Raw genomic sequence first — 72089 nt, 5'->3', positions numbered from 1 at the left:
TATTAAAAGAATATAAAAAGTATATTTATTTATATGGCTAAACAATTATTTAGTCCCTATATTTTTACATAACCCATTAACATTCCACTATTTAATTAGAATGTCTCTAAAAAATTTCACTTTTAATAGTTTAGTCTTTCAGTTTAGGCGGCTTTTTCTTTTTTGTTTTTGGATACAAAAACAAAGACAATATTTTTTTACTTGTTTTCCACAACTTTGTCTCCATAAGTTTTATTAGGGATAATTTGCCTTTTAGAAATCTATTTTTATCCGTTTAATTGCTCTTTAACATATTTGTAGACGGAGCTTTTATATAGGGACGAAATAATTTAATGGAATCAAAACTGAGAGATCATATAATTATTTTAAAAAAGTTTGGGACTAATTAGTGTATCATATAAAATCATAAGGTTTAAATAATTAGTGTGTTGTGTAAAATGACACAAACATAATACACGCACATCTCCCTCTCCATAGTTAAATCAACCCGTTATTGACCCGCCATCTTACTCACAATAAAAATTAGAATTTTTTTATCATTTTTATTTTTATTTAATATAATGGTTAGAAACCGAAATAAAAGGTTAACAGACCGAAATAAATGATTAACCGATTAGTGGTTAACCGAATTTAGTGGACTAATGTATGGTTAATGTTTTTAAAAAACCGATCAAATGGTTAACCGACTGAATTAACCTTAATGAACTGGTTAACCGACTACGAGCACCCCTAGAGAGCGGTGATCCTTAGTCATAAAAAAATCCATGTGTTGCCATCTCCCATGCAACAAGCTTTCTCATAGTCTTTATTTAATCATTACCCTGATTAGATAAACATTGTTGGTCCCTTATAACGTAACAAGTTAGTTCCAATGGGGGGGTGATGCATCCCCACCTAACTCGAGATGAGAACTCACTAATGGATAAGTGTACCCCGTCGTTATCAAGTAATAAATTTATGGTTTAAGTCCAATTTATCGTCCACAGGATTTATTTCTGCAAGTACCGAGCTACTCGATCTCGGATGTTGTCTAGGCTTAGGGGGTTTTGAGTTTGTTTTGTTTAAATTAATCTACTCCTAGGTTGAATTACGCTATTCCTAGCTAAGTTATCTAATTCTAACTAAGTTATTCTATGCCTAACTAAGTTATTCTACCCCTAATTGATCTTTCATTAATGAAACTATTCGAAGGAACATGGTATGAACGATAATAATAAAGATAGATTATCAAGTCTATTGAATAAAAACCTAATCTGAGTCACTTGTATTCAAGGCGATTAACCCTACTTACCCTCCTGAGGTTCCTAGCGCGTGATTCCCTAAGGCCGAAACTAGGTCTAAGGCTCAGTAAATTGGCGCTTAATCAACTAAGAGGTCGTCAATCTCCTAGGCTCTAACTAGGTCAGATTCAGCTCGCAATATGTGCCTACTAGATTTTGGGGCTTTTGAATGAGTTAAACCATTTGAATAAAGCGTAAGACAGAGATTAGACAAATAATCATAGAACAAAACAAGAGCTAAATTATTATTAAAGGCGAAGATAATTGTCACAAGATACAATAAGTCAAGTTCGGCAACTGTATCGAAGAGTACAAACATGGAAAGATAAAAGGAGATACAAAAATCCCTTTCAGGGAACCTGTTTACTCTGCAGCCGGCGACTTGATCTTAAGGACGGACCTTGATAATTCCTCGAGAAAAAGCTTTGAAGGAGCTTCAATGGAGGTTGAGGAAGATGGAGAAGATGGAGAGGAATTACAAGGGGAAAGCTAAAATAATTTACAAAAACGAAATATGTCTAATTTACATTGGAAAAACCCTATTTATAGACGCGACTCCGCCCTCTTTTTGACCTATTTTCGTGTCCTCATTGATGTAGGAAGTCGTGGGATCCATCGTGGCTTCGTGGGGGCGGAATTGGTCTTTTTGACCAATTCCCGCAGGTCTGCTCGCCGAGCAGGGCGAGCTGCTCGGTGAGCAGGGCTACTCGCGACGAGCAGCGCCCTGCTCGGTGAGCAGGCCTCTGGCGGCCTGCTCGGGGAGCAGGCACAGTGCCTGGGCAGTGCTTGGGCGGTGCCTGGGCAGTGCTTGGGCTGCTCGCCGAGCAGCGCCCGGGCTGCGCGCCGATGCTCAATTCGCCGAGCGACTACCGGGGGTCCCCGAGACTCGATTTTGGCCTGAAATTGATCATGTTTAACCTGCACACGCACATAAACTCCAAACAACATTAGTCCAAGGGTTAAATTGACCCGCCAATCGCTTATTTGAGTAAACGCTTCGTTTGGTGCGACTTTTGACGGATCAATTAGCTTCAAAAGATAACGGAATTATAATATGCATGCCATTTTGGCCGTATTTGCCTAAATTGATCATAAAACGAGCCTAAACAACGAAAAGTAAATAAAACGTTCCCAATTTCTAACTAACTCACACAAAAGCATTTAAATGCGAGAATTGCTCGCTTATTAACTAAATAACGCTAAACCCCGTCCTAAAACCGTACCCAAAGATAGGGGTTTTTGACCCCTATCAGGGGGATAGGAACTATTTAAATTTTTTGTCCGTTAAGGCTGACTTCTTTTCTATGAAAAGGTTTACACAGCGTCACTAAGAAGATTCAAGACACAAGCTTAGTCAACTTTGATTAAGTCTGCTTCTTTACTTGAGTCAGGAAATAGCACTTAGAGTCTATTCCTGAGCTCAGCTTCTTAGCAAACTTAACTCAGCGTGAGTTCTTTACTTAGTCAGTTTTATAGAAAGCAATGTATATTAAAGGAGTTTAAAGGTTAGAAGGATATTACTCAGCAGACTTATCCTGGTTCGGCCTCTCCGCCTACGTCCAGTCCCCGGAACTCGTTCCGAGCTTTTTGAATTCTCTACTGAGCTCTTTAAAGGTAGAGCACGAAACCTTTTACAAATAGAAGCTGAGTATAACAAGAGTACCTTCCTCTATACCTCTACTCACTCCTATATCTATGCTGAGTACTATAACCGAGTACTCAGCCTCTCCTTTCTATTCTTCTAGAAATGATAAAGTGTTTGTCCTAAACAACGATTGCTAAGACACTTTAGATGATTGGAAATCACTCTAGACTTTTACACAATAATATGAAAATTGGTGTAAGGTATTTGCTTTGCTTTTCTCACAGAATCTTCGAGTATGAATTTGGTCAGCGTTTTGACAACTTGAAGTTCTGTATAAATTGAAGCAAATGGATGGCCTTTATATAGTGACACTTGAGGCACCTGGTCATTTCAAATTTCGAAATAACCGTTAGAGGGAAACGGCTTCCTGTCGTTGTCACTCTGGGCGTGCTCAGTGTCGTTGGCCAATAGGATTCTTGCATCTTCTGTCTTCGTCAGTCTTCGGCAGAATGTTTCGCCATTTAAGGAAAAGTCCACGAGACAACATTCTACGCCTTCTGAACTTTTCCCAAAGTAGAAATACTTTGTCTAGAAGTTGAACATTGCCTGCCGCTGTCCAGACTGCTTTATCGTCCAACTCAGGAGCTTCTCCTTGAAGCTTTTGCCATGAAGGCTTCTCGATCCTTCTCTTGATGAGTCGTCGTTTTAGTTGATACGGCTTCGTTTTGAACTTTTAAGCCGAATGGTGTTGATGTGTTGACTTGGGCTTGACTTCCACTTTATGGGCCTTTGGGCTTTTTAATCTCAATGTCTTATACATAATTAAACTCAACATTGAACAAACACATTAGTGTAAATAAATCAAAGCATTATAAATTTAATATGTTAGAATATTTTTATCATTACTTAAATAATTTTGTCAAATCAAAATCATGTGGAAAGGTGTTTCAACAAACTCCCCCATTTTGATGTTGGCAAAAATATTCAGTCAAAGAACTCAGTGTTGAGCTCCCCCATGATAGTTGACCTTATTTTATCAAATAACTCCCCCGTAAGGGTTGAGCTACTGACTTAGTTTTACTCTAAACATTTCAAGGTTTAATTGAGTAAGTCTAAGGTCAGTTTTCAGAGATAGGTCAGCTCATGGAACATATTATATTTAACTCAATTTTACGCGGAAGGTTTAAATATCAGAGAGCGTTGAGTATGCTTTGTTCAATGAGTTTTAGTTAAGTGGACATATAAGAAGTGGTCAACATGCATGATCAACACAGCAGACATATCATCAATTAATATAGATAGTAAAGCACAGTTGATTTAATGAAGATGCGTTTTAACAAATTATATCAAACACTTAAGTAGGCATCGCACAAGAGTAGTCAGTATGAAAGATATAGAGATGTATATAATTTGTTTCGAGTTTAAAGTCAGCACAATACAAAAAGAACACAGATATAAGGGTTGAAACAAAAGCTATTCTAGACAACAAAAATTAAGCTACTTTTGTTTGCCCTTGCCCTTGTGTTGCTGTTGACTAACAGAGGCTTGCTGAGTTCTTGGGGCTTGTTCTTTCTCCCCCGTTTTGCCATCATCAGGTTTGGGAATGAAGGTGGCTTCAATTGCAGCTTGAGTGAGGCGCTGAGAGAATGCCTTTAGCTTTTTCGTGCTTTCATTCATCCCATCGAAGATAGGAACACTATCATCCACAATGGATCGTGGGATTCCAATAGATGCAGCACCCAGCATACTCAAGACAGCGGCTTGAGACTTGCCAATCCAGTGCATGGTTTCAGTGAGCATAGCAAAGGCTTGATGAAACATCTTGAGCAATGAGGAGTCATAATACTCACGCCGATCGTTGATTTTGCGCACATTGCTGAAAGTTGCTCGAGAATACTTGGGAATCTCGTTAGTCTTAAGCTCGTCAGTTGCCATCTCGTCTGTTTAAGTTCAGCAAACGCACAGCTTCGCTGATTTGCTCGATGGAGCATTGAGAGGAGTTGGAAAGCTGGTGATTGGTTTTCTCTTGCTCGGTGTGAAGCTGGCTGAAGAGATTATGTACTTCGGCGGAAGTGGCATATGCTGAGTTCGCAGCTGACAGTTGATGAAACTCCCTTTATAGTGAGTTTATATGGTTGACAATGGTCATCTGGAGTTCGGCCAGCTTCAATATAGAGTCATGCCTGGGCTGTTGAGATTGTAGTGTAGTCATGACACTCATAAGATCCTTCATACCTTTGATCTCCGTAAGAAGCTGAGTGACAGACGAAGATGGAGTTGTCTCAACAGAGGTAGATTCAGCGGCATTGGCACTTTGTTGATGGAGGTCCTGGATGAGAGCATGAGCTGATTCAAAAATTCTTCGACCAGACTCAGAGTCAATGAGATAGCTAAAGGATCCATCCTGTGTTGGCGGAGATGCCGGAGGTGGAGTAGAACCGGATAAGAGCAGTGTTTGGTTCTGCTTATTATTGGAAGGCCCAGCATTATCAGCGGCTGGCCTAGTATTAGTATTGTCAGTTGAAACTGACTGAATTTGAGTCTGCTCATTTAGATGGGGAAGTGAAGGATCGGTAGAAAGAGTTGCTTGCTCAGTGTCAGGTTGAAGCTGACTAGGTGATGGAAGGTTTGGAAGTTCAGTGTCCACCTGAGCAGGAAATTCCTTAGCTTGCTCAACAGTTTGAGGAGCGGAATCTTCGAGCACTTGCTCGGCATTGCTTTGGTCGGCATGTTCCTTTCGAGAAACAAAGGCTTGATTTTCTTCAGACTCTGATTGAGACACAGGTGTGTTGGAGAAGTATTTGAGTTGGATATCTGTAAGATCGGGAATCTCATCCTTCAGTGGTGAGTCACTCATAATGTCAATGACGGGTGGTTTGAAGGATTTCTTCTTTCTCAATCTCCTAAGCTTCGGAGGAGTAGGGTCACACGGAATGGACTCAATGGAGTCAGTAGGTGAGGCATCCCTTTGAACAGCAGGAGCATTTTCTTGGTGCTCAGTTTCTTCTTCATCATCAACCAACTCAGTGTTGATTTGTTCAAGATGCTCATCATCTGCTGGTTCCTTAGTGTCATCCTGACCACTTTCTTCTTCTTCAGACTCATCATCCAGTTCTTCTTCTTCTAACTGGTCATCCAATTCGTCGTCATCAAACTGACCACCTAACTGGTCTTGGTCTTGTTCTTCCTCAGCCTGTTGCTCAGCGTCAATCCCTTGACACTGTGCATAGTGTGAGTTAGGAGGAACGACGATATCTGTCGGCATGGCCTCAATAGGTCTTAACTCAAAGTTGAGCTTCTTCTTCTCTTCTTTAATGGTTGGTCGTCAACCTCTCTTACTTCTGTTTCAGGCTCAGCTTGCCTAGGTCTTTTCGGAGCCGACCTGGATCCACCCGGACTTTGCTGAGTTTGCTTTGTTCCTTTACATACAACTTTGATCCTCTTTGGGGTAGAGGTAGCTCCTTTAGACGTGCTTTGCACAGCTTTCCTCTTCCTTTGTATTCTGCCCTTTTTAGGCACTGCCCCCTCAGCATTCTGGACAACTTCCCCTTTTCCTTCCTTCGGCACAATTGGTAGGTCATACGCCAAACAAAATAGGGCAACAGCTGTGATTTCGGTTCCATGAACTTGGATTTCCGAAACAGTATCCACTTTGTGATCCTGGAGGATTCGCGTGATGAAGGAGCCCAGCCTAAGGGTTCCTGTACTTCGTAGAAACCCGCCGATGATGAAGACAGGCATATTAATTGGCGTGTAGGTCAGCATGTGCCATATGAAGCACTGCTCAAAGTTAGTTGCTGAGTTGGTGCAGTTGATTTTGGGGTAGAGGAAATTTGTCAGTATGTAATGGGCCATCTTTTGATGCTGACCCATGGAAGTGCTTGAAATTTCACCGACATGACCCTCAGGTTTGCAGAAGGTCTTAACGTAGTTGATTTTGTCATGGTCACTTGACTTACGAAGTATAGCCCCTTCGTTTTTCAGCTTGAACAGTGAGGCTAGGTATGTTGGGTTGATGGAGATGTTCTTTCCTCGAACATTAGTTGCTAGGTAGTTCATGTTGTCATTGGCGACTCTCAGGTTGGCGTAAAATTCTCGTACCAACTCAGGGTAAGTGGGATCCTGAACTGAGAACAGCTCGGTCCATCCATTGTTCTTGATCCGCTCACAGAAAGGTTGCTCGGCCTCCACAAATCCTTTTGAGAACCACCGCGAGTGGTCAATCTTCCACCCCTCACACTCTCGAAGACTTGAGTGTAGGTGCGTTCAACTACTTTCTTACCCTTATCCTTTTGCTGTTGTTTCCCTTTGGAAGAAATAGCTTGGACAGCTTGAGCTTTCTTGCTCGGCATAGTAGCTCCAGCGGGATTGCGCTGAGTAGGAGAAGTGGGATTGTCATCGGAGCGATTATGGGAAAGACCGGCACCCGAGATGTTTAGAGAAACTCTTGTCATATTCTCAGAGAAGTTTTGGGAATTTTGGGAATTTTTTTTGTGAGAGAGAGTATAAATGCGAGAGATTTCTAAGCGTAAAGAAATAAAAGTGGGAATCCATCCACTATTTATAGCAATGTTGAGTTAATCCAAGGCGTTGGGTAGTCCGTTTTGTCTCAAGATTCTCAATCGATAAAGATTCTGGCATTTATGACACATACGACGCGTGTGTTTTCTAATTATAGCATATACGTCATCCTAGGTGGCTATTTAATTCGTGTGCTTTGCATTTAAGGTTTGCAGCGGCTCTTTACTCAGTGTTAATAATTTCAAGCGTTTAAAATTCTGAGTAGTCAGTGTTATGCAAAGGAATAGATATAATGCATAGAAGCTCAGCTTGAGGTAAATACTCAGCATATATATTTATCTACCCAGCATGCAATATCACAAATCATTCATCAAGGAAATTCACTCAGCATGCATACTATACTTGGAATTTATTGAAGAGGATTAAACATACCAATGGCTTCTCTAAGTATGTTGAATTGCTCACGAGCTAGTGGCTTTGTGAAGATATCAGCAAGCTGCTCATCCGTTGGGACATAGGTCAGCTTGATCTCACCTTTGAGTACATGGTCTCTAATGAAGTGATGTCTGATGCTGACATGCTTCATCCTGCTGTGCTGGATTGGGTTCTTTGATAGATCAATTGCACTTTTGTTGTCACATTTGACTTCAATTGTTTTAGTCTGAACACCATAATCTTCAAGCTGTTGCTTAATCCATAGGACTTGAGCAACACAGCTTCCAGCAGTAATGTACTCAGCTTCAGTGGTTGACAGGGCTACCGACGCCTGCTTCTTGCTGAACCAGGACACAAGACAGCTCCCAAGGAAGTGGCATCCTCTTGAGGTGATTTTTCGTCCAAGCTTGTCTCGTCCGTAGTCAGCATCAGTGTATCCAAGAAGTGTGAAATCTGAAGTATTGGGATACCATAAACCTGCATTCACTGAGCCTTGCAAATATCTAAGGATTCATTTTACAGCTATGTAATGAGATTCCTTAGGGTTAGATTGATATCTAGCACAATAACATACTGAGAACTGAATGTCCGGTCTACTCGCTGTTAAGTAAAGTAGAGAGTCTATCATACCTCGATACAATCTGCTGTCTACTGACTTACCATTCTCATCAGCGCAGAGGACAGTGTCAGTGCCCATTGGAGTAGATATTGATACAATTTTCAAGTTCATATTTCTTCAATATCTCCTTAGCGTACTTAGTTTGACTTATGAAGATGCAATTTTTCCCTTGTTTGATTTGAAGTCCAAGGAAAAAGTTGAGTTCTCCCATCATTGACATTTCAAACTCAGTTTGCATCTGCTTGCTGAATTCCTTGCACATTGACTCGTTAGTGGCACCTAAAATAATGTCATCAACATATATCTGAGCCAGCAGGGTATCTTTACCCTTTCTCTTAATGAATAAGGTTGTATCAGCTTTACCTCTGACATAATTTCTAGTTAGCAGGAAACTAGTCAGCCTCTCATACCAAGCACATGGTGCTTGCTTAAGGCCATAAAGAGCCTTTTTGAGTTTATAAACGTGGTTTGGTAACTTGGGGTCCTCAAACCCTGGAGGCTGATTAACATAAACTTCCTCGTTTATAACTCCATTAAGGAATGCACTCTTAACATCCATTTGAAACAATTTAAAGTTCATATAAGATACATATGCACATAAAATCCTTATAGCCTCTAGCCTTGCCACTGGGGCAAAGGTCTCACCATAGTCAATACCTTCTTGCTGACTGTAGCCATGAGCTACAAGTCTTGCTTTGTTTCTGACCACGTTCCCTTGTTCATCCAGCTTGTTGCGGAAGACCCATCTTGTTCCTATGGTCTTCTGGCTTCTTGGTTTTGGCACTAGATCCCATACTTCATTTCGTCTGAACTGATCAAGTTCTTCTTGCATTGCATTCATCCAGAATTCGTCATACTCAGCTCCAGTGAAATTCTTTGGTTCCTGGATTGAGACGAATGCTACGTTGCTGAGGTATCTCCTGAGTTGATTTCTCGTCATCAAGGTATTCTCAGCGGCATCAAGAATGGCACTTTCTGAGTAATCTCTTGGTATTCTAATCTCCTTTGGTAGATTGATGTCTTGCGCTGGTTGTGTTTCAACAATCTCTGCAGATGTAGATTGGTCAGTGAAAGTAATTTGAGTTTCACTTTTACCTTTGGTCAGCCCTTGAGGAAATGACTCAATGACTGTTTCTTGGTCAGCGGGTGCTGAGTGTGGATCATCCTCGGTCAGTGGCTGGTATCTTCCTACAGGGTTAGTTTTATCGAACTCAACATCTACTGACTCTTCTAAGATTTGAGTTCGTTTATTGAAAACTCTGTATGCTTTGCTGTTTGTTGAGTAGCCTAAAAAGATAGCTTCATCAGCTTTTGAGTCAAACTTAGCTAGGCTATCTTTGGTATTTAAGATAAAACATTTACAGCCAAAGGCACGAAAGTATCCAATGTTGGGCTTTCGTCCTTTCCAAAGTTCGTAGGGGGTTTTCTTTAGTATAAGTCTAATAAGAGCCTTATTAAGAATATAGCACGCGGTGTTGACAGCTTCTCCCCAAAAGTACTTTGGAAGCCTATGCTCACTCAGCATTGTCCTGGCTATTTCAACCAAGGTTCTGTTTTTCCTTTCAACAACCCCATTTTGTTGAGGCGTTCTAGGAGCAGAGAAATTATGGTCAATGCCGTTGGTTTCACAGAATTCAACAAATTGTTGGTTCTTGGATTCTCCACCATTATCACTTTGGATGTGAGCTAACTTAAGGTCTTTATCATTTTCAAGTTTTCTTACCAAATTTGAAAATGTCTCAAAGGTTTCATCCTTGCTACTCAGCAAGATGATCCAAGTGTATCAAGAAAAGTCATCTACAATGACCAAGGAAAATCTTCTTCCACCCAAGCTCAGCGGCTGGACTGGACCGAAGAGATCCAAGTGTAGGAACTCTAATGGATGCTTAGTTGAGATAATTTTTTTACTATAAAAAGATTGTTTGGTTTGTTTTCCAGCTTGGCAAGCGTGGCATAGTTGATCTTTTTCAAATTTAAGTTCTGGCAGACCCTCAACCAATTGCTTTCTTGCTAATTTGGCCAGGAGGTCCATGCTTACATGACCAAGTCTCCTGTGCCATAGCCAGGAATTTTCTTCATTTGACACTAAGCATACAGTTTTTGAAAACTTCTTTTCCAAGTTCAGCATAAAGACATTATCAATACGAGGGGCAGTTAAAATTAACTCATTTGTTTTGCCCTCGAATATTTTACATCCAGTGTCATCAAATATAACTTTTCTCCCATTGTCACATAGTTGAGCTACGCTGAGTAAGTTATATTTGAGTCCGCTGACTAGGGAGACTGACTCAATAGTAGGATTGCCACCAATGGTTCCTGACCCTACTATCTTACCCTTCTTGTTGTCTCTAAAACTTACACTTCCTCCTCGTTTATGCACAAACGTGATGAACTGAGTTTCATCACCAGTCATATGCCTCGAGCATGCGCTGTCAATGTACCACATCTTTGACTTCTCAGCACACCTCAAGCTTACCTGCAATATAGATAGTTGCTTTTAGGTACCCAATTATTTTTGGGTCCTTGCTTGTTAGGTTCAACAGGTAAAGCATTATATTTTATTTTATGACGACATACTTGGACAGTATGTCCATTCTTTCCACAAAAGTCACAGCTGACCTTCCATTTAGGATGTCTCACTAACTGGTTAGCACCCCAGTGCTGAGCGTGCCAGTACACCTTTGTGGTGTGTCCTTTCTTCCCACAGAAGTCACACTGGACATTCCGCTGAGGGTTCCAGCTTTGCTGACTAGTACTTCGGTACTCAGTGTTTAGAGGATTATTTTTTTTATTCGGAACCTTAAGTTGGTTCTGAATTGATGTGACGTCCTTCCTCAGTTTCTTAGAATCTGATTGGACCTTAGTGACACACTTTTGCATGATTTCTACATTACTATGCAAAATCGAAGTGTCCTGGAGAATATATCGAAGGTCACTCAGTTTGATCTCCTTAACCTCGTCACATCGCCTGCTGAGTGCTCTAACCTTTTTATTACACTTTTTGACAAGTGTATAAAGGTCACTCAGGGCATTAACCATTTCATTTCTGAGCAAGGGTAGTGATATTACCTCAGTTGAGTGTTCCTCATTGTTAGATGCAATAGAAGGGTCAGCATGCTCATAAACACAAGGCTCAGCAAGCTCATCTTCCATGAAGCAGATATTTGCTGACTCAGTGGCATCAGCTTCAGATGATGATGAATCATCAATATCACTCCAGGTTGCCACCATTGCCTTCTTGCCGTTCTTCCTTTCTTTCCTCAGCGAGGGACAGCTTGACTTGATATGGCCAGTTTGATGACATTCAAAGCATGTAATGGGCTTTGAGTTGTCCTTCTTGTACTTGCTGTCACTGGAGTCAGCTTTGTACTTATCAAACTTCTTGTAAGGCTTCTTAGAATATTTGTCATTCTTTTTGGACAACCTTTTCATCTTTCTAGTGAACATAGCCATTTCTTCATCGTTTGTTGAGCTCCCATCAGTGGAGTCAGCTTTCATGACAAAAGACTTTTACTTCTTACCTTCAGACTTTTCCTTCACCTCAAAATTCTTCATTGAGATCTCATGGGTCAGCAGTGAGCCAATGAGTTCATCATACTTATAGGTGGTTAAGTCTTGAGCTTCCTTAACAGCAGTTTTCTTTGCTTGCCAGCTTTTAGGAAGACTCCTAAGAATCTTCTTGACTTGCTCTTCCTCAGTGAAGATCTTTCCAAGTCTCTTGAGCTCGTTGATGATGTTTGTGAACCTTGCGTTCATGTCCGAGATTCCTTCATCATCATTCATTTCGAACAGCTCATACAACCTCATGTGCTGGTTGACTTTGGATTCCTTCAGCTTGTTGGTTCCTTCATAGGTAACCTCGAGCTTCTTCCAGATCTCTTCCGCTGACTCACAACCTGAAATTTTGTTGTATTCTGCCGCATCTAACGCACAGTGAAGCATGTTTATAGCCGAAGCATGATTTTGTAGCTTCTTGAGATCATCCTCTATCCATCTAGTCTCAACTTTAACAACCGTTTGGCCATCAATAGTTTCAACATGAACAAATGGGCCTTAAACTATAGATAGCCATGCGCTCATGTTTGTTGCCTAAATGAAATTTTTCATTTTATTCTTCCAAAAGGTGTAGTTAGACCCGAAGAATAGAGGAGGCCGAGTTATGGACAGACCCTCAGGTAAAATCTGAGTTGTCAGATTTCCTGGGAGAAACCGAGTGTTGTTCTCAGCCATAGTGGGGATCAGCTCAAGGTAGTTAAACCTTGCACAGTGAGCTTTTAAGCTCTGATACCACTTGTTGGTCCCTTATAACGTAACAAGTTAGTTCCAAGGGGGGGATAAGAACTATTTAAATTTTTTATCCGTTAAGGCTGACTTCTTTTCTATGAAAAGGTTTACACAGCGTCACTAAGCAGATTCAAGACACAAGCTTAGTCAACTTGTGACTAAGTCTGCTTCTTTACTTGAGTCAGGAAATAGCACTTAGAGTCTATTCCTGAGCTCAGCTTCTTAGCAAACTTAACTCAGCGTGAGTTCTTTACTTAGTCAGTTTTATAGCAAGCAATGTATATTAAAGGAGTTTAAAGGTTAGAAGGATATCCTAGTTCGGCCTCTCCACCTACGTCCAGTTCCCAAAACTCATTCCGAGCTTTTTGAATTCTCTACTGAGCTCTTTAAAGGTAGAACACGAAACCTTTTACAAATAGAAGCTGAGTATAACAAGAGTACATTCCTCTATACCTTTACTCACTCCTATATCTATGCTGAGTACTATAACCGAGTACTCAGCCTCTCCTTTCTATTCTTTTAGAAATGATAAAGTGTTTGTCCTAAACAACGATTGCTAAGACACTTTAGATGATTGGAAATCACTCTAGACTTTTACACAATAATATGGAAATTGGTGTAAGGTATTTTCTTTGCTTTTCTCACAGAATCTTCGAGTATGAATTTGGTCAGCGTTTTGACAACTTGAAGTTCTGTATAAATTGAAGCAAATGGATGGCCTTTATATAGTGACACTTGAGGCACCTGGTCATTTCAAATTTTGAAATAACCGTTAGAGGGAAACGGCTTCCTGTCGTTGTCACTCTGGGCGTGCTCAGTGTCGTTGGCCAATAGGATTCTTGCATCTTCTGTCTTCGTCAGTCTTCGGCAGAATGTTTCGCCATTTAAGGAAAAGTCCACGAGACAGCATTCTACGCCTTCTGAACTTTTCCCAAAGTAGAAATACTTTGTCTAGAAGTTGAACATTGCCTGTCGCTGTCCAGACTGCTTTGTCGTCCAACTCAGCAGCTTCTCCTTGAAGCTTTTGCCACGAAGGCTTCTCGATCCTTCTCTTGCTGAGTCGTCGTTTTAGTTGATACGGCTTCGTTTTGAACTTTTAAACCGAATGGTGTTGATGTGTTGACTTGGGCTTGACTTCCACTTTATGGGCCTTTGGGCTTTTTAATCTCAATGTCTTATACACAATTAAACTCAACATTGAACAAACACATTAGTGTAAATAAATCAAAGCATTATAAATTTAATGTGTTAGAATATTTTTATCATTACTTAAATAATTTTGTCAAATCAAAATCATGTGGAAAGGTGTTTCAAAAAACATGAGTGAATAAATAGAATGAGATGAACCAAGATCTTGGCATCGAGTTTCATTCGGGGAAATTACCATTTTTAGTCACGATTTCTTCCATCGTGTTTTAACTTGATAACTTCATTTAACTCGTACTTAGGAATTGAACCTGAATCCATAATGTTTTTATCAAATAGTTTCAACATCAATTATTTTTAGCTTTAATCACACGTCCAGACTTCAAAAATCTATTCGAATAACTAATGCTTGTTACAGAATCTCTGTGGGAGTGATCTTTGTACTAAGGTACATTGTATTACTTAATACGATAGAGTGCACTTGCTCTAGAAGCACATATACGTTTTATGCGCATCACCCATATCGAATAACAAAGCATCATCCCCAGATGAATGGATCATGACATGAACGTCGATGGCTCGAGCAGAGTAGGGAGGGCTGGTGTCGGGCTTGCAATCCACCGACCTAATGGTTTCCACCTTAGCTACGCCATACGTTTGGATTTTCCAACAACAAACAATCAGGCTGAATACGAGGTAGTCCTGGCCGCCTTAAGAATCATTAGACTCATCATCGGTGGACATCTAACCATATACTACGACTCTAAACTAGTAGTCTGTCATGTCAACGGTGATCGCCATTATTGCGATACCGGTAGGGAAGCACACCAGTAGCTTTGACATATTCTAAAATATTTCTCTTCATATGTTGTGACTTAACGCCACTCGTATCATTCCATAAGAGTTTGAAATACATAAAAAATTGTCTCACCCATAGTTTAGGAGTAGTTATAATTGTTACCAAACCAATCTAAAGTGTTCACTATTTACTTCTGAAGGATAAGAATGAAGCCACCCCCATTGTTTTGTCGGTCATGGAGGTATGCTCTATGTAGTGGCATCTTGTATCACAAGGCTACTGCCCTCCCATGGAGGGAGATCATTGCCTCAAAGAAATCTAATAAGGCGTCTGCGAATCACATTAAGGGGCTTGATCCATACCCAGAAAAGCACGCCTACAAGGTTTTTTTGGCATTTAATGGACGCATCCGCTAACAAAACTGTACAAACCCAATCATCAACTTCCTCGAAAATGGTTCTCTTTCGAAGGACAAGAAATAAGACATCCCCATCGTTTGTCGCTCATGGAGGTACACTCTATGTAGTGGCATCTTGTATCGCAAGACTACTACCCTCCCATGGCTCAAGTGCATCTCGAAGGAGGAGGGAGATAATTGCCTCAAAGAAATCCAGCAAGACGTATATGAATCACATCAAGGGGCTCGATCCATACCCAAAGCACGCATACAATGTCTTTTTTGGCCTTCAATGGACGCAACCACTAACAAAACTGTACAAACCTGTAGGCCTGTCAGATGCACTCTCATACCAACCACGTGTCAAGAGCTTCATTTAAAGGTATCATAACCCCATGGCCATTTGCAGTTTTGGGAATTGATATTTTGGGCCATTTTCCTTTGGCAATAGGATAAAAGAATTTCGTCGTAGTAGCTATCAACCACTTCACCAAATGGGTTGAGGCAAAAGCCATCGCCAAAATCACGATGAACAATATTATCTCCTTCATCCGTAAAACCATATTACATCACTTCGGGATACCTCATTCTTTTATCATCGACAACAGTAGGCAGTTCGATTGCACTCCATTCGAGAAATTCTGCACTCAATGTGGAATTCATCAATATTTACTTCTAGATCACTTACCGATAGTCTTATGGTCTTATCGAACCACCACTCATACAGCCACGGGGAGAACTCCTTTCTTTCTCACCTACGGAACGTACAACCATGCCACAAGCAGAAGTTATTACATCCCATTGAGATGAAAACTGACCAGAGTATCAAAATACGCCTCACCGAAAGCTAACCAAACTCTATTTTGCAGAATATATAAAGAAGACAATAGATTTCCACATGCGATTGTCCTTTTACTGCTCTAATTACGAACACAATTCAGATATCTCTGAGCAGACTATCAGACCTTTAACGATGAAATTTTTTCATCATATTATTATTTGGTGTAGTGAACATAAATCTTTCAGTATGAGTATTTCAGATATAGACGTTGAATCAGTTAACGCGACTCAAGGTGCCTTGGGAGGAGTTAAATATTTTTATTATAATGATATGATAAAGATGCTTCAATTTTATAAACAAAATAACAATAGAATGAATCAATTTGAAAGTGGAGGGGCAAGGCCGTAGTATATATGGTTTATGAAGGTCAATTATGGAAACATACGAAAGACAAAAATAAAAAATACATGAGCAAAGATCAAATGCCGAAAAAGATTGTAATTTTTAAAAAGCAAAACAAGGTTGTCTTGTTTGCCAGTTTTATTGGAAACCACTGCGCCCCCTTTTCTGCCATCTTTTACAAAATGCTTATCTTCTCTCTTCTCTTTCTCATCTATATAAAATCCTCTCCAGCCTCCCCATTTTCAACATGCTTCTTTTTCCTTCCTTTCCTATCAATTTCCCCCCTAGTTTTCTCACTTCCCAAACACAATTTCTCTATCCATGCGGATGAGCTGTAATGGCTGTCGCGTCCTACGAAAGGGCTGCGACGATGACTGTATCATCAAACCCTGCCTTCAATGGATCAAATCCCCCAAATCTCAAGCCAATGCTACTCTCTTCCTAGCTAAATTCTACGGCCGAACCGGCCTCATCAATCTCATTAATGCCGGCCCTCAACATCTCCGTCCTGGTAATTCAATTTTATAATAACTGATTTTCCCCAAATCTCTCTTTCTTTTTTTCTTCTGTTTGGTTGCTGAGAAAATTATTTTTATATGTAGAGATTTTTAGATCCTTGCTGTACGAGGCTTGTGGAAGGATCGCCAATCCGATTTACGGCTCCGTCGGGTTGTTTTGCACTCAGAACTGGGATCTCTGCCAATCAACCGTCGAAGCCGTCCTAAGAGGAGATCAAATAACTATAGCATCTTCGCCGGAGCATGCGATCAGGGGATGGGATGTTCGCCACGTGTCAAAGGATGCTAGCTCCAGTGGTTCTGATGAGCTCCATAAAGTCAAGAGCAAGTCCAGGAGCCGATTCAAGAAATCGGCTCCGAAAACCAAGCTAAAAGCAGAGCCGGCTTTCAGTGGACAAGCGGATGAAAAGTCGATGGTGAGTCGGAGAAGTGACAGTGGAGGTGACAGGTCGTCCGTGGAGACCGTCGAAGCTTCGGTGGCTAAGCTTGATCAGGCGGCTGACGGTTGCGATGTAGACTTAGAGCTTACTTTGGGCTTCAAGTAATTGAGAATTGGAAGTAGTTCGGACGGTTTTGATGGTGGCGCGTGTAGTTTCAGAGTACTGATGAGAAGGATCAACGGTGGCTATTGAAGATTTTGAATTTTTCTTAAATATCGTAAATCCTTTTGTTGTAAATATAAACGGGCAGCTTTTGTTTTGAGCCTAAACCACAGGCAGTCTTTTTTGGGGGCTTACATAAACCATAGGTAGCTAGAGACACAGCTTATGAGTCATGACATCTAGAATTTTAATTATTTTCTTGTATACATGTAGGTTATGTTTCTCAATGATTACTTTTTTTTTTCTTTCTTTTTATACTTATTTGATTAACTTTTTGTGTAGAAATTTTTGTAAAATTTAGCTTTTGTTCAGTTGAGAGTTAATTGGAGGTGAAAGTTAATGGAAAGAAATTAAGTAAGGAAAATACAGACTTTTTAAATTAGATCTTTTAAGAATGTCTGAAAATAAAAATCATATTTTCGGTAGAACTTAATTCAATTGATTTCAATTCCTTTAAGGATGATAGTAATAATAAAAATAATAAAATAAATAAATTATCTTAGATTGGTCAAGAAGTTTTAGTTTAGTGGTAAAACAGTCTTACCTACGCCATGATATTTACAAGGGATGTGGATTCAAAACACAATGTGAAAAATGGGTGAACGAGTAAGCCTCCTTTAATATAAAGAAAAAAAAATCTCTGGAATCAAAGATAATAATTAGTAGAAATGTGCACGGGTTGGATCTAGCCGGGCCTAATCGGGTTTTACACCAAATTATCAGGTCCAAGCCCAATATAACCCGTATTATATTTATATCAGGCTCGACCGGATTGGGTCAAAGTAAAAAAATGGGTTTCCAAATCCAACATAGACCGTTCAACTAATATATTTATATTAGAAAATTTAATTAAAATTAAAAGTAAACTATAAATATGATATCTTGAAGATTTTCCTTCACCTGATTACGTCCTGTGAGGCGTCGTTGTCATCGGTCGGGGACATTTCGATACCAAAATCAGTAATACTCTTAAGAATAAAACAGTAATCACAAAGTAGGGTTTTGAATCGCGTGTACCTCAATACCTTAGAGCATGTTTATTTATACTAGGATTTAGTGACCATCGATTAGTAACTTGAAAGACTCTTATTTAATGTTCCTTTAATGTAAGATTGTTACATTATTTATGTCTGGTTGTTAGCTCATTTATGGAGCTGTTTCTAGTTATTAATTATATCAATTTTCCTCTACGAGTGTCTGCTGACATCCCTGAGGTGATCAAGCCTGAATAGCGGATCTTCTATCTTTGGTGGATGCGGACCTCATAAAGGCTTTTGGCCTTTACGAGGCGTATCTGTATGCTATGGTCCCCCCAATCCGTATGACTTCCTCCATACGCCATCTGCTTGTCGGACCTTGCCGGATGATGAGATTTAAATGCTCTTCTAATCCTTCTATCATGAGGATTTTCAGGGATTTGTCCCTAGATAATATTCGGATGTTATCGAAATATTAACAATAAAAATACAATAAATTAAAATTTAGTTAATAGTTCAGTAAAATTCGACAAAAAAATAATTTTATATAATTAAAAAATATTTAATAAAGTAATAAAAATCAAATAAGTAAACATAATAAAATACATATATAAAATGTATATAATATAAAGACAGGTCGGGCCGGGTTAGGTTGGAGCTTTTGAGACAATCTAAGATATTCCGACTAATAAATATAATATAATTTAACATAATTGTGATTTACTATTACAAAGTTATAGTATTTTATCACATCATCCATGGATCATCATCATTACACAAAGTGTTCATACAATATGAAGTGAGATGAAATTTTATATTATAAAATAAATGATAATAATCTTAAATAAATCCAAGTTGATGCATTATACGATTGGACTAGTATAAGACTATAAAGACTTGCATGTAATATGTTTCCTATTTTGAATAGACATTTGATATCACAAGCTATATGTATACAAATATCTAGACATTTACATGGATGTTTATCAATGTGTTCATAGGCTTTGGAGATCCATCATGAATAACTATATGGGATAAAGAATCCTGAATTCCACTAGTTAATCTCATAGTGTTTAGGTATAATTAATCCTCGGACTTAAATAATCATCATTGTAATCTTCAACTGTGAACTATAATACTTTGACTTTTGTCACGATGCCTTGTAAACAAGGTTAGCTTTTGGGAATGATTGAGTATTATATGAAGTAGTTGCAAGGTAATTAAATGATAGATTAAGCATTTATCACCCTCAAATTGAGAGAGAGATATCAACGACCTTTTGTGAGATAATTGCTTTAAATCCTTGCAAAGTGATAAGTGCCATTTTGAAATTGAAAATTTCACGAATCTATCTAGGTTGAGCAACTTGACATGGATAAGTAAACAAATGTCTCATATATATGAATTGATATTTTTTATAATCACCATGAATGATCAGATTATAATGCAACTCAACTACTAAAAGGTAAACAACCAGAATCAATATTTGACTTTTATATTGCGTTTTAAAATTTAGTGACCATACCAAGAAAATAAGTAAAATTAAATGGCCATTAGTGTAATTTACCCCTTAATTACGTGGTTGACAAAAACAATATAGATTGATATGTTGCTCATGTATTTGACCCAAAACTTCAACTGCGCCCTTAAACTTTCAAAAGTTCCAAATCAACCCCTTATTCTTAGGGATGGCACGAGTAGAGTACTCGAGGGTAGTGCAGTCTCAAACCTTTACCCGTTTATTGTTTCATTATTCATACCTGTCTCATTTTCGTAACAAGTATACTTCATGAATCCTATACACATCTCTCATTTAAATCGCGGGTACCTACGAGTACCCTTATCCATTAATAATCAATCAATAAAACAAAAATATTATAAGTTTAGCAAAAGATAAATTTAATAAACCATCCATATATAATTCATCTACAATTTAACATTCTAAATTCAAAAATTCTAAATCAACCTTTAATCAATAAAAATAAATTGGATTCGTGGTTAAAGGCAATGGATGAAAGTCAAATATATGGTGGGTATCGAGTAACGGCTTGAGAGTATTCACATACCTGTCACAGGTAATTTCTTTGAGTCGATACCCGTCTTATACTTTTTATATAGGTTATTATAATCTTATTAGGATCAGATAGTGTCGGGTATCAGCATGTTGAGTACCCGTTGCTATCCCTACTTATTCTTGTCCAATTTCATTCAATAACATCATATTTCTCAATAAAACTTGTTGGATGCATAAAATGAGACACACACTCCTCCTCCATGTGTCAAAGTGCTCGTTACGTGTCAAAAAAGAAATACCAAAATAGACAAATAATTAGAAACTTTTGATAGTTCACAAGACAATAGAAGTTTTGGGGTTATTGAGTGCAATTGGATAAGAATAAAGACTATTGAATGCAATTAGATAAGAATAGAGGGGTATTGAAAATTTATTGTATAAGAATAGAAGATTATTGAATGAAGTTGGACATGAACATAAGTCATTTGAAAATTTTCAAAGTTTAGAGGGACAATTGAAATTTTGGCCAAATACGGTGGTAACTAATGTATTAGTCTATTTTTTTTTATGAAAATATTAATCTAATATTTTAATTTATTATATAATTATACAGTAACCATTGATTCCACAATTTTTATCATTTGATTAATTTTAACCTACCATTCAATGGTAAAAAAAACAAAGTAATGATTACGTTATAAAAAACAAAGTAATCATAGTCTATATCCAATTATAATTATAAATGAGCATATACTAAATTTTAAATTATTTTTGGGATTTTTTACATGAAAATCATATTTAGCTATCGATAATTGTCAATTTTTCTCTTCAGGTGATTCTACCAGGGACTCCGCTGTGAGCTACCGTTGGATTCGATCGTGGGCACTCCGGTGATAAAGTCAGTAATACGATAGGAGAATAATCAGTATTGAAAAGAGGAGAAAGTTGTTAACTTACTTGTAGTATACCCTAGGCGAGGTATATATACTCGCTTTTACAACTTTTTAGCATTAATGATGTTCTAATTGAACAGTCATGTCATTACTCATCTTAATGATCATTAATTGTCATTTAATTGGATTCATTCCCTTAAAGGAAGATGAAAAGACGTTCTTTTATTTTCTCTAAATCCGTTAAGACAGGATACGATGACAATATATGTCAATTGGCAGATCACTTGGTCCCAACTACTTTTGTCGTATCTTAGTTGAATGATGTATCTTTCACAGTTCGATCTAGATGGTGTGGCATAATGTTTGAAAGATCCTTCTTTTTCTTTATTATTGCATATTTACCCTTACGTTAATCATGTATTAATCGTCATTATTAGAAGGAATAATGGTATTTCTATTAATTTGCCTTTACTCCACACTTTAGAAGGAATAATTTGGGATGTTATGAGTTATAGAATTACAACTAAATCATAATACCAAAATCAATTTTTAATATGCCACTATTTTATATATATCACAAATAAAATATGATTTTATAATCTAATTTAAAAAAATTAGATTCCAATTCATAAATTTTAAATTTTAAAAATAATCTAATTTATAAATCCTAATCCACCACATATATTAAAAAATAACGATTTATTTAGTTTGATATAATTTTTAATTATTACCTAATATAATTGTGCAATTTCATTCAAAAAAATAAAAAATAAAAGTTCTTTTCTTTCTAATTTCCTCTATTTTTAATAGGGAAATTCACGTGAAAATTAATTTTTTAATTTTTTTATAATTATATTAAGTAAAAATTTCAATTATGTCAAATTAAGTAAATTATTATTTTTAATATATTTTAAGGATTAATGTTTATAAACTACAGAGTCTACGTACTTATATGTTAAAGTTTAGGATTTATGAATTGGATCTATTTTTTTTTTTTTTATGGAAAATGGCAATAGATTAATCAAAAAGAATATTTGAGTTCCTAAAAAAAATATTTAAGTTATTACAAACTGAGCAGTAACATCCTTTATAAAAAAATATAGGATAGAATCTTTGTTGAATTATAATATAAAATTATATTTTATTCATGATATATAAAAAATAATGATATATTTAGAAGGGTAATTAATTTATTAGTCCCTATATTTTGACAAAACACACTGTTTAGTCCCTGTATTTTCAAAAACACATGGTAAAGTCCCTAACATTTTTCTCAGTGAACTGTTTAGTCCTTCCGTCTGTTTGTTAGATTTTTTACCGTTTATGACTTTGAAAATGACTAAATTACCTTTTACTATTTACCTTCAAACTTCAGAAGAGGAAATCCAATTTAGAAAAAGAAGTTATTTGTATGGAGAACAAGAAAAAAAAAACAGATCCAACGTTTACGAATTTGAACGATTAAGAAGAAAATCAAGAAGAAGAACACTCAAAGTTGATTTCAGATGCATTAGAGTCTAAAGGAAAGGAAAATAAAGGAAAAGAAGAACGCAAATCCAAATTGACTAACAGAATCTTCATGGGAGTCTAACGGCAGGGACTAAACAGTTCACCGAGAAAAATGTTAAGGACTAAACAGTTCACCGAGAAAAACGTTAAGGACTTTACCGTGTGTTTTTAAAAATACAGGGACTAAACGGTGTGTTTTGTCAAAATATAGGGACTAATAAATTAATTACCCTATTTAGAATTAGTTTTGTTAATATGGGTTAGTTGTAATTTTATAGTAAATATGATTTTTTTTTTATGTAAAAAAGGTGATCCTTGGCGTAATTTCCTGAAGCTTTTTATAATTCATGAGCGTGGATAGATTTGCAAGCCCATGGGCCGGCCCATTCATGAATGACGACCAAAACCCACCTCCCAGGAATCAGAAGAATACATTACCGGCAAGGGCAGAAGGGTGTGCACAGAGACTGTAGAGTAACTGCAAAAGCAAAATGGGGAGGAGGAAGGGAGTAGCAGAATTCGAGGAATCGGCACCGGATGACTTCGATCCATCGAAACCGTATAAGGACCCGGTTGCGATGCTCGAGATGAGGGAGCACATTGTAAGGGAGAAGTGGATCGACATAGAGAAAGCCAAAATCTTGAGGGAGAAACTCAGGTGGTGCTACCGCATCGAAGGCATTAATCACCTCCAGAAGTGCCGCCACCTCGTTCAACAGTACCTTGATTCCACCCGCGGGATTGGCTGGGGCAAAGACCATCGTCCTGCCTCTCTTCACGGTATTTTTTTTCTCTTTGGTACCGATGAAAATTTTCTTTTCATTATCTCTAATCGATTCATTTTGTGAATTAGGTCCCAAGGTGGAGGCAGCTGAGTCTGAATGAATTATTCATTCTTTTCTGCGCGGCTTATATTCAGGTATTCTTAGGTTCTATATAATTGTCTTTGAATTCTAGCGAAGTGTATTGGAGCTATGATTCTTGATTGTCCTTCTACGAGCATATTAGTTATGTTTGTACTAGCATAATGTTAGTGTTATTGATTTATTTATTTAAGAAATAAGGTTAGTTTAATAAATCTTCCTTAAAAAATTGTTGCGCTTAGGATTAGTTGAAAATATTTACTGCCAGGGGATGTTGATAACTAGAACTAGGTCAGATGATTTGATTTGAGCTATGTTGCACTGAAACTCTTCTTCATTACCGTTTCCTAGATAATTTTTCTTAGAAATAACATATCCGTTTCCGTGCAACATAGGATTTGAGCATTGCCATGGTGATAGTCATACTTGTATGTTAGACTTAGTGGTTCATAGTCTCCATCAGTGGGAGAGATGAGATGATTAGTTAGACTTTTTACCTGTCAAATGTCACGATGAGAGTTTGATGTTTGGAGCATGTGATTGTTTTAGTCTGTGGGGCTGGAGTGTGGAGGGTAAAGATGATTTTTTCGTGGCTTTATGGCATATAGTTTGCTTTCACAATGGAAGAATGGAGTAACTAAAAAGGTCTTTTATCACCTAATGCTATTTTAGCATCAACACGTTTTTAACTTTCTTGGGATTATCAGGCTTTTCAATGATGTTGCAAGACATTTGTTAAGTATCAGACTACAGTTTTAGTTAATCATACTCATTGAATTGAATACTTAAATACAATTTTGGTTCATGGGCTAATCAAGCAAAACTAGAAGATACATACTATGTGTAGTTACAGTACTCAAAATTTTAGAGGATATCTTGCTGGATTTTTGCTCAACTGCATATTCTTTGTGCTTGAACCATGCTTAGAAGCAGGGGAGTCGAATTCTATAATTTTCATTCTTCAGGGTATGCTCCACATGTAGAAAACTTAATGCATAATTATCACCATAGTTGTTAAAGCTGCAAGGCGCACTAAGGCGCCAAGGGGTCCTGGAGCCTAGGCTCAAGGTACAATGCAAGGCGCGCCCCTGAGGAACACAAGGCTTAGAAAAAAAAATTAAATATACTATATTACTAGTTAAAGCATAAACCAACAAAACAGGTTGTCTACATTAACTTGTAGTCTTGGTACATTAGTTTAGAGGAATAGAAAAAAAGATTTGCATTAGTTCGGCCTGAATTTTGACATGAACAGGTTGTCTACATTAACTTGGACTCTTGGTACAAAAAAATATAAATACATTAACATATGTTACTCCCTCCATTCTTTTTTATATGTCGTTTAAGGTTTTTCATCAAAACTAATGTAATATTTAGACTGTTGAAATGACTAATTTACCCTTAATACTTCTCTCCTAAATCACCTTTCTATGCAAAGCTTCTCTCTCTTCTTAAATTTTTATGGCTTTCTTAAGATTATTTGCATAAATAGGGGCAAATTAGAGAAAACATTATCAAACTTGTATTGGTAGTAATACAAAACGACATATAAACATGAACCATAGTTGTTGAAGGTACAAGGCGTGCTAAGGCGCCAAAGGGTCCTGGAGCCTAGGCTCGAAGTGCAAGGTGAGGCATGCGCCTTAGAAACACGAGGCGCATAAAAGAAAATAAAAAGTATATACTCTTTACTAGTTAAGCATAAACCAAAAATAACATATGTATGATCACACAAACAAAACAAAACCACATAAAAACATGATACTAAACCATAAATGTCAAAAACACCCAAATTCAGTTCATACTTCATAGAGACACTAACATATACTTAACGTCTTAACCTAAAGTACCTAACTATAAGTAATGCTACTAAACTAATAACCTTTCATTGTCAATAAAAAAGAACACGTCTTTGTTTCTTCTTCACTTTGTGTCGGTTGAAGTTTGTTTTTGCCTGGAGGAGACTTCTTTCTTTACATGACTTCTTCTCCTAATGTTTCTCCATTTTTAATATATTTAATTATGACTGAGACTCTTGATATTCTTATTTACATAAAAGGGTTAAGATTAATCTTATTTAAGTTAAATTAGTGGTTGATATTAATTAAGCAGTTATTTTAGAGAAAACTGTAAAAATAAAAAAAAACTAAGTAAAAACCGTGAGGTGCAGGCGCGAGCGAGGCGCACAAGGCGAGATCCTTTTGTACAGAGCCTCGTTTTCTGGGTTCAAGGATCAAGGCCCTAAGCTTTGAGTGAGGCCTGAGGCGCGCCTTTAACAACTATGACATGAACAAATTAAAAAGTCTAAAACGTCATATAATAATCTTTCTATATTTAAGTCTCTTGATATTCTTATTTAGATCAAGGGTTAAGATTATGTTTATTTAAATTAGATTAGTGGTTGAGATTAATCAACCATTTGTTTTACACAAAGCAGTAAAAAATGACGACTCAGGCTCCGAGGCCCAGGCGAGAGCCTTTCAAACTGCCTCACCTTGTGCAATCAAGGCTCACTACCTTGAGCCTTGCCTGAGGCGCGTCTTTAACAACTATGATTATCACACTACATTGAGGTTTAGCAATAAGGGTATATTGTTATAACTACTTGGATATCTTATCTAGTCCATTATGTGTATGGTGTAAGAATAGGCATGTTCTTGTGTTAGTCAAATTGTGTATATGTTGTTTCATATTATTTTGTGCTATTCATATTCATAGTAGCAATGTTGTTGCCTTGGAAGAGAATAGAAAGTTCCAGTTGGGGCTTGTTTTTCTATATGCACGTGGTCTGGTGTAAAAATATATTCCCTTTAAACATATATTTTAGAGTTTGGAATGCAAAAGACAATCACTTACCCTAGATGTTTTCTTGGTCAAAGAGAAACCTCACTTATATTTGAAGAAAATGGTAAAATCTAAATGAAATTTATTATCAATATGATAAAAGAAGGAACCAAAGGGGATCTTTCCTAAAAACATTATAATATCAATAGGTGTAGTTTATCATACAATTCATGGCATTCCCCTCATGTTAATCCTTTCTCTTTAAGGATTTGAATTATTGCAATTGGAAACAATCTTTTGCTAAATTAATAAAAATAAAATAGGACATTACATATAAATAGAATTTGTAATTTTTTTAGACGAATGTTCATGCGCGGAACTAAAAATTACAATATGCCCTCTAATCTAGAATTCTAACCGACATCTAATTGATTATAGCAAACATGTTGACTTTGCTGATGACTTCATTATCTCCTTATGGAGAAAACTCTGAATCGACTGAAACGTTTAAAAAGCAAGAACTCTAGCTTCTCACCCCTTTCTTTGTATATGGGATTAAAAGCAAGTCAATAACACTCTTCCCCTTTTAGCAGTACCAACCCCTCAATGTGACATTTGAATTTGTGTTTAGTTGTAAAGTAAAAGTGAGTGCATCTTATTTTCTATCTCGACAGTGTTCTGCGCCCCAAATTTCTTGTGCTTGAGATTTATGATTACCTTCCCAACCAATGCTTTATCTCCGTTTTAGCATCTTTTTCTGTTGTTATCTCCATTCGAATTAATTGCTTCTGCAGTTTCATCACATTTGACGTGTTGTATTGTAGCAATAATTATTTACTGCCTCATTTTCTTGTGTGGTTGTTTCGACTGTTTTAATGTTTGTTCCACCCACATTGCATGTTGATAGTGCTCCTACAGATATTCCTCCTGCTTGAAAGTCTGCTCTATTTGCTGCCTTTTTGTTCTTCACTTTTATATCTTGCTGATGAAGTTGTTTTTCTTAATGTATTGCCTTTGATGTTTGGTACCCTGAAAATCTTTTGTAAAACTTGCTAGTACTTTCTTTGAAATACAACTATAGCATCTTTAGGAAAGTTTTCAGGTAGCACAAAGATTCTTATTAGTTTCTTTGAAGGAGTTTTCTCTTGTATATCAAAGCGTTTCTCCACATATTTCCTTTCTTTCATGTTTAACCACTAGTTGTGGAAGTAGTTCCCCAGTATTCTTATTCTGAATTTTATCTTGTAACTTTTGTTTTGGCTCTATTGTTCCTTTCTGCTTCCTCTTTTGCTTCTGGTGTTGTGTATTTTAGAACTTCCGAATATAGGTTTTCCACTTTTTACTTTCTCCACATGCTTCATACCTTTTCAGTTGGTAGTTTCAATCTTTTCCATTTTCTACTTGCTTCTGAATTTGTTCTAATCTACATGTTGATAAATCTTCAAGCCTTGTCTCCCTAGCGTGTAGTTGTCCCTAATTACCGTAGGTTGTTAACCTGAGGAAGTAAGGACAGCATAAAGGACCACAGTACTTGTGCTTTAGATGATGCATTATGTGAAAAGTTACTGTTTTTGCCTTCTTAGGGGCGGCCCGGTGCATTATGCGTCACCGCTAAGCGAAGCTCCTACGACTCGAACCCCTGACCTCTCGGTCACACGACAACAACGCTTACCGTTGCGCCAAGGCTCGCCCTCTTAAAAAGAAAAAAATTCCAAACAAGATATGGGAGGGAAGGTGTCATGAATGAGCTGTTGCTGTTTTAGAGTCCTAATTAGTGTTATGTTTTAGTGTCCTAATTAATAGTCTATTAATTTAACTTATTTCTTTAATAGGTTTATTTATATTAGAAATATTTAAATTAGGATTCGTGCATTAGTTAGTTTCTATCTGGGATTTATTTCTGTAATAGTAGTTGTTTCTATTTAGGATTCATGCATTAATTGGTTACCATTTAGGATAGGTCTTGATTTCCGCAATTAGTGGTTATTTTCTATTCCTAATTAGTTATTAGTTGCTGATTTTCTAAGTTTTCCTATTTTGTTGCTGCTGCGTATGCAGGCCTATTTTTCCTATTTTGTTGCTGCTGCCTAAGCTGTCCTTGTTAGGTTGTAACTCTGTCTCTTATATTTAAAGGGCAGATATTAATAAAATATTATCAGTTGAAACCAATTAAAACCTTAAGAGATCGTGGAGTTCTATCTTAACGAGCTCCTAACAATTATGAGATCATGGGGTGAACGAGCTCCTAACCGTTTCAAGAAGATATGTAAGGGAAGGAAGAGTTTTAAGCATGCTTTCCTAGAGCATTTTAGGGTGCAAGGTCCCATAACTAGATCCCAAACTCGTGTTCATAACAGGTGTTATTTTCCTTCCCCACATTTACTCTATAGGCAAAAAGAGTATTTCCACTTTAGATTCACAACATTCATGTGCACTTGGTGCCCTTTTTTTATAATTCACTTCTTTGTCTCATTTGACTAAGGAGCAACATTTGCTATTAATTTTCATGAACAAGTGGATAGGGGATGGCTGGTCGCGCTTTTCTTATTAACATATCCACTTTAGATTTCGGAGGGTGTTTTTTTTTTAATTTTTATTTCTATTCATCTCTTAATTTGAGTAGATCTATAAGAAAATAAAAGTTCGGGTAATAGAAGTCCTGGCGCTGGACACTTGAGAGCACAATCTGCACTGAATTGCCATACTAGTTTGGAATCATGATCTGCAGCTACTTTCATTTTTAGATTTTTTTTTGTTTTTTTTTTTGGAAATTCGTGCAGTGATTAGATCTAGTGAATATAATTATATGATGAAAGAGTGTACATAGTGTCTGATTATTAACACACCAATATCTCGATCAAAGAAGAACAACAGAGATAAAATTAAGGAGTTGTAATGATGTAATTGATAGAATAGCAGCAAGTTACAATAAGGGATGGAAATAATATGCAACCCTTTTGATACCCTAACACACTTGCTACACAGGGAGAACCCCACTTTTCTCAGCATCTAGCTGGAGACCGAAAATAGCTAGACAAACCAGAATGCCCAAAACAACAGGTTCCTAATTTTCTTATTGTCCTATTGTCACCCTCTGATCCCCTCATCCATTGATGCCCTCCAGTCATGTGTCTCACCATAGTTATTAAAGGCGTATGGGGCACTAAGGCGCAAGGCAATGGCATGCACCTTCGCGACACATGGCACCAAAAGAATAAAATTTATAAAACTATAAATGATACTCCCTCCATTCCCTTATACAAGTCATTCTAACAAATTAGTTTTTTCCCCAAATATAAGTCATTTTAGTTTTCCAAGAATTTATAGTTTAGTTTTTTGGTCCAAGCATGAATTTTTTTTTTGTCTTGGTCCATGTGTTTTTTATCATTCCAAGGCTTATTCCTCAACCATGACATGTGAGAGAATTTTTTTTAGTTAACCAATGTAAATTTATTAATATGACTATATTAATTGTATTTCTTAATTTGTGTGAAATAGCCTAGAATGACTTATATAAGGGAATGGAGGGAGTAATATTTAAAAGGCCTAATGCTTCCCCAGCCCCCTTAACTTGTCCAAATTGGTCATTTTACCCCCTCAACTCTTCGAATGTCCTATTTACCCCCTTAACTCCATAAAAGTGGTATTTCTCACCCCCTCAACTTATCCATTTATCCCTCCAACTCATAGAATGTTCTATTTACCCCCTTTAACTCTATAAAAGTGGTATTTTTCACCCCTTACAATCTGTTATCGAAGCCTAAATTGATAACTTTTTTTAAACGTTAAACCTAAATTGATACTTCTCCAAAAATAATAGACCTATTTTGGTACATTATCCTTACATATAATGTATTTAACTTGTTTATATTAATGTTCTTGTTATTTGTATTTTTTATTCGTTCTTTCTCTTTTCAACTTTTTTTACTACTATAAAGGGATAAGAAATACAATTTTTATGGAGTTAAGAGGGTAAATATGATCATAAGTGGTGAGAAATACCACTTTTATGGAGTTAAGGGGGTAAATGGGATATTCGATGAGTTGAGAAGGGGTAAAATGACAAATTTGAACAAATTAAGGGGGTGAGAAATACTATTTTTATGGAGTTAAGGGGGTAAATAAGACCTTCGAAGAGTTGGAGGGGTAAAATGAACAATTTGGACAAGTTAAGGGGGCTGGAGAAACATTAAGCCTATTTAAAATTGTGACCTTTAACTATTAGCTTAAGCTTTTAGTTCAATTGGTTCCATGATATTAAAGCCTCTTTGACCAAGTGATCAAGGGTACTATTCTTGGCAACACCATTTGTTGATTTAATTTCATGACATGGTAAGATGGGCATGTGTTCTGCATGCTTCAAGCCCAGTGGGCATTTTTGTACGGGGATGTGTCAGATATTAATATGAATTGGACCTTTAACTATTAGCTTAAGCTTTTAATTCAATTGGTTCCATGATAAAAATATAAGAAATGATAAAGTCTAAAACCAAAATGTAATAAAATACTAAATCATGACAATGTTCTTAAGCATAAATTATTTCTAACTTGCAATAAACCCCATATTCTAAATATAAAGCTTAATTGTTCATGTAAATAGTAAATCCTAACTTGACTAATAGCTAATTAATTCTCACAAAAGCCTAAAATTCATCACTCATCCCCTTCAACAATTTTTCAGCGCTGGCTTGGCTGCATTGCATCTTAGTTCTTTGACTTTCTCTATTGTTCTTCTTCAAGACTTCAAATTTGTGTGGTCTTTTGTGTTTCTCCTTTCTCATCTGTTTCTCTTCTTTTTTTCCCCTCCGTGCTGCTCAAGTGCGTTTTTTATCACCTTTTTTTTCTATTAAGTTTGTAACATTGTGTACTTGTGTCTGTCTCCTCAAATTCAGAGGCATATAGAAGGTTTTTTTTTATATTTATTTTTTACTTTGGACCCTAGACGTGTCTTTAATCTAACGGTGAACATTAAACCTATATTTAACTCTTTTGAAACCCTATTTAACAGTTATAAAACCATCTGTCCACATAGGCGCTCCATGGCATGCCTTTTGTCAACATGTCTAGGCGCACAAAGGTGCACTTTACGCCCGCCGAAGTTGCAGTGCCTGCCATGGTTGGCACTGTGGTGCTAGGCCTAGGGCCTTGTTCGGCATGCGCCTTTAACAACAACTGTCTCTCACCATTCTTCCTCCTATAGACGCTCCAAATCTTTGGGCTATGAGAGAGCTGATCCAATACAAGCTCCCTATCCTCATTACTGGTCGAATTGTGATCGAAAGCTTGCATGGCAATGATCACTGGAGTGTTGTGCACTAAACCATTATTCTTTTAAAAAAAAAACATTACATGGGAGATAATTGACCGCACAAATATCTTATTAATGTTTGAAGGTTATAAATGGCATGATCTTATGAATCTTTTGAAAAGGAGGTTTATTAGGAACTGATTATTAGGTAAATTAGTTAATTAATTGAGTTTTTACATATCTACTCTTATTTCTAATGAATATATGTGAACTATTGTAGTAACATAATCTAGGAGTCATTTTCTCTTGGGGGGTCCGAGATCTCATCACCAGAAATTTTAAATGATTGTAGCCTAGTGACAGCAATTTGATACAAATACTCAACTCTGATTGCTCCTTTAATTATTAACCAAATCGTAGTGAGATAAAAAAAACGGAGGATTGGAATTCTTAATATTGATAATTCTTGATGAGGAACTTAGAGAAGGAGCTACTCAGCTATATTGGATTTAGTTGGGTTGCAAACTTCTTTTTACTTAGAAAAAGAACCAATAAATGGAAAATTTCCTTCATATCATGGCGTGTGATTCTACCAAGGTTCAACTGGGTTCCTTATATTAAAACAAAGAATTAGTTTATGTGGCTTATTCCTGATTGAATTCATTCCTAATTCTTAGGTGACTAAGGGGGATTCTAGTTACTTCACACTTTGATTATGACTTGTGAAGTAGTTTTCAGAATCAAGAATAATAAGATTCTAAATTTATCTATCAGGGGAGTTTCTTTGTCATAAGTTATAGTATATTAACTTTTCTACCTTCACATTTTGGGGAAATAAATTTAAATTGATATTTTTTCCTATGATTGTCACATATTCTATTATATATATGTTGGTGTCACTTTCTTATAATTGTCCTTTTTTTTATCATTGTAATACTAAGGCTGACAGTCATTTGTATATGAATGGGTTAATAAATTGGTGGTTGTTAATCATGGTAGAAAATATCTTAAATTAATACTAAATAGTCTTGAATATGAAATTGCATTACTTGACACGCATGTAGGAAGATTTACCATGGTATACTAATGCATTTGATGAAAAATTACATTACAAAAGATGAAATGAGTTTTTTTTCTTCATGCAGGTTGAATGAAATTAGGAAATACTCGCTGGAAGTGAAAGGGAAGATGGAACATGTTTGTATTTTATCGAATGCATTGCTGTTGTTACGTTGCTTTATCTTGGTTGGCCATCATTCATGGTCTTCTTCTCTTTCTTGTGATGTGCAGAGGCGAGGAATAATGCCTTTGGATATTATAATCGTTTTGTGTATTGACATCTAAATGATTTAAACAGGGCCAATAAATGAAATTATACCAAATAATGAAATAATTTTACTATCATGTCTGTGTAATTGTGGTTGATTATGATAATGATTTTGTGCCCTCACAAAATTGCTGATTTTGTAGATGAGAAAGACTTGTTGGAATTTATCTATAATTTAGGACTGGAGGGGCCCTGGTAAGATTCCAAGCTTTCACATCTCTTATGCCTTATCAACAATTGATATGAAAATTCAGTTAATTTAGTTAAAATGGCATGTCTACATATGAGCTCATGGTGGGCGGTAGAAAGGTGACTTAATAATTGGGCAACTATGAGTCTTTCTGTCTTCTTGTATGTTTTCTGAAATCTGATACTTGGTTGTGAGATTTTCTTTAGGATTATCGTATGAATATGTTGTTGTGTGATGATGCTTACCTGAAACGTCTTATGGAGTTTTCCCTCCGAGCCGAAAAATATTCTCTAGAGAATAATTATTAAAAGTTAATTCTCGATATATTTATTGATCTATATAAGAGAAGATATTAGTAGCTATTAGTATTTGCTTTTTACGAGTTAGAACGTAGGTCTAGTTGATCCCAATCCTTTGATGGAGATGGGAGTAAATTACACTAATGGTACCCGAACTTTATCCTAATTCACACTTTGGTACTTAGATTACATTTTGTCTCAAAAATATATCCGAAGTAACGATGACCGGAGAATTAAGTATATTTTACCGGTTAATTGCCGGTCAATGCGATTTTGACGAGTAAATTACACTGATGGTACCTGAACTTTACCCGAATTCACATTTTGGTACCTAGATTTCATTTTTTCCAAAAAATACACTTCAAGTAAAGATGAATCAATGTTTTAGTATATTTAACCGATTAGTGATTGATCAACCCGAGTTTGACTATTTTAAATTAAAAATTGAGACCAATCATACACTCAATTAACATAAAATTATAGTATTTTCATTTAGCTCATAAATGACAATATTATAATTTTATGTTAATTGAGTGTATGGTGAGTCCCAATATTTAGTTCATGTTACCCGGTCACTAACCGATCAAATGAACTAAACCTTTCAGTCACCTTTACTTGTGTTATATTTTTAGGATAAAATAAAATCCAGGTACCGAAGTGTGAATTATGGTAAAGTTCGGGTACCATTAATGTAATTAACTCATGAAACTCGCGTTGACCGGTCATAACCGGTAAAAATATACTAAATTGTCCGGTCATCGTTATTTCAGGTATATTTTTGGGACAAAATGTAATCTAGGTACCAAAGTGTAAACTATGTAAAGTTCAGGTACCATTGGTGTAGTTTACCTATGGAGATGGCAAAAGGAATATGCTGATTTTCTCCTCCTTATAGTTTGCATATATAATAAAGGCAGATGTATATGTTTTGTTAGCTACAATTGCAATATAGGATATGATTATCTTGGTAATATACTTTTCAAGAATAAAAAAATTTAGTATATAAATTTGACTGTTAAATAGACTCGAATGATATTTTGAGTTCAATTTAGTTGATAAACTTAACAGGTGTATGGCTGTATGTGTTGCTTAGTAATTTGGACATATGTCGTTTTAGAACTCTAAATAGACAGGTTCTGGACTTTTTTAAGTTTAAAAGTCAACTCCTGCTTGTTAGGGTTATTGATCACTTTTAAATTGTATTTGCATTTTAGTCATCGTCATATTAAAAAAAAAAATTCTAAGTTTATTTTCAAATTATAGTGTTTGGTTAGGTTAGAAACAACACTTCTTTTTATGGAAACAATAGTTGTATAGGAAAAGATTATTTGAAGTATTTTTCTTTAATGAAAAATTTGAATTTATTTAATTTGGATAAAATTATCATTTGTATTTCCATAAAAAAAGTTTCTTATAATGTTATATAACATCATCGTGGAAAGAAATATAATTGTATGTCTACTTAATAAATATAAACATCTATTTATAAAATTGTTATTTAGTTAATTCAATGTTTTTTCGTTTTAGATTAATATTTGGAGTGTGTATCTAAGTGTTATTCTTTTTTGGTAAATATCTAAGTGTTATTCTTATTTTAGCATTTCTAATAGCAAAGGTTCTAGTTATGGATTGCGTACTGAACCAATATTTAAATATTAATTTATTTAATAATAATTAATTAACTTAAGAATTTTATTTAATCATAGTAATTTGCTAATATTAAAAAATACAAAAATGGAATATTCAAAATATGCAAATTAAATTGAATATTAACTTTAATTTGAGAATTCTCAATTGACTAGAATTTCAATTTGCGCTCTATAACTAGGGGATGTAAATGGAAGAGTGATAGCCTGTAATCGAGTCGAATTGAGATGAACCGAGTTTTGGTTTGTGAAGCCGTTAGAAAAATTGACAAGTTCAATTTCAACATTTTGTTTGTGAGCTGTTTAGGAGTTGTTCGTGAGCTTGTTAACGAGCTTTGCTTTCATGTAGATCATTAATTCAATTCATTAACTTTGATTGCCAACAACTCATTAATATATTGATTTCAAATTTCTTTAAAATAAAACTACATGCTTTTGAAATCTACAAAACTAAAATTTATACAAAATTATATTATTTTATATTTTACTTTTTATAGAAATATTATTATTAAAAATGTAACCAAGCTTGCTCACAATCATGTTCATGAATATTATAATCGAGCATGTTCATGAACCTATAATCAAGCCTATTTGTGAGCTTTCAATTCGAGTTTCGCTGTGCTCAAGCTCGATTCATTTAGAAATCGAGTTGAACATGATCGAGCTTTTACGAATCGAATACAGAGCTGCTCATGAGCGGCTTGACTCATTTACAGCCCTAAGCGGGGGTTTCCTATGACCGTCGGTGACCTTCCACGATGAGGACAGTGAATCTCCAATAAGGATCCCCATGAATCAGGGATGAGGATAATTTTGTCCCCCGTGGCGGGAATCTCAGATAAGGATCCCCATGAGACGATGATGGAGATATTTTTGTATCCCGTGATGGAAATGGGGAAAGGTGTCCCCATCCTATTAATCCCCGATAGAGATCTCAAATTATTTCCCATGGTAATTGATTTTTTTTTGGACGATTTAAGTATATTTTAATTAGGTGATTTATTGTTTTCAATTTTTTACTTTTTGTGGATTGTAAAATTTAAGAATGATTGTTAATAATTTGTATTAGTCACTGTTTCTTTAACGGAAACGGAGAATCCCCGTGGGAAATGGGGAATGGAGAATGAGAATAAGGTTTTTGGAATATTTGTAAACGGGGAACGAGGATCACCATGTGGACGGGGATGATGATGAATTTGTCCCCATCTAACTCGCGGGGACGGGGATATAGACGGAAACGGAGAATCTCTGACTAGTCGGAGAACAGGAATGAAAAATCCATTCCCCATCCCATCCTGTTTACATGCTAGTTAAGAGCATATCTAATGGGTGTTACAAGTGTGTTACTTGTAACACCCAACTGTTAGAGAAGAAGTGTTTTTGTTGTTCTAATTTTAAGTAAGTTACCTGCAGTAGTAACAAAGAAATTGTTTGTGGGACCATTTGAAAAAACTTGAGATGTAGTAGGTGGTTTGTAATTCACGCAGGAGCTGATGCATTGCAAATGGTATACACGCGCATAACTCAGCTCCCAATGTGAATTAAAAAGTGGCAGACAACTCTGTGCCACTCACTTTGTTTTTTTTAACATATATTTTTTTATTAATTATAAATTTTGTTCAATTTTTTTAATGGATAAGTGGGCCCTACAATTTTGGAAGTAACAAGCATTATACTGGAGTGTTTTCTCTGAGAGTTTATTTTACATACCTGACACCTCAATGTAACAAACAAATGTTACAACCAGTATACATGCTCTAATGCACTAAGAACTTAGCTTTAGCGAGCAAAAAATGATGTGTGAAGTGAAAATGAAATTAAATATTTTTTTTACTATTTTTATATTATATTTTTTTTATAACTTGTTAATTGATTTTAAAATGTTAATATTAGATATTTTATATAATAAAAATAACAATTGATCACAGTTTATTAAACAGTAAATATATTCTTAAAAAATAAATAAATTTAAACACTAAATATTACTCCACAACAACTACTAATAACGGTAAATTATTAGAAGTACCTGGTTCTCCATCTCAAATTGAGAACTTCCTATACATATTTTGATACGTGTAACACGGTCCCACATATTATAGAGACCCCATTATTTTAATTATTACATTAGGTCACACTATACATGTCTAAATGTGAATTGAGGTCTTTTAAGTGACATGAAAGACCGGGTATTTAATATAAGAACTCACTAATAACAGTTAATTTAAGGATTGAAACGAAAATTGAATAAAAAAGTTGAATATAAAATTCAAAAGATGTGGTGTTTATCTACAGAAGGAGTACTTGCATTAAATATAAAAATATTATATTTTACAAATATGTTTTTGTGATTCTTATATACAGTGATTGAAATGAGTCGAAAACCCTTCCACACGCAATAGCTCAGCTAAGACCTTAGACCTAGACCCTACAGTCTCCTCCTTAGTTGCCTATTGAAAAGAAACCACCAGGTCATTCAAATGGACAGCTTTTATTTTTCTATTTTGCTGATGTTTTTAACTCTTACAATTATTTACAGTATTATTTATTTCGCTCAATCCAAACGTTAAAATGTTACTTTTATTGGTAAATTATAGAACTCACCCCAATCAATAGTCTTATTTACATATTTAGATCTATTACATCACCTCTTACTAAATTAAACACTTTTTAATTAGAGTTTTTTAAAATATTTTTAGCATTTCACTTCCCATCTTTGCAATTCAATTTCATACAACAATTCAAGATCCAAAGTATATTGTTGATTTTACATGCATAAATTCCTTTGTATAAGTTAGTTTTTGGTATTTTAAGTTAGTTTGCACCTTTACAAAATGATATTTGAAGATTTTATCATACCCGATCGATTCATGGTTTACGATTTTGCTTCGCAGAACCGCAAACTGTGAAATAATTGTCTTTGGAGAATCGTAAACTGCGGTCCGTAGTTTGGTATATTACATATGAGAATAGGATTCACAGTTCACTTAACTGCGGAGAATTGCGAAATAAACGGACTTCGCAGTTACAATAATTGTGAAGGACTATAGAAATACATTTCTTTTGAGTTCGTTTCTTTAATGTTGTTTTGACAATGTGTTTGTTTCTCAACAATAGCAGAATATCAACCGACCATTTTTTTGTATGATCATGTGGAACGACCAATGGAAAACAGATAAGAGGGTGGTGAATCCAAATTGCTTCGACTTTCAATAAAAATCAATTTCGAGATTTTACAAGAGAGAGTCTACATTTCTGCACGTGTTGATTCAACATCATTTGACCTACGTATGACTATACAAACTGCCTACGGTCCAAACAAAGTTCTTGGAATATTAGTTTCGATTGTTGATTCAAGTGATGTTGAGTGCTTCGCAAAGTATCGCCGAATGAAAACAAGCGATGTGATCCATGTGTTATTTTTGAACTGCGAACAATAGATGCATAACTACCATGAGTTTTGAAGAAGGAGAGTGTTATTCAATCAAGTTGTGATCCCACCATTGAAGTTGACACTCATCAGCCAGACAAAGAAAAGATCACGGATTTCAACCTCACATCCAACTCTAGTTTAGATGATATTAGCTGGAATCCGTTTGTTTACCCCAATAATGTTGATGATGATAATAATGATGAAGAACAATCTATCCCGTGGAAACAACCTCATCATGAAAGTGTTCTCGAAACAAATTCTCGACCTGACCATGTCCCATTAAGTATATATGAGACAGATGATGAAGAAAAAAGAAGGAGATCTGATCCATTCCGATGGCTGCCAGAGGTCCATGATGCACTTGTGATTCCTATTGAATCTAGTGCATCAAAAAGGGTTGTCGGTTTAAAGGTGGATGATATATTCTCAAACAAATGAGAATTACAAGATACACTTGGAAAATATACAGTTAATAATAGGTTCAAATGACGAGTGTACAAGTCTAACAAGTCCTTGTTTGAAGTTAGATGTAAACATGATGAGACATGTAAATGGCGGGCTAGAGGTATTGCGATACAGAATTCCGATATGTTCAGGCTTCGAAAAATGGATGATATGGACAAACATACATGTACCAAAGATCAAATATTACCACATCGCATGCAAACAGGGAAACAAGTTGTTGACATACTACTTGCGGATAAGTTTGATCTCGAGGATAGAGTGTATCGACCAAAGGACATTGTTAAAGATTTTAAGAAAGTGTACAAAATCAACATGTCTACATGCAAGCTTGGAGAGTAAGATGTTGAGCTTTAGAAGATGTTGGGGGTTCACCGGAAGAGTCATATATGTTGTTACCGGACTAATGTGAGACATTAAAAAAATGCAATCTAGGTATAATGACAGATATTCAAACTGATGATGATGCTGGCTGTAAGTACTTATTCTTGGCTATGGGCCATTCACTTAAAGCGTGTAAAGAACAATTTCGATCTATTATCTGTGTTGACAGAGCTTTTTTAAAAGGTAAATATTTTGACCAATTATACATTGCGGTTGGGAAAGATAATAAAAACTAGATTTTTCCTCTTTTTTGGGGGTTGGATCGAATGAAACCAATGAAGCATGGACTTGGTTTATGGCCAAGTTAAAAGAATGTATTGGGGATGTTGAGAATTTTGCTATAATATCGGATAAACACAAGGGAGTTGATTATGCCATGAATTTGGTGTTTCCAAATACGATACATTGATGTTGTTGTCAACATTTGAGAATGAATCTGAAGCCCACATTTCAGAAAATTAGAAACATATATGATGTGTGCTGTCGTTGTGCTAAAGCTTATAGAATTTAGGATTTTAACGAGGCATTTTCGAGACTTAGATAACTACATGGCCCCACCATAGAATATTTAGATCAAGCCGGTATCGAGAAATGGTCACATGCATACTTTCATACACGTAGGTATAATATGATGATAAAAAAATACCAAAATCATGGAACACAATAATTTGTGAATAGGGATGTGGGTTTTTGGCCCAATAAGGTTAAGACAAGAGGCCCATCAAGACAATCAAGACTCCCAGGCCCATTCACAAGGCATATAAAGCACCCATCCACACCTTTGCAATGGTATGCATTCTAATCCCTACATTTTGACTCTTTGATAAAGCACCTCGCTTAGAACCACAAACTGTCTTGATCGTCAGAGTGTATACAGGGACCGATCCCCTCACAGAGATGTAGCTCGGAAACCTGGCACCTCGGAACTCCTCCGAAGACGAACAATGGAGAACACCGGTTACTATTAAGTCCAATACCTAATTATTTGGTGTGGTGAGTGTGGACTACAAGTAACTTCGGAACATCAGAAGGATGCAAACCCCAACTGAAACTACATCGACAAAGGAGTCTGCAACCGGAGCTGTGAGCTCTGTAACAAACGAGCTCCAACCTATGCCAATGATCCCGGTCTCCCACAGAAAATTGGACCCATTGCTAGAAGAGGTAGATCCGACGGCAGAAGAAGTATACAACACGTCGCAGCTCCTCAGTGGAACACGAGTTTCCAGACTACTCAGGCAGTGCACACCATGGCCCAAATGAAGATCATCGAGCAACAGAGAAGCCTCCAGGATGAAAAGACCAAAATTTGGCAATACGTCAGGGATGTTGTGGAGTCTTAACAAGCGAGCTCGGCTACTGGGGGACCCGACAGAGCGATCGCCCCTTTAAAGGTCTTACCGACGGTCCAGGAAGCAATACCGGTAAGCAGAGCGGCGGGCGCCGAGCTTGCATCGGTCGTAGGGAGCGAAGTGCTACTGGAGTTGAAGATCCAGTGTTTCCTCGATAAGCGGGCCCTCAGAGGGGTCATGGGAGGTAGTGTGACCGCCAGCAAGACCCTGCTGGTGCAAAGGATCATCGAGACCCGCTTCCCGTGAGACTAGAAGGCGTCTCGTCTGTCGCAGTATATCGAAACTGAGGACCCCAATGACCACGTGGCCTCTTTCATAAGCGCCATAAATCTCTACTCCAAGAACGAGGATGTCATGTGTAAAGTTTTTCCTACCACCATTTTGGGAAGTCCACAGGAATGGTATCGAAGCCTCGCACCCGAGTCCATTGACTCGTTCGATCTCCTGAAGGATCTCTTCCTCTCAAGGTTGGCCGCGACGACCAAGGTAAGAAAGATTAACTCCAACCTTAATGGTCTCAAGCAGCGAGCAACGGAACCACTACACAATTTTCTCTCCAGATTCCATCATATGGCCTCTCAGGTCAAGGGCCTCAACCTGGAGTCGCGCACGATGCCCTAGCAAAAGGAACATCATGCGAGCCTCTCAAACATAAATGCTTCCGAAAGATGCCCCGATCCTTCGAGAAACTGATGACCATGGCACATACCTTTGTACGATACGATGACTGCGACCGCCCCCCAGGTTATGAGGAGTCGGAGAAAGCCAAAGCAAATGGAGATTCCATAAAAGAGGAGAAGGGCAAGGCCTTGGCGGAGGTCCGCAATCTTGCGCGAGGACGCAAGGACGACGCTCCCGCGCCCTACCAGCCGCGGGGGGAACCAATCACATAGGACAGAAGAGGCGACAAGGCATAGGGGAAGGAGATCCACTACGCCGTGCAGCCTGGCCCGAGAAAGTACGGGCGTCAACCATCGCCGGTCGACAAGGGCGCGTCGAGAAGGAGCAATACTGCAAGTATCACAAGTCTTCCGGCCACTCGATGGAGAAATGTCACCAGCTACAAAAGGTGATCGACAGAATCATAGAGCAAGGGGCACCCCCGAGGCCGTCCAGGCAGCGAGAACACAGTTCGATACAAAGGGACCCTACCAGGTCTGATGATTCGAAAAAATTGAGGTTTCAGGGTGAGATTCATGTCATCCGGGAGGGGGCTCCTGTGCATGGCGACGCCCCAGGAGCATCCCGCAAGAGGAAAGCAACAGACGAGATCCTGACACTACAACCTCCGTTCCGGACCACCCACTCAGAGCCCTCATGATCATCCTAAGCATTGCAAAATTCAGCGTGCATAGGGTGCTAGTCGACACAGGAAGCTCGGTAAAGTTGCAGTTTTTTTGAAACGTTAAGGTTAAATGTTTAGTGCATTACTAACAAAAAAAAAATTAGCGCATTAATAACACACTAAAATATTTTAGGCAATTTAAAAAAAAAATTGTGATTAATTTATATTTAGCAGATTTAATTTTTTGAAACTGTCTAAAATATTTTACTTTGTTATTAATATAGTTAAAAAAATGTATCAAACTGTTTCAATTTATCGACAAACTGGTTTAAAAGGTCCGATAAGGTTAAATTTGCACTGTTTCATACGTTAGTAATGTACTCAATATTTAATCTCAAGATTTCAAATGAAGTGTAAATTTAACCCTAATGTATGAAATTGTGAATTTAACCCTAACGTTTCTAAGCAAAATTAAATTTAAATTTTAATCAAAATTCTAGAAAATAAAATTCAATCAATTATTATAGTTGATATAATTTTATTTTTATAATATAATAAATTAAAAAATTACTCTATATTTTGTTTGGCAGTGGCGTAGTTGACAGGAATCTCTTTAAAGACATTTCTATTAACATACCCATTTCAGCGCTATAGTCGTCATAATGGGTAGTTTAATTTAAAAAAAAATACTTTTTAATCCTGGTTGGGAAACAGTCCTTTTTAGGGAAATATTTCCCAATCAGATTTAATGGGGTAATATTAAAAAAAAAAAAATACTCTAAACAAAGAATTTATTTTTTTATTTGGTGAAATTTTGTAATTTTCTCTGAAGGTTTAGGCTTTTGGAAATTCTGATGGACCTCAAAATTTTGTGGAAGTGGAATCAGAACCTTGAACACTAAAAGAAATTGACATAAAAAGAAAAGATAAAAGGTTTTGGTGTTTGAACCAAAAGTTGGAATCTGAAAGAAAAAAAAAGAAATTGCCATAAAAAGAAAAGATAAAAGTTTTTGGTGTTTGAACCAAAAATTGGAATCTGAAAGAAAAAAAAATTGAGGGTCAAAATCACTTATAAAGTTAGGTGTTAGTGTGAATTTAGTTGAAGTTGAATTGTGTTTAGACAAAATTTGATAATTTATAAATTTTACATATATTTTTGTTTATAATAAAAATAAGAGTTTTAGATGTTTTAGAAAACTAATTGTTTATCTTCAGAAGGGTTGATTAAGCTCAATACAGATGGCTCTTGTCTTACTAATGGGAATATTGATGCAGGTGGAGTCTTGAGAGATGATGGGGGTGCTTGGATTTCTGGGTTCTCGCATAATCTTGGCATAGGGTCTTCCTTTTTGGCTGAATTGTGGGGAATTTATTCTGGTCTTGCCCTGGCCAAGAGTTTGGGGATTGTTAATCTGAGTGTGGAATCTGACAATCAGGAAGCAATCAGGTTAATTTCTTGCAATTTAGCGGTTGAGATGAATGGCAAGAATCTTATTAAAGGAATCAAGAGGCTCTACCATTCCTTTGCTTCTATCACTTTCTGTCATATCTTTAGAGAGCAGAACATAGTGGCGGATCGTCTGGCGGCTGCGGGTCATGAAGGAAGTTGGGGAGTCACAAATTATCCTTCTCCTCCGGCCTTTCTGTCCTCTATTCTTCTGGAGGATGTGGTGGGGGTTAGCTTTCCAAGGCTGATCCCGGATTAGGTTTTGTTTGTTTTGTTTTTTATTTTCTTATTCCTACCCAAAAAAAAAGAAAACTAATTGTTTATATATACATGAAAATCAATTTTTTTTTTTTTTTTATAAAAAAAAGTAGGCTTTGTTCAATTGCAGTGAATCTATGTAAACAAAACCAGCATCAAAACTTACTATTATATTTGGACTAATTAGTCAAAATTTGTCAACTTAAGGATTGAGCTAATAGACTTAAAATTTGAGTCACATTTTGACCCTTAATAAATGAAATACATGTTTTTTTTGGCATTGGAATTTTGTGAATAAATTTTTTATCCAATTAAAGTCTTTGTTTAGATAAAAGTATATCCAACCCAACACAAACTTAATTGTTCTATAACTGATTATCATTACAAATGTATCCCAAAAAAAAAAGAAAAATTGATTACAAATTGAAAAAATCCCACACTCGAGGCAAATGGAAGAAAGAAACACTAAAACTGATGGACAAAGGTAACAAGTAAACAAAAAAAAGTTGGTATTAATCTTGAGAACCATAGCATTTGCATTTCTTCTCCACTTAGACATATTTCCTGCAAAACGCACAACAAGAAATGTAAGTTATATATATGTACGAAGCTAGCTTTGACTCGATCTTGATCTTGATCTTGTATGCATTTCTTCTCCACTTGACTCGATCTTGATCTTGTTCTTGATCTTGAACATGAAGAAAATCAAGCACTTCCTTTGATGGATGCATACATATGCTTTCTCTCAGCAGTACACCATTAGAGGAGACAACTGTAAAAAGAAGAAGAAGAAGAAGAAATTAGGAGACATTTACTTACAGAAAGGAAAAAGAAGAAGAAGAAGAAGGAGCTCCCTTCAGTCCAATGGATGGGTTGAGAAGGGAAGGAGTTGCTCCCACACCATGCACTTGGCCAAACTTAAACATTAACTTGTTGTCTTTAAGTGTTGCCATTATGCATGAGATGGCAGCTCTTACCCCTTTCTCATCCCTTCATATTGAACTGAAAGAAGCTCTTTCCTTTTCCATAACCCCATCCCCATGACCATCCTTCTTTTCTTTCTCTTTGGAATATCATCTTCATGGAGGATGCCTCCCTCTATTTTATACCTACAAGAGAAGAGAAAGAGCTTGGATAAAGACATGCTAGAATCTTTTTCTTTCTTTTTTAGCCGGCTACATATCACTACAAAACCTCTTTCAACCCTTTGTTACTTTTACTTCCTTTATCACAAACAATTTTTACTTTTTATTAGGAAACTAAGTTCGTTCTTAACTGTTAGTCCAAGACATTGTCCTACTTAAATACGTACTGCACAGTTTGCACCGTAATGACAATTCTACCAAAAGACGGACTATTAGTCGAGGCAAGATATTTGAAGTCTAATTCTATTTCCATTACCCCCTCAAGTTATAGGTGTTTCTAAACTATCAGCTTCTTCCATAATAACTGAAAACAACTATGATGAAGTGGTTTAGTAAAGATATCAGTTGTCTGATCCTCGGTGGAGATGTAGCAAACAACAAGAGCTTGTGATTTTACTTTGTCCCGAACAAAATAAAAATCAATCTCCAATTCTTTGGTAGAGTTTTGGGAAACAACATTAACCGTTAAATATACTACATTTAGATTGTCACCTTGAAGAATTGGCACATACTTTACTCGATATCCAATTTCATTCATTAACATTCATATCAAACCGACTTTAGAGGCTGCTATAGCAACCGAGCGATATTCTGCTTCTGTACAGTTCTTTTTTTTCAAGAACATCAAGAAATAAGACATTGTCCAAGAAACACAATAAAGCCACTAGTGGATTTTTAGTCATCTGTACCTACATTATAGCTCGCATCTGTAAAACAATGGTAACTGCGACACTGAACCATTTTTGCGAAATAGATACAATGATATCGTGAAACGTTTAAGTAGCATAGAATACATTTGGCACCCATGCAACGGAAGGTACGAGGAGTATGCATATACTAACAAACCTTATTAACTATAAAGAATATGTCTAGACGAGTAAAGGTTAAATGTTGTAGACTACCGAAGATGCTCTGATATAGGCTTGGATCTCGAATAATGTTACTCTCCTCAGCTTGTAACTTGTCATTTAGATTAGTAGAACTTCAAACACCTTACTATTTGTCATATGATCTATCTTCAAAAATGGCCTACTGCTAGGTGCTTTCTCGGTTACTAATTTCGTAGAGTTGTTGCCAGTTAAGGGTTAACCCCCGTCAAATTGGCATAGATTTGGGATTCGTGAATGAATTCCCGTTCAACTTAAACAGCCTCGCTCACCGGCCCTTATCTTTTTAGGCTTATTCTATTTCCTGATTCAAGGTTCCCTTTTTCTTTTTCCTTTAATGTTCTTTTTCTTTGCGGCTATTCAATACAAGTATCTTAGGCCATGAGCTTTATCTGAAGGCGAGGAGCGATAACAACTCGAACGAATGTGAGAGGAGCGAAAAGCAAGACTTTCCTTTATGGCGATTTAGTGAACACTAACTTACAATTTGTCTAGCCTCGGATCGCTATCCCTAGGCCCGGAAGTCGGAACTAGTAAGACGCGTAGCCCCTTCGACAAGAAAGGGAATTGCTTTAGATAATAGTAAAATATGGTAAATAATTAATAATTATTTTAGTGGAATCTCAGATTTTCACTTCCTAGACTTTCTCTTTATCCAAGATTGATTTGCAATATTTAGTCTAATGTAAAAACATACCATGAGCCGTCCAATCTACTTCAACCCCCAAAAAAATGTAGAGGACTGAGATTCCGAAGAGAAAAATTATTCTTAAGGAATGCCACAAGTTTCTCCATCGACACTCTACAATTTTCAGTTAGCATGAGATAATCCATATAAATTAGGTAAAAAAAAAGATACCTTGCTTCGTTCAGAAAAGTAGAGTGAAATGTCCATTTTAGAACCATAAAAATCGAAGGATACAGGGTGGGAAGTAATCTTTTCATGCCACATATTTGGTGTCTGTTTAAGACCATTGATAACACCCAGTTATTATTTACGGGACTAAAAGGGTAATTAACCAAACGACCGCGGATAAAGGGGATCGCCAAGGCTAATGGCGTATGAAGCAAGGCTCCCAGACGACGAATCAGATAGATTCCTCAACACGCCATTGATAGTCAAACACTTGGGAGACCCGCCATCTCACCTCGATACACCTACAAAACGGCAGAGCCAATTCCCAATAAAGCCCACTAATAATGTATTAATAAGCTAACAGTCATACTTGAATAAGACCAGTAACTGCCATTAATGAGGCATTAATGGAGACATTCTAGTTATCCGGAGTTACAACTACATGAGTAGAAATAGCTTGCATCCCAAGCTATTGAGGTACACACTTTCCAAAACTCTACTTCGTGCTTACAGTTTATTCTCATACAAGTTACTGACTTTGGCATCGGAGTGTCCCCCGCCGATCCCAACGGTGCCTCACAGGAAATGGCTCCGATCAAGAATTCATCACCAGTCATCAACCATATAAAGATTTATGAAGCTTACGCATATGGGACGGGTGAGATGGATCCACAAACCCGTGTGGTTGTGCCATATAAACCTCTTCTTTCAATTCCCCATGTGAAAAGACATTCAAAACATCCAACTGAATAACACTTCATCCATTCGAAATGGCAAAGGTAAAGTCGAATTATTGTCAATTTAACCACTGGACTGAAGGTTTGAGTGAAATCAATACCTGAATGTTGATGGTAGCTCTTGGCTATCAACCGTGCTTTATGTTATTCAATAGTGCAATCCTCCTTGTTTTACTTTTAAAGGTCTATTGATAATCGATTAAAGTAGCTTTGGTAGGCAAAGGAAACATTCTCCATTAAGACATTATATTTTTGGCTGCCATTGTTGTTCACTAATGTGATGATTTTGAAGCTTGAAAAAAGGTTGTGTGGGTTTCAGATCAATTTGAGCATTGAGAACCCTTGCTATTAATACCGGGGTTTGCACGGATGCCCTTGTAGAGTTATAGGGCCTTATTTTGGTATGGATCTTGCATGGAATAAAGGTATCGAAAGGTTATTTGTGAGCTGGATTCTATGGTTGTGATTCGTTTGGTTTGTCAGGATACGTACCAGAGACATCATTTTTATTGGATGATTGGTAAGTGCCGGGAGTTGGGTGATCATGATTGGGATATGAATATTGTTCATGGGCTCAGTAAGGGAAAAAGAGTTGATAATTGGATGACTAACTGCGCATGACGTTTGTCCTTGGATTTTCAGGAGTGTAACGTACCTCCTGTAAGCATCCAAGATTTTATTGTTGTGGACATGTATGATTCCTATTTCCCTCGAATGACTCAAACTTAGTGTTTTTTTTCATTTTTTTTCATTTCCTTCGAGATCCTTACCCCTCACGTGTGACAAAAAAAATTGATATTTTTAAGTATTTTTCCATTAAAAAAAAAGTTAAGGTTATATTCTTAGCTTCCATGGTATCTTTTAGTGACAAGAAGATGTTGAAACCCGCGTAGCCATTGCATCTGTCCCCTGGTTACAAGTTTGATGTAACTTCATTTTGAAAGCTAACTCAAAGAGGACGCTCATATTATCTATATATATATAAAGTTGAATGAAGGGAACAGTATCAATTTCATATTTTTTCCAATTTATTCCAATTATAATCCATCATATCCTCCCATAATTTCTCTGAGCTTTTGTGGCACCCAAATAACTTGGAGCAAAACGGTGCCGTTTCTTTATGTCATTTTTTTTTTTGGTACAAAACTTCATGGCCTTTTTAAAGGCTTCTTTTCCTTTGCTCACTCATATTCCTTTTCTTTTTATATTATTTTCCTTTTTGTCTTTTATGTTATTTCAAAGTCCATGTCTATAGAAAAAGTCTAATTTATTCTTTTCTACATTCTATTTATTTATGAATATATGAACATAAAAATATCCATTAGCCTCTACTCTCATTATAAAGCTTTAGACCATTTAAATTAGGGTAATTAATTTATTAGTCTTTATATTTTGACAAAACACACTGTTTAGTCTCTATATTTTCAAAAATACACGATAAGGTCCCTAATCTTTTTTTCGATGAACTGTTTAGTCCCTAACGTTTTTTCCGTGAACTGTTTAGTCCCTACCGTTAGACTCCCATGAAGATTCTGTTAGTCGATTTGAATTTGAGTCAAAATCTATTTACAAAAATAACTACCCTTGACCACAAAATCAAATATATAAGATCATTATCTTCATTATTTCTCATTTATGTGTTCTTCTGGTTGATTTGAGTCGATTATGGGTTAGATATTCAATCGTTTCTCCATTTTTTCCAGCGCGGGTTCTGAGAGAAAGACATAGAGATGTGAATTTTTTTTGACTTTAAGTCAAAATATTGAAGGGTAATTTAGTGATTGCTGAATTCATAAACGGTAAAAAATCTAACAAACAGATGGAAGGACTAAACAGTTCATCGAGAAAAAGGTTAGAGACCTTACCGTGTGTTTTTGAAAATACAGGGACTAAACAGTATGTTTTGTCAAAATATAGGGACTAATAAATTAATTATCCTTTAAATTATAATATTATATTAACCATAGTGTTCACGTAAGCTTATTTAATAAAATAAATTTGGTTATTCACTGTTAGGTTTAGACTTATTAAAATTTTAGAGTGAAAATTCTTAGCATTTTAAAGTTTAAATTTAATAATCTAGATTTATTAAAATCTTAGGGTTAACATTCTAAAGACTTAAATGATGTTTGATAAAACTTAAAATTAGGTGCTGAAAAAATAATTACTGAATTTTAAGTGTTGAAAATTATAAATATTGAAAATATTAAATGATGTAACTGTTATAAAAATATTAGTTCATATAATATTTAACTTAAAATGTTAAGTTAAATATTTTTCCACCAAAAAAAAATATCTTGACTTATCAAAATACATGAGTTTTTTACTTAATTGACTATTTAAGTGGTAAATAAAAAACACACTTAAATTAAATAAATGCTTAATATTTTAATTATTTATTTTTTTTGTAATTTTAATTTGGACATAAAAATTTGTAAAGTTTTTTCTCCCGAAGCGAAGCAAGGGTATCTTTCTAGTATATATATAAAATCATATGCTTATGTCACTAGCGAGATATTTAATGAAGAATTGTTCATCTCAAATAAAAAAAATTAATAATTAAATGTATGTTCAACTAAGTATAGATTCATAGTGCAATTAAGCTTGAGATTCTAGCGGTTTAAGCGGTGACGGAGCTAGGAATTTATATTTGGGAAATTAATTTTAGCGGTGCGGTTAGAGTAATTTTTCAAAGTCCAGAAAAATTTCTTTAGCTTCCAGCACGTTAAAATATTATCGTTTTGAAGTGCCATCTAAAAAATTAAAAGTGACCAACGTGAAAAAAATAGTCATATTTACTTTAAAGGCGGAATCGGTGGCTGGGGGCTCAGATCCTCCGGAGTCTGGGCTGGTTCTGTCACGGGTTTAAAAACATACACAATAAGAGTCTTTCAAAATTTGTTGTTATTAAAATTATTATGCAGCCTTTTGGCTTTTGGTGCATCATGGTCCATGGACTCAATTAATTTCCTTAATTCGACCAAAAAAATACTATTAATTTCCATAATTATTGTTTATTTAGTATCCGATAATGATTGATTGGGCAAGTACAAAAGGGCATTATTTTTGTATTACAATAATTTGGTGTCGACTTCACCCAAATTTGTTCCAATGGATACATTTGGAGCATTTATTTATTAATAAAGCCGGACAAAGACATTTTCATCAACATTAATTATTTAATTAAATTAATTTGGGTTGGCTGGGATTTCATTCATCAAATTATAAAATTATAAAAGCAGCCATGGATGTACCTATTACTTTCATAATGTAGCTAATATATTTTATATTCCTTTCCTTAAAAAGATTGTGTTATTGCCCTCTTCACAAGACGGTGCGGTTAAGTGCAATATTGACGATGTCATTTTCTAAGATATTGAGAAAAGTGGATTTGGTTCGCTGTTTTGTGTGTTGAGAGAATTTTTTATGTTCCAGTAGTTGAAGCGGTGGTGGCGTTTAAGAGCATCTCCAACAGTTTCTTAAATTGGTTTTTAAGTTAAAATTTGAGGAGGGAGAATGAAAAATCAGCTCCAACAACCTTTTAATGGCTCCTCAAATTACTAAGAGCATCTCTATCCTCTCTATTAATAGAGAGTCTCTCTCCATCTCTTAGTGCCTCTTAATTCATTTTTTTTATTATTAATTTATTATTGGGGAATCTCTTTCCTCATACTATTGGTAAATATAACAACAATTAATAATTTTATTGATAAAATAATAAATAAGAAGTGAATATAAGGAGTATTGTTGAAGACGATATGTCTTAGTCACTCTTAAATCACTAAGATTCAATTATTTATATTATTTTTAAAAAATGGAGTAAAAGTTTCTTGAAGATGCTCTAAGATCATCTTCAACTATACTCTCTATTTTACTTACTCTATCTTCATTTTTCTCTACTCCATCTTTAAATATAGAGCTGCTACAGTGAAACTTCTCCCATCATCTACTATATGATACGGATTAATTCGGGACGGGTTAGTTTTAATCGTAAACTAACAAAGATGTTCTTCTCTAGCTCAACTAAAAGGAGTGAATCCCGGGGTTTATGGACTAAATCCTTAGGAATAGTGAAATCCCCATTGTTGAAGGTGAAAACCTTAACAAACTTCAATGAAGAAGAAGATATAATTTGTATTGATAAAAGTTAAAGCATTACAAAGAGAAAGAGATGAATTTATATCATCTCAAAAACCCTAATTGCCAAATTACATAAAGGAAAAATTACATAGCTAATTAAAACATAAAGATAAGGGGTAAATGTGTGAAATATAAAGGGATGGCATGGATGATAAATAGGGAGTGGCATGGTTGTAATAAGGGAGTGGCAAAGGTGTAAATAAGGAGTGGTAGGATTGTAAATAAGGAGGAAGCTGGAGTAAGGAGCAAGTTCCTTAAGCTGAAGGCACGCGGAGCGTGCCTTGGCTGTTGAGCTCTTCTCCGGATCAGTACTCATTATACGTGGGGCGTGCCTAATTGTACGCGGGGCGTGCCTTGGCTGCTGAACTCTTCTCTGAATCATTTCTTCTTATACGCGAAGCGTGTTTTAACTCTACGCGGAGAGTGCCTGATCCAAGCCCCGCGTGGATGACCTCCTGGACTTTTCTTTGGATCAAACCCTCAAGTACGCGGAGCGTGTAATAAACCACGCGGAGCGCGCTCCACTTGTTGTGTGGCACAGTTTGGCCTCCTTGCTCGCTTGTTGCTCGTGCTTTATTCTTCCTCCGACTTCCCTCGTCCGGACCCGATCCTAGGGAAAGATGCCCCGCATCATACACTCTCTCTTAAAAAGAACTTGACCCCAAGTTGCTTGCCACATATTGATGAGACGTGTTCGTTGTGAATGAACCCAAGCCCTCAAATCGTACCAAAGTGTTGTTCGAGATGAATTCAAGAAGTCCACTCCACATATTGTCGGACTCATATTCTCCTCACGAGCTTTTCCCCATATCTCCACAAGTGCCTCACCCCGGACTTCATCTTTCGTGGTACTCATCTCCCAATCTCCACCAATATCGAATCCTCTCGCAACATCGAATGGTATGTCTTGACGAAGCTTGTCAAACCATTTCCCAACAAATGCTTGGATGGTCGTTGAACGCCCCTCACTTCGTTGAATGGACCATCCATGGGTCCTCTTGATCTCCCCATCACGAACTTGAGGAATCAACACAATCTTCTCCCGCTCTTGGCCTACCTCAAATGGAAGGTCCCGACGATATGTATCAACCCAATTAGGCTCAATCCCACACATGCTCTTCAAAACGCCAATATGGCTTTGAGTCGAATATGCCCGGACCTCTATATACATCACGCCATCAACCCGGATGCCAGGCTCAACCTTCACTTGCTCATAGCCGACCTCGAATGTCATATATCAGTGCCATATATCAACCCAAATTGGAGTGATCCCTTGAGTACTCTCCACAACCCAAACATGATTTTGAATTGAATAGGCCCAACCTTCGCTTTTACTCACTCCACTAACCCGTCTATCATGCTCAATCTCTCCTTGCCCATGGCCCACATCAAACGGAATATCCCGGCGACATTTTTCAACCCATATCATAGTGAACCCAAGCACACACATAATAGCTCCTCCCTCACCTTGGGTTAACAATCCCAGAACTTCAAGACTTGCCACCTTACTAATTTGGCCCTCAATCCCCAAGTCTTGAATTTCTTCTACCTTCTCAACTTCTCTCAGGCGGCTATTCTCATTCATCAAAGACTTCATAAACCCCACTCTCTTCATCACAAGATCGCTTCTCATTGACTCCTCATAGGGTTGATGCTTCTTCAACAAGCACCAGATATACCCCCACACATACATAGCAATAAAGCGCAAAATAATGAGTTCCGAGTTTACCAAGTCTTGGCTTTCTTCCATCTTTTCTATGTTCCCCGGGAAGTCATTCCCCTTCAATGAACAAACACCAAAGCCCCCAACAAGATCACCCTTCATGGTTCCATCATAGGGAAGGTTCTCTCTCAACATAAAGCTCACATTTCTCATAACAATATCCCCTCTCATGGGCTCATCATAGGGAAGGTTCTCCCTCAACATACACATCCAAGATTCCAACACAATTATCTTAACAAAGCACAAAAGAATAAGTTCAGATTTTACCACGTGAGGGACTTGATTCTTTTGTATGTGGCATGTGCTAGGTGTCTCGGTGCTATCAATAGGCTTCATAGAGCAACCTTCATCCTCCTCTCTAAAGCTCAACTCACCATATGTAGAGCTAGGTGCACTATCTCCCGGATCCCATGCTATGTCTCGCGGTAGCTTCCTCAAAGGTGGAAGCCCTTTAGGGAGCCCTTTAGGTGACTCATTGAAAGACACGTGCTTGTCACCCTTGAACATCGGCTCTACTTCCTCACTTCCAACTTTGCTACCCTCCTTCTCAACCTCATTCTCCTCTTTGGATTTGACTTCACTAGGAGAGTGGCTAGCTAACTCATCCGTGGAACCCAAGTCAAGATGATTCAATGTCTCACTCGTTCCACCAATGCACCCATTCACACTCAACTCCCGAGTTGGACAATCTTCCAAAGTGGTCTCCGTTTTCTTACTAGGAGAACTCTTCAAAGGTGTAAGGACATATCGGATTCTGCCTATGCGTATGGTGTAGGTGTTGCTTCTTCCCACATGTGAGGCATCACAATCAAATTGCCATGGCCTACCAAGTAGCACATCACAAGCACCCATCTCCACAACATCACACATAGCTTCATCCCCATAAGCTCCAATAGAGAAAGGAACTTTACACCAATGAGTAACTTGAAGCTTTTCCACCTCGTTGACCCAACCAAGGTGGTAAGGTCTAGGATGTGGCTCGGGAACCCACCCAAACTTACTTACGGTGGACCGACTAATGATATTCACTTGGCTTCCTCCGTCGATCACCATCTCACACTTCTTCCCAAGAACTAAGCATCGAGTTCTAAATAATCGATGACGTTGGCTAGGCTCCTCTTCACTAGGCATAGGCACCCTCGTCACCAAATGCACATTGTGCTCATTGCCATCATTATCAACTTCATTGGTGTCTTCATACTCAACACTTTCCGACTCATCCTCATCTTGGAACCGATTTTCTTCCTCATCATAAGCATCTTCATTTCGGTCCCACTCTACATTTTCTGCCTCATAGTCATCTCGGAACCGTCCTTCATCATGCTCATAAGTCTCTTCGTTTCGGCTCCATTCTACATGTCCCAACTCCTCATCATGATGGAACCTACCTCCATCATACTCATAGATATCTTTATTGTAGTTCCGTTCAACATCCTCCAACTCATCATCATAATAGAATCTACCTTCATTATCTCCATAAGGAGCCCCATGTTGATTCCACTCAACACACTGACGCCCATTCTCATCATAATAGACCTCATGTTCGTCTTCCTCATGAGCGGCCCCATATTGGTTCCACTCAATGCTTCGATGTTCATCCTCCCCATGGTAAACTCTACCATCTTCATCATAATCAAACTCATATGCACTATGACAAAGTTCACCATCTTTACATATCTTATCTTCGGAAGCGTGCTCTCTCTCTTCAACCTCATCCTCGAATTCGCCTTCATAATAATCACATTCCTCATTTCTTACTGGCTCATTCTCGGATTGGTTCTCCTCTTCATCAATCTCCTCTTCTTCATGGTTATAGTCAAATTCATTTCCATCTTCATCCACGATCCGTCTTTTCCCACGAGCTCTCGTTTCCTCCCACTCCTCTTCATAATTCGAACCGACTAATTCACGTGCCAAGTCGCCCGACTCAAAAGACATGCTACAACCCAATATGGTAGAACCACCAACATCTCTCCCATCACCATAGCCATCAATCTCTACACATAAACTAAATTCATCTTTCTCCTTAAAGAGATGAATAAGCCCAAACTCCTTTCCCCCCTCTTCAAGACAAATATCCTTAATGTCCTTAAGCATACATATGTGGCTATGCCTAAGGGGCATTTCATCAAACACTTGGGGAGTACCCTTCTCAACATGGGTTTCCTCAAAACTTCCACCTCTCAATCCCCACTCCTCCTCATTCACACATGCATTTAAATTCTCATCAACAATTTCATTAACAATAAATCCACAATGAGAACTTAAATCTACTTCAACATCACAACCAAACCATCACTAATAGTAGGCATACCCACAACTTCCACATCAAGAATTGAAAGCTTTGGATTTACCTCCTCATTATGCAATATGGGACAGATTTGGGATGAATCTTTAGGAGGTGAAATAGTGGTTTCCCCATCTCTTTTCCGTTGGGCTCGACGTTGTCGTCTCCGGCTATTTCGGGTTCCCCTTTGGAGCCTCTCCATCTCTTCTTGCTCCAAGTTCTCTCTTGTATTTCTTATCATCTCAACATATTGGAGCTCCATCTCCCGTGTCTCGGCTTCAAAACGTTCCTTTAAGGCTTGTGAATAACTCGGTTGAATCATTGTCGAAAGAAGTCTCCGTTCAAGGAAAATGATCGGCTCTGATACCAACTGATACAGATTAATTCGGGACGGGTTAGTTTTAATCGTAAACTAACAAAGATGTTCTTCTCTAGCTCAACTAGAAGGAGTGAATCCCGGGTTTCATGGACTAAATCCATAGGAATAGTGAAATCCCCATTGTTGAAGGTGAAAACCTTAACAAACTTCAATGAAGAAGAAGATATAATTTGTATTGATAAAAGTTAAAGCGTTACAAAGAGAAAGAGATGAATTTATATCATCTCAAAAACCCTAATTGCCAAATTACATAAAGGGAAAATTACATAGCTAATTAAAACATAAAGATAAGGGGTAAATGTGTGAAATATAAAGTGATGGCATGGATGGTAAATAGGGAGTGACATGATTGTAATAAGGGAGTGGAAAAGGTGTAAATAAGGAGTGGTAGGATTGTAAATAAGGAGGAAGCTGGAGTAAGGAGCAAGTTCCTTAAGCTGAAGGCACTCGGAGCGTGCCTTGGCTGTTGAGCTCTTCTCCGGATCAGTACTCATTATACGCGGGGCGTGCCTTGGCTGCTGAACTCTTCTCTGAATCATTTCTTCTTATACGCGGAGCGTGTTTTAACTCTACGCGGAGCGTGCCTGATCCAAGCTCCGCGTCGATGACCTCTTGGACTTTTCTTTGGATCAAACCCTCAAGTACGCGGAGCGTGTAATAAACCACGCGGAGCGCGCCCCACTTGTTGTGTGGCACAGTTTGGCCTCCTTGCCCGCTTGTTGCTCGTGCTTTATTCTTCCCTAGGGAAAGATGCCCCGCATCACTATATTTTATCTACTCTTTAAATATTTTATTATTATTATATTAATTTTTCACATAACATTTATATTTTTTATATTTTTTTTTTGTAGAAACAGGAAAGGAAAAAACAACCAACCAAAAGAAAACCTATCCTGGGATCAGCCTAGGGAAGCTAACCCCAATCCTATCTTCTAAAAGAAGAGAAGAGAGAAAAATAGGAGGATCAGAAAGGGTAGTGACGCCCAACATCCCTCATGACCAGCCGCCGCCAAGCGATCAGCAACCCGGTTCTGCTCTCTGAAAATGTGGCTGAACTTTATGAACTCAAAGGAAGAGCATAGCCTTTTAATAGCTTTGATAAGGTTTCGGCTATTAAGACAAATAACATGATTATCAGAAATCATTTTAATGGCCTCCATGTTATCAGACTCAACAGATAACAACTTTAAACCCAGACTCTTGGCAAGCTTGATACCAGAGAGAATACCCCAAAGGTCCGCTGAAAAGGAAGAGCCCAACCCCAGATTCTGGGTGAACCCAGACAGCCAAGCGCCCCCCGCATCTCTAAGAACACCTCCGGCAGCAATCTTCCCATCATTGAGGCAGGAGCCATCCGTATTCAATTTCACCACCCATTCTCTCGACATGCTCCAACCAAGGAGGTGGACATCTCTCTTTTGGGTAGACCTGGCAAGGGAATCCCCTTTGAAACTCTCAGTAATATTAGAGAGTTTTTCTGAGAAGAACTCAGCTAAGTTAGGAATAAAAACAGCTTTATCACCAAAAATCCTCGTTCCTCCGCTTCCAAATTTGGTGACAGATGATAGCAAAGAAAATATCGCCATGCTCCATGTTCGCCAGTAACTTCCCACTGACACCATCAGAGAACCAGTCACGCTCAGAGTGGGCAAGGAATGAAGGAAGAAAGAATGTGGTGTGGGAGAATTTTCTTCCATACCTCTTTACTCTTAGAGCAGTCCCTAAGAGCATGGCACAAAGTTTCATCATGGCCTCTGCATCTACTGCAAGCTCCTGAACCCACCAGATGCCGTCTATGCCTTTCCGAATTAGTAAGCAACATGTCCTTAACCCCTAGCCACAAGAAACTCCTAATACGGTAAGGGATTTTTAGGGCCCAAATGAATTTCCAAGTATCAGAGATAGGACCAGACCTGTTGAGGGTAAATGATTCAAAGGCCGATTTGCAGGAATAAGCTCCATTGTTAGTCAGGGCCCAGCAATGTCTATCCTTATCTTCCTCTTGATTACTTATCTTCACTCCTCTAAATCTAAGGAGGGTATCCAGGCTAAAGAATGTGTCAAACTTAGACCAAATCCAAGTTCAAAGGCCGATTTGTAGGAATAAGCTCCATTGTTAGTCAGGACCCAGCAATGCATATCCTTATCTTCCTCTTGATTACTTATCTTCACTCCTCTAAATCTAAGGAGGGTATCCAGGCTAAAGAAGGTGTCAAACATCGGCGATCCTCCAATTACGGATATTAACTAATAAAACCTAAAGTTAGATGAAAGAAAAAATAAAATAGATTAACTAATAAAACCTAAAGTTGATAAAAGAAAAAATAAATAAAATCTGAAGTAAAATCAGATTTAAAAAAATAAAAAAAATAATAATATTTTGCCTTGCGATAAAGATACCGCAAGGTAAAATGGTACTGCATATATGCAGTATCATCCGCAAGCTTGTCCAGTTTCATTGGAGCTGGATTTTCTAAGGACTCTCTATTTTTAGAGAGCCATTGGTGATGGTCTAAGAGGCAATATGATAGAAATGATGTTTGAAGGTCTTTTATTCATCGCACAACGAATGAGATTGCTCACCTAGTTGCTAAATAATCTTTTTCTAATGTTGTTAAGTTTTTCTCTTATAGTATTATTATTACTTCTTTTATATTAGAATGAATTTAGGTCTTCATTTATCATAAAGTAAATCACATGGTTTTATTTCTAATTTTGGAAGTGTTAAACGGTAACATTTTACTGTTTGATATTCAGTGGCTATACTTGAATCTGTCAAATATCTAAAGTTGTAACTGTTTACCGTTTGACATGCAAAATTTATTAATTTAGACATTTTAAACTTTTATTCATGTAACAAACTTCAAATAAAATTCATCGTTGGATGCCTCGTTAAATTTGAAATATGCGAACTCAATAAATAAGAATGTTATTGGCCAAATTGACAAGTTTATAGTACCAAATGACAAAAAAAAATATATATATATATATATATATATAAATTTAAGTATATAATTATAAATCCAAACATATGAACAAGATGTTAAACAACAAAATTTACAAATTTAGAGATATAATTATATATTAAGTGTGTATCAACCTTGAATCAAGTAGTGGAATCTTTTTATCAAAAAAACAACAAAAAAAAAATAGTGGAATCTTAATATGAAAATACAAATATAGGTTGATTATATATATGAGTTTTAATTTATTTATTTTTTGAAACAATATGAGTTTAAAAAAAAAATTGAAAAGAAAAAACTGATATAAGTTGACATTTTCAAAATTAGATTATAGGAATGTCATCTTCGAATATGTATAGAGATGCTTACCGCATAATACGCGTTAAATTCATTATAATATAAAATAATATAACTTTTTCTTTTTTTTATGTAATTAGTTAGAATGATGCTTGCTGTATTTAGTTTTAAAATTGTTCAGTCTTGATGGTGATGTATTTCTTATTATTAATTTATTATATGCTTTGTAGGAATTCGTTAAGCGTCACATTTTTATATTATACTAAACAATAGGCTTACAAATGGTTCAGTGTCGCAGTTACCATTGTTTTACAAATGCGGGCTATGATGTAGGTACAGATGACTAAAAATCCACTAGTGGCTTTATTGTATTTCTTGGACAATGTCTTATTTCTTGATGTTCTTGAAAACAAAGAACTGTACATAAGCAGAATATCGCTCGGTTGCTATAGCAGCTTCTAAAGTCGGTTTGATATGAATGTTAATGAATGAAATTGGATATCGAGTAAAGTCTGTGCCAATTCTTCAAGGTGACAATCTAAATGTAGTATATTTAACGGTTAATGTTGTTTCCCAAAACTCTACCAAAGAATTGGAGATTGATTTTTATTTTGTTCGGGACAAAGTAAAATCACAAGCTCTTATTGTTTGCTACATCTCCACCGAGGATCAGACAACTGATGTTTTTACTAAACCACTTCATCATAGTTGTTTTCGGTTATTATGGAAGAAGCTGATAGTTTAGGAACACCTATAACTTGAGGGGGTAATGGAAATAGAATTAGACTTCAAATATCTTGCCTCGACTAATAGTCCGTCTTTTGGTAGAATTGTCATTACGGTTCAAACTGTGCAGTACGTATTTAAGTAGGACAATGTTTTGGACTAACAGTTAAGACCGAACTTAGTTTCCTAATAAAAAGTAAAAATTGTTTGTGATAAAGGAAGTAAAAGTAAAAAAGGGTTGAAAGAGGTTTTGTAGTGATATGTAGCCGGCTTAAAAGGAAAGAAAAAGATTGCATGTCTTTATCCAAGCTCTTTCTCTTCTCTTGTAGGTATAAAATAGAGGGAGGCATCCTCCATGAAGATGATATTCCAAAGAGAAAGAAAAAAAGGATGGTCATGGGGATGGGGTTATGGAAAAGGAAAGAGCTTCTTTCAGTTCAATATGAAGGGATGAGAAAGGGGTAAGAGCTGCCATCTCATGCATAATGGCAACACTTAAAGACAACAAGTTAATATTTAAGTTTGGCCAAGTGCATGGTGTGGGAGCAACTCCTTCCCTTCTCAGCCCATCCATTGGACTGAAGGGAGCTCCTTCTTTTTTTTTTTTTTCCTTTCTGTAAGTAAATGTCTCTTAATTTCTTATTCTTCTTCTTCTTTTTACAGTTGTCTCCTCTAATGGTGTACTGCTGAGAGAAAGCATATGTATGCATCCATCAAAGGAAGTGCTTGATTTTCTTCATGTTCAAGATCAAGAACAAGATCAAGATCGAGTCAAGTGGAGAAGAAATGCATACAAGATCAAGATCGAGTCAAAGCTAGCTTTATACATATATATAACTTACATTTCTTGTTGTGCGTTTTGCAGGAAATATGTCTAAGTGGAGAAGAAATGCAAATGCTATGGTTCTCAAGACTAATACCAACTTTTTTTTGTTTACTTGTTACCTTTGTCCATCAGTTGTAGTGTTTCTTTCTTCCATTTGCCTCAAGTGGGGGATATTTTCAATTTGTAATTAATTTTTTTTTTTGATACATTAATGGTAATCAGTTATAGAACAATTAAGTTTGTGTTGGGTTGGATATACTTTTGTTTAAACAAAGGCTTTAATTGGATAGAATTTTTATTCAAAAAATTCAAATGCCAAAAAAACATGTATTTCATTAATTAAGGGTCAAAATGTTACTTAATTTGCAACTAGGATTAATCTAACTCAAATTTTAAGTCTATTAGCTCAATCCTTAACTTAATTTGACAAATTTTGACTAATTAGTCCAAATATAATATAAGTTTTAGAGCTCCGATTTTGATTAGTTATTTGTTGTTATAGTTATATAGATTCATTGCAATTGAACGAAACCTACTTTTTATATATATATAAAAATAAATTTTCATGTATATATAAAAATAAATTTTCTAATTAAACATTTAAAACTCGTGTTTTTCTTTTAAACAAAAAATATATATAAAATTTATAAATTATCAATTTTTTTTTTTCTAAATACAATTCAACTTCAACTAAATTGACACTAACGCCTAACTTTATAAGTGATTTTGACCCTCGATTCTTTTTTTCAGATTCCAATTTTTGGTTCAAACACCAAAAACTTTTATTTTTCTTTTTATAGCAATTTCTTTTTTTTTTCTTTCAGATTCCAACTTTTGGTTCAAACACCAAAAACTTTTATCTTTTCTTTTTATGGCAATTTCTTTTAGTGTTCAAGGTTCTGATTCCACTTTCACAAAATTTTGAGGTCCATCAGAATTTCCAAAAGCCTTTATCTTAAGAGAAAATTACAAAATTGAACCAAATAAAAGGATTAATCCTTTGTTTAGAGTTTTTTTTTTTGGTAAAAAATTACCCCATTAAATCTGATTGGGAAATATTTTCCTAGAAAGGACTGTTTCCCAATGAGGGTTAAAAAATATATATTTTTTTTAAAATTAAACTACCCATTACGGTGCCAATAGCGCTGAAATGGGTATGTTGATAGAAATCCCTTTAAAAGGATTCCTGTCAACTACGCCACTGCAAAAAAAAATATAGAGTAGTTTTTTTTAATTTATTATATTAACAAATTTATTATATTATAAAAATAAAATTATATCAACTATAATAATTGATTGAATTTTATTTTTTAGAATTTTGATTAAAATTTAAATTTGATTTTGCTTAGAAACGTTATGGTTAAATTCACAATTTCATACGTTAGGGTTAAATTTACACTTCACTTGAAATGTTAAGATTAAATATTGAGTACACTACTAACGTATGAAACAGTGCAAATTTACCCTAACGTTTTAAGCGAAGTGCAAATTTAGCCACATCGGACTTTTTAAACCAGTTTGTTGATAAATTGAAACAATTTGATACATTTTTTTTAACTATATTAATAACAAAGTAAAATATTTTAGACAGTTTTAAAAAATTATATCTGCTAAATATAAATTAATCACAATTTTTTTTTGAAATTGCCGAAAATATTTTACTGTGTTATTAATGCGATAAATTTTTTTTGTTAGTAATGCACAAAACATTTAACCTTAACGTTTCAAGAGAACTCCAAGTTTACCGAGCTTTCTGTGTCGACTAGCACCCTATGCACGCTGTGTAACATCCCCAAAACCCTAACATATGAGTCTTCCCACATTCATATATGTTTTCATGATTGAATACATACATTTTAGATTCATCTCATTTTAGATACATTTTAGATTCATATGAGTCTTCCCCAAAACCCTAACATATGAGTCTTCCCACATTCATATATGTTTTCATGATTGAATACATACATTTTAGATTCATCTCATTATTTTTTCGGTGTGTTAGTTGTTTTTCTTTTGGTGTGTATCAGCTTATTTTAGTTGGATCTATATTCTATCCGATCTCTGGATCCGTTTGAAGTACATCTGTTGGTTAAGATTTTTGCTTTTGTAACCTTTTCTGTTGTAGCAAGTGCAGAAAAGGTAGATCTTATCCGTAGATCACTGGATCTACGTGGTTGCAAAAGAAGGGACATAGATCCGGAGTTTGAGAATGGTTCAAAGCATGAAGATTGGTCTACGGTTGTTCTGCTGCGTATCTGGGGTTACGATAAATATATGCTTCAACGTTTTTCTATTTTAGTTGTACCTTTAATGGTCTTTTTGGCTCTTCGTAGTCTGTTTCTTGCCCTTGTGGATCTTGTATTAGACTTAGCCTATATATATGTGAGGTTTTATTCCTTACTATTGTCATCATGTACTATCAATCTTATCTTTTAATGAAATTTTAGCTTTTCCTATAAAAAAAAAAGATTTTTTCAAATGAAAGTATAAAGTTTAACAAATATAATTGGATGGTTTATATGATCATTTCATAAGTTCCGATATAGAATAGGCAGCTCTAATTAGTTCGTCAGCCACATTATTCGCATAACAACCAATAAATTTGACACTAACATCGTTAAAAGAAGAAACTAAATATTTACAATCATCCAAAACAATGTCATATCGTGACCGAAAATGAGCTTGGCTAAGATGCTCAACCACTATTATTGTATCAGTCTCAACTAAATAATTATCCAATCCATAATTTTTTTAGCTAATTAAGAGTTTTTCTAATCTCCACGACCTCTCCATGTCTAGCCAAATAATTACCCGACAATAATTTCGAAAAAGGCCTGCAGAAAGCATCGATACTATCACATAACACAACCTCAAAACCAAGTAAACCTGATCCCAGAATAATTGAATGTTAAGATTTAGGAACACCGTATGAGGCTTAGTCCAACGCAAAACAAAATCAGACCTGTAATAAGCCCATTGTTGACATAAATTGTGAGATTTGAGTTGAGCGTCTTGTCACTCATTCATACCAAACAAACAAGACAGAACACAACAACTGGTGAATTCGTAAGTCATTTCTAAACAAAACAATTTCTTCTTGACCAGATGCCCCACACAACCATGGCTAAGATACAAGATTGATCAAAACTTAAGGAAGAAAAAACATGACACATCCAATCAAAAAAATTAATTGCATCCCTATCCAGCACCCCTCCCAAATCCATAACCTGTCAAATACCAATAGAATGTATACACCCACAAACCATATGCAAAAAAACTTTCTAACTTCCACACCACATAAAGCACACAAAGGATTAATATTAGCATACCTCTTTGTTGGTCTCGTGTAATGTAATAGAATTAGTTCCAAAGGGGGGGTTAGGAACTAATGTAACTTTTTCGCTTAATTGCTGACTTAATTTAGTTCTTTAAACAACTTTACTCAGTTTAGGTCAGCAAGGCTGAGCGAGATGCAAGACAGCTTTAGTCAGAGGCTGACTAAAACTGTTTTACTTGTGAGTTGGGAATAACACTTAAGGTCATGTCACGTCCGTGTCTAAATTTCTAGAATTTATACCTAGATATTAGTATATATTATAATGATTGAGTGTGTGAAGATTATTTGGTACTATGGGAAAAGTTTGGAGTTAATTCGATGGTTTTATGTGTAAATTAAAAGTTTGGAGTAATTTGTAAAAGATTATAGAAAGATGAAGGATCAAACTCGATGTTTGCCAAATTTGGAATATAAATCCCAAATTCGTAGACCTTCGAGCATGTTCTGTTATATCCTTTTCTTTTCTTTCCTGTTTCTTTTCTTCATCAGTTTTCTCTCGACCGTTTCTCCACCGTTTCTTTGATTTAAAGAGATTCGACCGTCCGAATCACTCGAAATTGGAAACATAGCATCCTTATCTATAGATCTAAGTCCTAACCGAAGAGTTTTTGAGTTTCGACAATGTTTGGAGTGAAACGTCTTAGACAGGATTTAGACGAGAATTGAACGGGTGTATTTTAGCCGAGGTAAGTAACTATCAACTATATTTTGAGTTTTATGTATATAGATATATATATATATATATATATATATATATATATATATAATCAAAGAAGTTTCAGAAATTGATATTTTAGGGTTATGCAGGAATTTTGTAAAATTAGGGTTTTTCATGATTTTGCTTTTTATTATGAAATTACGGTTCAAATGAAGCTATTGATTATGCTTCTATATGAATTTCAGATTTTACATGATTATGTTGATTTAAGGTTTAATTTGGTTGATTTACATATATACATATATGTTTTTGGTTTCAATATATATCTATATTGAACAAAATGAATTTGATGATTTCTTATGAACTGTTTGTGGATTGGGAAATCTGTTGCGGTTATTGTTGTTATTATTTTGGATTGAAGTCCAAATATGATTTTTATGATACAAAAGGGTTAATTGAAGCCAAATGATTTATGATTATGACATAGTTTGGAATTTGATTGTGAAAAGATATTTGAGCACGTTATGATTTTATGATTTTATATCCATCGAGAGTTATTCGGATCGGTGGTTTTATATTTGAAGACCATGTTCAGTGAGGGACATGGCCTGTGTACACAGTGTGAAGACCTATTGGGTATGACAGCGAAGTGTTGGGTAAGACCATATGAGACTCGACTATATATGTGGTTATGGATTGATACTTAAGGGGAGAAACTTGAGGATGGATACAATGTTTTAAGTTCATTTGGATTATGTTTTCGGTTATGATTGATTTTGATATAAGGTTTTACGTTTGATTGAATACGAGTTGGTTTGATAAAACATTCATTTGATTATGAATTGGTTTGATGAAACGTTTATTTTTTTTGATAAGATGCATTATATATATAATGTTATATGAACTTAAGTTTCGTGTATATTTTATAAGGTTTTGATTAAATCCCTTTATAAATGTATATATGTAGCTATGTTAAGTAAAGTTGGTTTTTATAGCTGATAGTTTCTTACTGAGATTTTTGTCTCACCTTTTTAAATGTTTTAATGTTTTAAGGTGAGACAGTACAGGATATAGAGAAGGTTACCGACCGATTAGGCGAGGTTTGGAAGTTGGCTGCTTATTGTTAGCATTATGGTTAGAATTTTGGTATTGCAATTATAATTAAATGATATTTGGATAAATTGGAGACTCCTAAGTATTGATTATGATCTTTCTATTTCACGCCCGATGACGATTGAGGTCGTCTAGGGTTGGGTGTGACAGGTCAGCTTCCAACTCCGCACTCTGATTACTCAGCGTCGGCTTATACAGATTATATACAGAGTAATTTAAACAAGCAACACATACAGATATATATCAAGAGAAGGGTTGGAAATTACTCAGCAGTCTTATCCTGATTCGGCCTCACCGCATACGTCCAGTCCCCAGAATCCTTTCGGGCTTTTTCAATCCACTACTGAGCTCTTTAAAAGTAGAGCACAAACCGTTTATAAGCAATTGAGTATGCAAGAGTACCGTCCTCTATTCGTCTACTCAACCCTACTGAGTGCTATAACCAAACACTCAGATTTTCTCTACCACTGAGTACTAAAACCGAGTACTCAGCACCACTCTCTCAATCTTTACAATTGATACAAATTTGTTCTTTCTAGATGAAGAACACTTTAGATGAATACAAATTCAATCTAGACTTTTACACAGAGATAGGATTTGGGTGTAAGTATTTGCTTTTCTTGTTTGTATGTGCTTGTATGTATTGTTTTTCTTTTTGTACTTCTGCAAAGGATCCAAGTGATGAACTTGTCCTTTTATAGTGAAATCTGATGCTTCAATCATTTGAATTCGGATGTATCCGTTGAATTCAAACGGTCTTCTTGCGTCATTCATTGGTCAGCATACAGATTTGCAGGCCAATCCTGTCGTTTGAAATTAGCAGGCGTTAAGCTTGTCTTCTTCCGCCAGGTTCATCTTCTAGCGTCAGTTTCGTCTTTTAGCCAAATGCCAGTTGACCCATGCATCTCGAAAAGGTGTCTTGGGTAATTCTAAGGCTTCTAAATTGGCGCAGATCTTTGTCGGATTTTGTCTTTTAGTTAGCGGATCATGGGCGCTGTCCTGATGAACACTCAGCTTGACTTAATAGACGTTGCCTTCGATCTTTATCTTTGGCAAGGCTGAGTTACGTTCTACTCAGCTTCTTCGGTCAGCTTCGTCTTCAAGCGTTTGTTATGAAGAAGACTTTTCTTCTATTATGCTGAGTTGTGTTTTACTCAGCTTCTGTTGCTCATGCTGACTTCGTTCTGTCTTACTTTTTATTTCTGTTCTCATTTATAATTATACTCAACATTGAACAAACATATTAGTACAATTAAATCAAAGCACTTAAATTTAATTGTCTTAATCATGAGATTAACTTAAATAATTTTATCAAATCAAAATCATATGGAAAGGTGTTTCAACACTCTTAACAAGAGCTTCAAATAAAGGAATAACTTCATTGTCGGCCCTCCAAATAAAAATTCAAATCTTAGGACGAACTTTCAACTCATGTAACCTAACTAGTTACACCAGGTTGTAAGTTGTAAAGCCATCTATATGCAATACACATTGAATTATTACCATTATGCTCAAACCTCCAAAACCAACCATCTTGATCGATTGAAGAAAATAAAAGAATGTTAAGAATATTAGCTTGATCCTCAAAATTAAACACATCTCTTATAACATCTACATCCCACCTCCTTTCTTCTATAGTGAAAAGCGAAGAAACATTGGTCATAGGTCGAAGGGGGAATTTTAGTGGTTGGTTTTCCGTTCGGCACCCCAGCAACCAAGGATCCATCTTGGTATGTAAATTGTCACCGCTGCATTTAAAAAAACTACAATCTTTAAAATATCTAGTTTGGTCTTACCTTGGGAATTCTTAAATTCTAGCCCTTGTGTGGCACTCGGAAGGCCAACCTTTGTAAACACGAAGACTTTATTAGGGTATGGGGAGATGTAGTGCTTGGATAGCTTTATCCAATAGTACATAGCTTAAGGAAATCATTCTTCTCCATTGCATTGACCTTCTTAATAGCTAGCTCCTGTCATAGACACGCCAGGTCCTATTAGAGTTTGGACTTGGCAACCTCCCCTTCCACCAGCTTCTCCTGAACTCCCTAAACCTTTTAAAACTTGCCTTTAAGATTCACCACCTGTCAATTTTCTTTCTTCTTTTTAGAAGCCTTGACAGCATTGGTGGCTTGTCTAGATAATTACTTCAAAATCACATTGACATGTGGAAGGACTCGAGGAGAGAAAGAAAGAAACGTGGTTGGTGGAGAAGTCAAGGAAAAGAACAATTGCTTAGGAAGAGGGTTTTAAGGGGCTTATCCGAAGAATGTCCCGAATGACACCGAATTTCCTCCCATATTCCATGAAAGAATTTCTTTGCCCTCTTGCATCTTCACGAAGAAGTATTCATGCTTCTAGTTTTTAACTGAAGAGGTCATATTAGAGAAATACTAGAACCCCTTTCAATTTGTTGAAGTAGAAGTGATCTTCTGTTTTGATTCAAATGGCATGAGAGACCATTTTCCTAAACAATAGCCCCATTGTTAAGCCCAAAATATACCTAAATTATCATTAGTATTTACATCAGTTTTGCTTCGAATTCATACTATTTATACCTGTTTAGAATACTTTTACTTTCGAATATGTTTCTTTCTTGCAAGGTACCTAAATATTTGGTAAAATCCAAATAGGAACGAAAAGAGGTTAAAAACAGAATAAAAACCCTACAAAAGGAGTCAAAGCCGACGAAGATCAAACACACCGAAACGAGGACGAGGACGAAGTCAAAGACAACAGAAATTACTCCGTCTCGCGACCGAGAATCCTCCATTCTCGGTCGCGACACGCCTTTTCCAGGCATCTTCTTCCTTTGTTCCGAAGACCAAAAAATCACTTTCTCATTCTCGGCCGAGAATTAATTATTCTCGATAAGATCAGCAGCCTTTGCAGCACAATATACACATGTTTAAATTCCAAGAAACACGTTCGTTCGGGTGGATAAAAACGTCTCTTCACAGAGGGCACGACTCTTCGCAGCGAACACGACACTTCAAACACGGCTCTTCAACGTCTATAAATAAAGAGTTGATTGAGAGTTGAAAGAATAATTAGAGAGTTAGATTTTAAGATTAGTGCAGGAGTTATGCAGAAACTCTGACTCAGAAATGAGTCAGAGATTAGAAGTTTGATTCTGTAAAAAGCAATATGATGTACACACATTGTTTATTAAATAATTACAAACACAGTAGCGTTTAGATTTGTTCATATTAGTTTACATTTTGGTAGTAGCCGACCGTGTCTCTATTACGAAGTTACAGAGAGAAGATTTAGTAGAGGATCCGCCCCGGAGTCTGACAAACTCTAACAAAACCCAAGGAAAGGATTGACAACCCGTTCACTTGCAAGTCGTCGAAAGTTTCCATGCTTCTTGTTCTCTGTAAACTTGTATCAAATTCATACTTCATCTAATAAAGTTCATTCTATTCGATAGATTTTTATGTAGCACTTTGGTAAATGATCCGAAGTGAGTTCCGGTGTTTTCATTAAAACGTAGTTGAATTCAAAATCTTTACAAGGAAACTTTGTTGAACACTTAGGCAAATTGATATCATCACTAGAGTATCAATTTGGTTAAGGTAGCAATCTAACCCGACCGTAGGAGGATTGACTGCAGTTCAAAGCCTTAAAATTAGAGGAATCGATGTTTATTTCATTGTTATAATTTGTACAAAGTTTAAAGTTGTTTTCTTTGCTTAATGCAAACGAATACATTTGTTTACTTTTCTAAAGAACTAAACATTTCTGTTTTGTAAATTTATCCGTAAATCAGAAGTGATTTCTAACATTTGTTATACTCTAATCTAATTCTTATTCTAGCAATTTCAAAACCAAATCCAATTAAACGATTTTCCATATTATAAACCTTAAAAGTAAATTTAACCGATTCAAAATAAGTTTTTGTTAAAAAGCGTTCCCTGTGGGATCGATATCTTTTATTACTACAAGCGTATACCGTGCACTTGCGGAAATCACTCAACACCCATCAAAGAAATACATAGCCCCTAACATATCCAATACACAAAAAGTAATTACACTCATGCGTTAGGATTACTCTGTGCAATGCAGACCCCTAGGTAATTTAGAACATCGTCAATTGGCTCCGACAACAGATAAGAAAAGTCGTTCAACATGTGGATGAGGAAGATGGAAAAATAGAATGTTGGCGGTGTTGGGGTTTAGTGTCCTATAGACAATTGTTGCAGGATACAAACTTAATGTAAATGAATTGTTCTTTATATCATTTGTTTTAATGAGATATATGTTTTATAACTATATAAAGGCAATCCCTTTTAAGCACTAAATAAAGTCTAATAAAAGGAAATCCGTAAGTTTGTTTAAAGTGATTATAAAGTGTTCATACAAGCATGAAGTGAGACAAAACTTTATAATAAACTAATAAACTTAAAACCACCCCAAGTCAAGTGATATGTTTAGGATTGATATATCACTGTTGAGACTTGTATGTAACAATGTCTTCTGTCCGATAGAAAGCTGATCTCACAAGCTTCATATATATAGATATCTGGACAGTTACATAGATCCGATGAAACGTCGTTCATTAGGATTGGGGATCCGATTTGAGATAACATGATGGGTAGATTCATCCTTGTCACCTGTTCATCTCATTCGTATTAATAGGTATAACTAATCCTCAGACTCAAAGGAATGTTAATTGGTCATCCTGAATTACTGAATGTGAGACTTTGATCCTGCGGTCCCACGATCCTTAACAGAGATGACTCTGGGGTGTGAACTGCAAAGGTTGGGTGTCACAGGAGGTAATGTCAGGGTAGTTATACATTGGATTGAGCATTTATCAATCCCGATTAATGGGAGATACATCCAAGGATCGCTTGTGGAAGACTCGACTCTAAATCCTTGCAAGGTGATAGCTTAAGAGTAAGAAATACAGATTTCACTTAACCTATCTATTTGAGTTGACTCGGCCTATACAAGTAAAACGAACGTCTCGCTATATGTGACTTGACATCACCCATAGTCATAAGATTCAGTTCAAGGATGTAGTTGATAAAGGATCGAATTATACTGTAACTAATACGGAAGGGTTAACGACAGAATCAACCTGTCTTCTTAACGGACTCTGGGGGAATGATTACAGACTTGCCAATAACATACTCAGTACATCATTCCGTTATGCAAGGATTAAATATAATTCTTGAAGAAATTAATTTAATAGTTGCATACGGCCAGAAGTAGTAAGAACCTAATGGATCACACATAAGACTTGGAACCAAAAGAGAGATGGATGTCATTAATAGATGGAAGCCCAAATGAGCCCAATAAGGCCCATTCAATTAGGGGTGGCCGAAATTTATATATAATAAATTAGGAAATATTTTAATTCCATTAATCCTAATTTGATTAGGTTTGTGAATTAAATTAATTAAGAGATAATTAAGTTAGGAGTTTTAATTAGATTAATATACTCCTATTATTATCCAATTAGGTTATTTATTATTATCCTATATATATTAGATATATTATAAGATAATAATTGGGAATCCTATTCCGAATTGAATTCCTATTAAGTAACCTATTCCTTTCTAACTAGGGTTTAGATACAAGTTATTATATATACCCCCCTACTACATGAATTTCGACTAAGCCTAATCCCTCCCCTTATTGTGATTTTCGAAACATACAATTAGAGAGAGAAAGTGAATTTGCATCCCCTAGTTCGTGGACAAGAATTCATACGGCTTCCATCGATCGATTAATTTCATCTATCTTTCTTTCTCTTTGATCTTGTGTTGGTTAATTAGAGGCAATCTATTTTGGTTGCATCTCATACGGTTGATTCTAACTTAACCTCACCGTGTTATACTTCGTGCTTGGGAACTCGGAGAAGAACTGTGGGCGCTTCTTTAACAACGGTAGATTGTTCTACAAAAGTTATTCCTTCTTATCCCTCTTTATTTGAAATAACGATTAACAGATCCTATGGTTAAAAGGAAGTAGGCTAAAATTTTTATATTTCCGCTGCTATACCTTAGCCTTAATTTCCTTCAGGCGGACAATGTACCCTATCAACGACTCATGGTACAATGCACTCACTAGTCCCGCAACCATTTGTGTTCATCTTTCAATTTGATAATCCTAGTTGGGTTTATTATAGAGGCAATCTCATTGATCCGAGTGGCTATTTTTGGTTTTATAAAGAGAAACTTTATTTTCCATTTGTGGGAGGTAAAAGGGGAAGAAGAAGGAATTTGAAAAACTTACTAGTTAGAGAATATGAATTAGACTGACGAAACTTG

General features: G+C 36.2%; 2 protein-coding genes across 2 annotated transcripts; both read left to right on the top strand.

Moving 5' to 3' along the window:
- Positions 1-16378: 16378 nt before the first annotated feature.
- LOC136217939 (LOB domain-containing protein 41-like) lies at positions 16379-17619 on the top strand. Its single transcript, XM_066004645.1, has 2 exons — positions 16379-16760; positions 16852-17619. Exons 1-2 carry the CDS (start codon positions 16571-16573, stop codon positions 17310-17312), a joined length of 651 nt encoding a protein of 216 aa, XP_065860717.1. The 5' UTR covers positions 16379-16570; the 3' UTR covers positions 17313-17619.
- Positions 17620-23203: 5584 nt separating this feature from the next.
- On the top strand, positions 23204-33061 carry LOC136217940 (NADH dehydrogenase [ubiquinone] 1 beta subcomplex subunit 10-B). Its single transcript, XM_066004646.1, has 3 exons — positions 23204-23542; positions 23616-23681; positions 32803-33061. Exons 1-2 carry the CDS (start codon positions 23254-23256, stop codon positions 23645-23647), a joined length of 321 nt encoding a protein of 106 aa, XP_065860718.1. The 5' UTR covers positions 23204-23253; the 3' UTR covers positions 23648-23681; positions 32803-33061.
- Positions 33062-72089: the final 39028 nt, after the last annotated feature.

The sequence above is a fragment of the Euphorbia lathyris genome, chromosome 2 (assembly GCF_963576675.1).
Source record: "Euphorbia lathyris chromosome 2, ddEupLath1.1, whole genome shotgun sequence".
Lineage (NCBI taxonomy): Eukaryota > Viridiplantae > Streptophyta > Magnoliopsida > Malpighiales > Euphorbiaceae > Euphorbia > Euphorbia lathyris.
This window is presented reverse-complemented; position numbering and strand designations above follow the sequence as displayed.

Excerpts from the sequence above, each read along its gene's own strand:
- LOC136217939 (XM_066004645.1), top strand. The coding sequence starts at position 16,571 with ATGCGGATGAGCTGTAATGGCTGTCGCGTCCTACGAAAGGGCTGCGAC. Across the intron at positions 16,761-16,851 it reads CCCTCAACATCTCCGTCCTG|AGATTTTTAGATCCTTGCTG; the intron begins GTAATTCAATTT and ends TTTTATATGTAG.
- LOC136217940 (XM_066004646.1), top strand. The coding sequence starts at position 23,254 with ATGGGGAGGAGGAAGGGAGTAGCAGAATTCGAGGAATCGGCACCGGAT. Across the intron at positions 23,543-23,615 it reads TCGTCCTGCCTCTCTTCACG|GTCCCAAGGTGGAGGCAGCT; the intron begins GTATTTTTTTTC and ends TTTGTGAATTAG.